Source organism: Ciconia boyciana, chromosome 3, assembly GCF_034638445.1.
Source record: "Ciconia boyciana chromosome 3, ASM3463844v1, whole genome shotgun sequence".
Taxonomy (NCBI): domain Eukaryota; kingdom Metazoa; phylum Chordata; class Aves; order Ciconiiformes; family Ciconiidae; genus Ciconia; species Ciconia boyciana.
The window spans coordinates 13,889,497-13,961,585 of NC_132936.1; the positions used below are offsets into that span (position 1 = coordinate 13,889,497).

General features: G+C 40.7%; 1 protein-coding gene across 11 annotated transcripts; it reads right to left on the minus strand.

The window, feature by feature from the left end:
• Positions 1 to 27,950: 27,950 nt before the first annotated feature.
• Positions 27,951 to 34,352, minus strand: MYCN (MYCN proto-oncogene, bHLH transcription factor). 11 transcript variants are annotated; one of them, XM_072858548.1, is made up of 4 exons: positions 34,212 to 34,352; positions 32,645 to 32,736; positions 30,808 to 31,640; positions 27,951 to 29,487 (listed from the first exon to the last, which is right to left on the minus strand). In XM_072858548.1, the coding sequence occupies exons 3-4, from the start codon at positions 31,532 to 31,534 to the stop codon at positions 28,889 to 28,891; spliced, it is 1,326 nt and encodes a 441-aa protein (XP_072714649.1). In that variant the 5' UTR covers positions 31,535 to 31,640; positions 32,645 to 32,736; positions 34,212 to 34,352; the 3' UTR covers positions 27,951 to 28,888. The 11 variants fall into 11 exon arrangements, with proteins under 11 accessions (XP_072714649.1, XP_072714644.1, XP_072714647.1 ...); XM_072858543.1 differs by having other exon boundaries at positions 32,539 to 32,736; XM_072858546.1 differs by lacking the exon at positions 32,645 to 32,736 and adding an exon at positions 32,539 to 32,603 and having other exon boundaries at positions 34,212 to 34,335.
• Between the last annotated feature and the right edge of the window lie 37,737 nt (positions 34,353 to 72,089).

The window sequence follows — 72,089 nt, forward strand, 5'->3', positions numbered from 1 at the left end:
TTGCAAAAGGGATGGGAGTGGGATAAAAAAAACTGCAGGAAAAAATAATGGGAACACTTATCTGGGCAAGTAACCTTTGAAACTGATCGTCATTAAGTTAAAAGCCAGTATCTCCCCGAAAAGGTGAAACACATCCAAATCTTGATTGAATAATTTTTGATCCAGGTTATCAAGATGCTTCATTCCTTTCATGAAATAGTCAGCACTGTCAAGTCTTGCTGAACTCAAGTAATTCAGAAAGCACTCAGCACCTTGCAGAACTGAAGGAAAGCACCTTTTGAGGGAAGACACCATCTCACAAATATGCTTATGCAAAAGCTTATTATTATTTTCACACATCCAGTTGAAATGGGTGGGATTTGTCTCATCTTACTGTAACCACTGAGAAGTTAGGCATTATTCACCTTGGAATTCCTTTTTGTCAAAGGAGAGATGGGCATCTCAGAAGAGATTTCTCATAGCTCAGATATCTGCCTTGGTATGAGATGACTGCCTTCTGGGGGTGCCCATCTCTCACCATTGGCAGCTGGGAGGCCCTAGAAGATTTGCTTGGAATATACATATAACTGAAGTTAATTGAGATGGATCACAGTCTGAGAATATTGGTACTTTTCTGCAGGTTATGTAAATTAGTGCCCACTTTACTATGCAGATATGATCATTTGTGCCCCAGCTTTACAGGGTTGATGGGACTGTCCATTTCCATCCCACTACCATTTGTGATTTTCACATGGGACCTGATCCACCTCTGCAAAATCAATGAGAGTTGAATCAAGTATTGTGTCAAAAACAGAGCTCCAGAAACTTTAAAGAAGTCCTGTCCTGGGAATCTCCCTCTCTGCCAGGGGAATTCCATTGAATAATAATAAAAAAAAAACACTACAAAAAAACCCCACACACAAACAAACAAAAAACCCCCAAACCCACAACCCATAAACATCAACTTCCTGCAGAACAAGTGAAAACATAATGCTCCAGGATTGCATATCCAAGAAGAAAATTTTAGCAACTAAAAGCAGTGAATAGTGATGAAATTTCTGGAGAAAAGATCACAAAGGAGAATGAAATTAGGAATGTAATCAAAGTTTATCTTTAGAGAAAAAGCTGAATGATTCACCTTACCCCTTCGCAGTGAACATGAACAAACCTCGTGCCACAATATGCTCCTAAATATGCATAGTGTGCAACACACTTAAAAACTCTGAGATTACAGGTGAAACCATGGTCCTAACAAACTGAAAACCTGTAATGAAACTTGATAGGCTAGTTAAAACAAAAATAGCTTCAATTTTTATATAAATCATACTGCATTATATCCATAAACTTGAGACTTATATGTGAGAGATTTTTAAAAGTTGCTTGGCATTCATTCATTGGGAGGAATTAACTCTACTGGACTTGAGATAGATTGAGGGCAACAGGAGGATGTAAAAGGCAAGGCTCATATTCATTGGACGTTCATGGCATTTATAGTGTTTTAAACAATCATGTTCTAAGGTTGATTTTGCAGGCTGTCTTAGTCACTATCTCCAGTCAAGACTCTTGTGTAAATGGGGTTTGTTCTACCCCGACAGTGTGCCTATTGTAACTTGGGGCCACCTGTTAGACAGCATGAAGTGTTGCCTAAAAAAATACACAATAAGCAGATTGTTTGTTACAGTTGTGCACAGACAACTGTATTAGTGTTCTTCACACCATATGTCTATATAAACAGAGCTGCAGTGAGATATTCACCAGAGACTCAAACACTGATGAAGAAGCTTCTCTTAAAAGACCCCAGGCTTACAAGCATTGGTTCACCTGTTAGGCTTACATCAGGATTTCAAATGCTTGGCTTCAAAGGAGAAATATTCCTTCAGAAGTTTCTGCAGGAAGTTTTATGCTAGGAGAAAAAAAAAAAAAAACAACACACAAACAGAAAAAACACCCCAAACCAACATAAGCTACACATTTGGTGATTTTAGTAGTTCTGTACAAAGGGAAGGGGAGGGAAATTGGCTTCACAGAAGCAGTTCAACCACCTTCTGAAGTAAAAATAATATTCTATCATTTTATAATACATATGATAATTGCTGTTGTTGTTGCTATTATCAAATACAACTTCATCCATGTGTCAAGACTCAGTCTGAAGTCCCATAAGATGAATTTGTGGGCTCAGTCATTGCCAGGGTTCTTGCAGTCTTGGTGATACTACCTTGGGCAGCCTCTTTTATTCATTTCACTTTTTCACAAGGAGAGATTTTGAGGGAGTGCAAGGAATGAAAATATCTCTTTTTGTTTTGTGCAAGGAAAAATGTTACAGTAAAATAAGCAACAGACACCACTGATAGCCATAGTGTAAGAAAGAAGAGAAGAGAAGAGAAGAGAAGAGAAGAGAAGAGAAGAGAGAAGAGAAGAGAAGAGAAGAGAAGAGAAGAGAAGAGAAGAGAAGAGAAGAGAAGAGAAGAGAAGAGAAGAGAAGAGAAGAGAAATAGAAAAGAAATTACACAAGTCTTTTAACAAGGTCCATGCAAGGATAATCAATTCTATAAACACAGATCTCAGTAGTTATTGTGCAATGTGATCATAAAAGGCATATCAAGGCCTAACAAGCTCTGTTACACAACTGCCTAACAATACTGGAGTATATGTGAGGAGGCATATATTAATGTCTATTCCTCCTGTCGCCCTGGTAGCAGAGAAGAGGCATGGAGCAAAAGTCTCTCTGGCTGCCATCCTCCTGCATCAGCTTGCCTCCTGGAGCTGGTGCAGGTGTGGGACATAAACTCTTCCAGCAGAAAAACCCATTGCAGCTAAGTCCTCCTGGAGCAAGGACACAGAACCAGAATGTGAAATGGGGGTCACCATCTGGTGCCTGTTCTGCTCCTACAGCAGCCTCGCTTTATATTATGCTCTCCAAGGCTAAATTATTACATGACTATCCAGCCCCTACAAAGAAAGATTTTTGCAGAGGCTAGCAGCACTCTTCCTACACCACTAAAGCTGATCCCCAACATGAAAAACACCTATCAGAGGGGGGGGGAAATATGAGGCAATTTTTATTCTCCAGCATAGAACAAAGGAACCGCAGCAATTTATTTTCTAATGACTGTTATAAAAGTTTACTTTACAGCTGAACTCCTCTAAGCAGCATAGATCAACTGTTCGAGCTCCAAATACGTATGGAATTATTTTAAGCCTGTTTTTCATGTATGAAGTGTTTACTCTGATACTGTTAAAAAGTAGCTGTGCAGGTTTGGGCTCTATTCAAAACAAAAACATTATGAACCCATCTTCTGTCTTTTTTTTTCTTTTTTTTTTTTGTTTTGTTTTCAGAAAGGAGTGTTTGCTCTAAGGAGCAGCATTAAAGAGAAGATTTTTAAAAGGTTCTGCTTCAAGGTTAGTTAACCGACATTTTTTCACAAATTACCATGAAAGCTTTTTCCCTGTGCTGGTTTCTTTCTATTAACACAAAGAATACAATGCCTCCCAGTTTTACACATTACATTGGTCTCTGTTTAGAATAAAATTTTATTTCATAATATAGGCATCATCTAAAAAAATTCAAGCTATTGTGTTTTCTCAGCACCATTCTGTGTCATATTTCTGAATTTCTTTTTACTTCTATTGTAGAAACACTTTTTATATCCAGATGCATGTTAAAGTCTGAAGCTGGACACGTTTCATATCCTTCTTTCCCAAATTAAACATCCATGGTTCATGGTTAAATAAGTCCAGTTTGGAAACAGTTTTTCTAACTATGCATATGGTGGCACTTTGGGTGGGTGCTGAAATTAGTTTATAATGGTAATACCTTGACACCCTTAGCTGAGATGTTACTGTGCATTCAACAGTCTACAGCAGGGAGAGCCACAACATGAAGGATATGGCTGCATAATAAATGGAGGAAGCACGATTATATCTCATGTACAGTTTTGGCCTACCTACTAGAGGTAAGAGCAGCAATGAAGATACCATGGCACGATTTCTACTTTAATGCTAGCAACCAGAAAGAGAGTTGTTGCTCTGAGTTTTACAGCAGGGAACGCTGCTTTGAAACAAAGGAGCTCTGGCTCCTGGCTAGGAAAATGGCAGAGGGAGGGGACTGAAGACTGGTAACAGCCTAGAGAGGGATTCCTGTTTTCTTTACTCTCCCAAGATCCACTCCAACCATGCCAACTGATGTCCACTGAGCAACTTATGTTTCATATTCTTGTTAATAAGATATGCCAGAGCCCATACTGCTGCTCTTCATTTTGTAACTAGAGATTAAGACCATCACAGCTATGAAAACATGCACCGTAATCCCACATACCGCATCTTTGCTGCACACTCTTCCCTAGAGAGACAAAAAGTGGATAGGAGAAGTTTTATTAACTCTATTTTACAGAGCAATCTAAAAGACTGTGACCATGTCTGTACTAAATCACAGCCGGTCCCAGGAAGCATGGGCAGGAGGAAGGGATGCAAAGTAGTGGGAGTCCACAGCCTGCCAGGAGTGTTAGCTGGATTGTTCGAAAACTAAACTGAAGGAGTTCATGCAAACAAGCAATGCAGACGGATGGCAAATTTGGCCTCAAACCCCACTCCGGGATTGACACTTGCACAAAGTCACTGAGACAGTGCATAGGAGAACTCACACTGAATCCAAATCTCTAGTCAAGAGACCAGCCCTAGCACAAAATCCTAAGTAAAGAAAGGGCGAAATGAGCTTCTGTACAGTGGCCAGACTTGTGAATGGAGCGAAATGTGTTCATTTTCCTGGCAGAACAAACAAAAGAGGATCTTCTTCCCTCCCAAATTCTGTCTTGGCTTATATGAAATCTTTCACTTTGTTATCAAAACTGTTTTCTTATTTACTCGTATTTGCTTTATTTTCTTATTTTTAAAATCTAATTACATTTAGCATAGAAACTTTGAAAATGAAAATTTGAGACATTTATTAACAATGTTGAAGTGAATGCTTGTTTTTTTTCAATATTTTGGTTTTGGTGGATGAGAAGGAAATAAACGGGAGGAAGCAGAAAGTTTTCCCAGTTTAATCTAACAATTAGATTAACTTTTTTTACTCCAAAACCACATTTATTGACAATTTTAAGAGGTGCTACATGTGAGGTTCCTCTTTCATCACAAATCATTGCTAATACAATGAAACTGTAGATTTCAGCTGCTGAAGAAATTGAATTTTCCAACAGCAATTTTTAAATTTTATCCTGCAATTAAAGGTTTCCTTGAAAATGAAGCAGCAATGTCAAGTTGTACAGTAGAGTTATAAAACCTGGTTTTATATTCAATGCTAAATACGACTGCAGACATATCTAATTCTATCTGGAAATCTTCATATAAAATGGCCAACAGGAAAGTTGCAAGTACTGATGCCCCAGTACATGTGGCCATGCCCCTCTTTGCTTCGTGAGGAACTTTAGGCTACTTCTCCCTCCAGTTCTTCAAGCAGCTTTGCTCTGGGAGAGATGGGGACAGGGAATAAATAAGAAAATCAAGGAAGAGTGGGAAGGCAAAATATGAAGGGGTTTGGCAAAGGCAGTTAGCACAGCTCCCATGGCACTGTGATAGCTGAGATGTCAAGAGCATGCATCATAAATGGGGAAACCAATATGCTAGAATTAGAGGCACTGTGTGTTAGCAGCAGCCAACCTGGCTTCATATTTGGCTAATGAATACATACACAGGTTTCAGGCCTGCTGGTGACATTCACACAAGATGATGAGTAGGAAAATAGGAATTGTTTTTACTGAAAACAAAGATTTTTATTTAAAATGTCAATGTTCAATTAAAAAAACCCAAAAAACAGAAAAGTCAAAATATGCAAACTTTTCTCATTTATTTGTTTTGCTTAAATCTTTTAGTTTGAGCATTTAGAGGTTTTGATCAAAAAGAAAAAAGAAAAGCAAAAAGAAAAAAAAAGAAAGAAAATAGAAAAAACCAATACTTTTCTAGAAAGGCAGAGGTCTTTTGTGATTTGGCAGAGGTTTTCTGGGGTTTGTCTTTACCTGACCGAAATTTTATCAGCTTCTTCATTTGCTTGTACGTTACTGGTTCAACACCAATCCTTTCAAGTTGTTAAATGACACAGGTCTTCTGTTATTTAGGTTGTAAATGCGCTGAATCAAAGCCTGTGTCAATGAGGGCTTGACAATATTCCTGGGATGCACATTATATTGAGGGCTTCCTGGCTGCTCCTTTAACATACACGTCCATCATTATTTGTTCAGCTTCTTCTGGGATCAGAGTTTATTAAACAACAGAACAAAAAGCAAGCAAAACAAAACAAGAAAGTCGCAGACTAAGGCCGCATTTCCTTAAAACTGTCTACTTTCTTCTGTGTCGTTAGGAATTAGTTTCTTAGAGGTACTGCAGAGGTTTCTTAAGATACTGGAGCATTACTGGTAACCTGTGTCTAACACCTCCCCTGCATTCAGCAATAGTCCTGCTGTTGCAATAATTAGAATATTGGAGACTGAACTCTTTGGGGCATGAAACCGGTTGTTTTCTTTTGTTTTATTTTTGCTTTGTTTTTCGTCTGCTGAGTGCCTAAACACACACTGGAGCTCTAAAAATGCAGATCTGAGCGATGCTAATGATGCACCTAAATAGTTTTCTGCAATCCAAGTTTAGAAGTATATCCTTATATAGCACTACCCTGTGCTGGTCGGTGTACTGGCTCACCAGGAGCCAGTTGGGGTATTTCTGTACAGTGAGAGTTTGTTGTAGTTAAGCAATTATTTTTATCGACTATTTGTATCAGAAATAGTGTGGCCAGCAGTAGGGAAGTGATCGTGCCCCTGTACTCGGCACTGGTGAGGCCGCACCTCGAATACTGTGTTCAGTTTTGGGCCCCTCACTACAAGAGAGACATTGAGGTGCTGGAGCGTGTCCAGAGAAGGGCAACGAAGCTGGTGAAGGGTCTGGAGCACAAGTCTGATGAGGAGCGGCTGAGGGAACTGGGGTTGTTTAGCCTGGAGAAAAGGAGGCTGAGGGGAGACCTTATCGCTCTCTACAACTACCTGAAAGGAGGTTGCAGTGAGGTGGGGGTCGGTCTCTTCTCCCAAGTAACAAGGAATAGGACAAGAGGAAATGGCCTCAAGTTGTGCCAGGGGAGGTTTAGATTGGATATGAGGAAAAATTTCTTCACCAAAAGTGTTGTCAAGCATTGGAACAGGCTGCCCAGGGAACTGGTGGAGTCGCCATCCCTGGAGGTATTTAAAAGATGTGTAGATGTGGTGCTTAGGGACATGGTTTAGTGATGGACTTGGCAGTGTTAGGATCTTAAAGGTCCTTTCCAACCTAAATGATTCTATGATTCTATGACTACTGTATGATTTAGGAGAAATCACAGAAAATTAACCTTCTGCTAAAACTGAAGTCATTTATCTCTTACGGATTTAGGAATTATCTCTTAGGATTTACCCATCTGCAAAATGTATACACATTGCTTTATTCTACTGTATTGCAAAAAAAGACTCAATTTGAATTTCTAGTGGGATCTTGAAACCTTGGACAGTGACGTCAAAATTTTCCTACATTTGATCAAAGTGTGAATCATCTTGTCTAATGGTCTGTCTGGCCACTGGAGAGTACCGTGTGTACCACCAGACTAAGGTGATAAACAAGTGACCCTATGTTCAAAATATCATTTGAATTCACGTCCACAACTAAAACAATACATGTTTCCCCCCAATAGGAGAGAGAGGAAGTGGGGTAGGGACACAGAACAGACAGTGGAAATTAATCCAGGTTTTCAGTTTTCCAACTATCTCCTATTATTCTTGTCACATTTCAAAAGTGTTTAATAACTGCTTACTAGAAATCCTAAAACTTTTAAAAAATGTTATTGCAACCTTTTGATTCTTTCTTGGAATGTTTCTTGTATAACTGATTATAGTTACAAAAAATGACTATAATACTCTTATCAGTTTAGGGATAGAGAGATGGGATGTATAATATGAATATGAATTTTTCATGAGACATTTTACTGAAGACTGAAATGTAATAATATCTGTATTTAACTATGATTTCTTATTTTATATTTTTGACCCATTTGCTACTGATAATTAGGTGATACTGCTGTTTTCCATGGTTTTGTGTTAATATAGCCATTTTACAGTAGAAGGCCTTATATTCCTGGAGCTGGCCATTCAAACTGCAAAGAATAAGGAATATATACAGAATAAGGAATATATTGATCCTAAAGTGGTCGCGTGTAGCTAAGGATTCTAAGGCATTTTGACTGGCATTCCTGTATTTAGCATACTTTAATTTAAGCGATTACGCTCTGCCTATGGGGAAACTTCCCTGCCGTTTTGCTTACTTTAAACCGCTCCTCGCTATGGCTGGACAGTGCTCGTCTGCATTTTAAGAAGCAAGAGCCAGCTCCTGGGCTGGTGTAAGCATCATTGCTCCATGGGATTATACTGATTTACACCAGCTCAGGATCTGATCCATATTTTCTATCTCTGTGACATGACTTAGGCTAAGTTACACCCTATAAATCTATTCTCAGTTGTTATTTTCTGCGTCTCAGGCTTCCAGTAGGAGAGCTTGTATTCAGGTTTCACAGCCAGGCAACAAAAGGCTTCCCCTGGGTACTGTGCTACTCTTTTAAAAACTAAAGCACACGGGCTGGGGAGGCAGAACATTTAAATAGCAACATTCATTACCCGGGCTGAAGGAAAAAAGGTCAGCTCCAGCAGTAATCTCCTGCTGTAAATTTGCTAGAGAAACAACATGCCAGTAAAAGTGCACATTAAACAATATTGTCGGCACTGGGCCGCTCGCCGCCTCCACCCCGCAGGCGATACGGACGGCGTTAGAGACACGCAGGGGAACCCCTTGTGCCGGAGGGACCCCGCAGCACACCCTACGAGGGAGGTCAGCCAAGGCGGGGCCCGGCCGCCTGAACACGCACTCGGGTACGCAGGTGTGTGTCTGCAGGCTCACACACCTACCTGGTGGCCCGTGAGGAGGCTGTGCGGAGCGGCGCACGCCGGCCGCGCTCCCCTCCCCTGAGGAAGGAGCCCTGGCGGGATGGCGGGCGGCGGCCCCCGCTGACAGATTTTTCGGCACGTTGCAGGCAGGTTGGCCGGCTGCCTGGCAATCCACGAGGACTGACACATTTTGGGCAGAGCGGCGGTACGCAGGGAGCCATGTGGCCGATGTTAGTAAACATTATCCCGCACAGTCTGGCGTGCCACCGCCGGCAGCGGGAGGGAGAGCGGCTGGCGGCGCGCAGGGCCCGGCCGGGGCGGCCGAGCTGCCCGGGGCCGCCGGCCAAGGCCCGTCCTCCAGCAGCTGCTGCCGTCTCCGCGGCAACGGCGACGAACAATGGGCTGGAAATCCAGCCGGCGGCCTGTATGGAGAGGGCCCTATGGAGGGAGAGGGCCCTGCGGAGGGAGAGGGCCGGCTGCCCAGCCTGGGGGCAGCCTGCCCACCCCCCCAAAAAGAGTACACCCCGAAATACACAAAAAGGCACAAAACGGCATCAGGCCGTGTTACCTCCCCCAGCGCCCGTTCCGGCACGTTCCCCCTTGCCATCCAGGTGTTCAGGCTCCACTTTGATTGTGCCTCCCCGGCCACCCAGGCGGAGGGGACTGTTTAACAGTGCAGGCTGGATGGCACAGCTTTAAATAACAAGGGCTGGATTTCAGTGGAAATTTGTTGGGCTTTCTCTTTCCGGTCGCGATTTTAGGCCTGGGTCTGGGTGGCAGAGATTAGACTTGGGTCTGCACCTCATCACTCTGGAAGACAGACAGGCTTCTGTCCCTGCCTGGGGACAGTCCTCTCAGTTTTACACCCAAATTTCCAGCTTTCAGCTTGATTGTGCTTTCAAATGTAACTCTTCTTCCCACAGGCAACAAAAAAAAGGCATGGATTTAATGCACCTCAAAACCCTCTTGACAAGTAACTGAGCCGTCCTGAGGTTGCCACTCAGAAACCTGGGGAAAGCAAAGGCAGCCTCCCGCCTGCACTTGCAGCAGGAAGAATTTCTCCCACTTGTAAGACTTCTACAGCTGTGCACAAACAAGGAAATCTTTATAAGAGGAGTGGACACAGTCATAAACTTGGAAAAATACAGCAGCAGTCTCTATATGCAAATAAAACCCCCCATCCTCTCCTAGTAAGTCCAATATTAATTTACTGAAGTATTTTCCTACCAAGCTGAAGTATTTTCGTCATTGCACCCATATTACGTCATTGCACCCAGACAACAAACCCCACTCACCATTCAGACAGCAAGTCTGGATTTTGGGGAAGCTTTATAGAGATAAGCAGCACTTGCCTGGAACACATTCAAGTCTCCTGGCCCCTATCAGCTACAAAATCTTCAGAAAGCACAGTTTCTTACAACATAGCCCTTTCCCCATACAAAATTAGGCCTTTGGGACCAATGTCTCTTGTACAAGTCTTCCGTGGAATATCTTACAACTTTTAGGAGCAATTGGTTCTTATTACACAACCAAGAAACATTCATGCTTTCCTCAAAACCTCTTAGGAATCTATTCCCCAGCAAAAATCCATATCTTTGTATAATTATGTTGACTTACTAAAGTGTTGACTTACTTTAGTGTCACTAAAGGAATTGTGTGTCATAAAGGACAAATGTCCTTGTGTGATGATAAAGGACTGTATGGAATTGTCTACTACTTTTCTGCAGGTGTGTATGTGTGTGTGCAAGATGACAAGAGCCTAACCTAAGGCATGGGGGGAAGTAATTAAGAAAAATCTCTCCAAATGCCCGGTGTGTCATCCCTATTGGTAATATGTCATACGTAGTCTTATGAAGATCCAAATGACAACTAGAGCTTTTGAGTTTGATATGATGTATGTGCAATGAATATTTATTATGATCATGATTTATAAAATGTAGTAATGCTCTTAGGAATGTTCTGAACTGAAGAAAGTTCACTGTGTGCAGAAAGCGTGTGTTAATTAAGAGATACCATACACATGTCACCGCAGGGAAGCTTTCAATCGGGAAAGTAATCCATTGATTATATGTGCATTTTGCATCCGAGACCCAATTTTGAAAAAAAGGGAAGAAGGAAGGTAAGATGTTACAGCCTTGTCTGGCCACATTCCTGTTGCATAAAAGAACCAAAAAGAATGAGGAAGAGAGTCCTGGAGCAAGGCAGGGGTGAGAGACAGAGCTGGGAGGCAAAACTGGAGGCTGGATTTCGTACCTGGCTCTGTACATCAGCTGGGACCTGTCAATGTCCAAATGCCAGGACAGCAGGAAAAATCCCTTGACCTTTGAAAAACTCCTCATGGCACCACACATGACTATGAGCTGCAATTATTTAAGTTACTTGGTATAAAAACAAAAGCTGTGTTAGAAGACATCTAAATTTGGGTGGGTCTGGTTGTTGTAAAAGTAACTGAAAGACTGAACTTGAAAGACCATTAGGGCATGAAAATTTATTGGTTATATTTATTACAGTAATTTCAGTGGGCTGTCTCTGGACCTAAGTCAAACTAGCATGTCATGGTGCATCGGCATGGTGCATCATACACAGTTACACATAGCTGTTTGCATTGGTACAGCTAACTCCCCTTACCTTCCAGCACAGGGTGGCCACATCCAGCCTCCTTACCAGGAGTGCTCGCTGGCCCGTGCTAACCCCCGGCTGTCCCTGACCACTGGTTGTGTTGAAGCCCTGCCAGGACGCGTGCTGACCATGTAACAGTGGGGACAGTCACAGGCCACTGCCAACATCTGTGCCCTGGGCCTCTTTCACTTGCTAGCTCATAGATACTCTGACAGATCCAAACGCTGAATCAATAAGCTTTGGTGGGAACTGGGACAGGCTCAGTTGGTCTTTCCCTGTTTTTTTTCTAATTTTTCTAATTACATTCTTAATTTCCACAGGTCTAATTACTTATAGTACAATAACAACGTTACCAAGAGAAAGAAAAAAGACATGGGATTAAGAAGTTCAAAACAAAATAAAAATCTTGCATTTCTGAAAATGTGTAAGACAGACCTTTCTGTCGGGGCCCAATCCTGCTCTCTGCACATAGACAACAAGACTATTGTATCCAGGGCTGAGTCCATGGAAATCCAGCTGTGCTTCACATCTCAGCTAGGCAACTGAAGAGACTACTGGTAAACTCACAACTTCAGTGCAGAAAATTGAGGATGGGTCAGAGTCTGAAAAAAGTTTTCAAAAGCTATTTTGTTTCTTTGAAAGAAAATTGGGGAAGAAAGACAGGAGAGGAGGAGGGAAGGTTTGGGCACAGGATTGGGAACCAACAGCTTCTACTGTGAAGCGACGATACCTTATTCTTCAATAGTTCTGCACAAGTCACTTGGTCTTTCTGCCTTACCTGCCCACCTCAGCGCAGCAGTGAGCAGAAAGCTTTGTGGAGCATTTAGCAGTCTGAAATACCAAGGAAGCCTGTCCATAAAAGAATACTCATAACTCCAATGCAGTCAGTGGAGCATCACAGCTTTACCGGAGGCCTAAAGCCTAGTGTGAAAGGCCCTAAAAGTGTTGTTCTGCATGCGTATGGGGATGTACATATAAACATTTTTGGTAAACCCTACACTGCATTGCATATTTAGGTGGAGAAAAATAATAAAACTGCCTTCCCCAAAGAAACAGCTCACTGTGGTTTAGGTCCTGATTCATAATCCAATTAAGTAAAAAATACTCCTGCTGTTTCACCGGTTGGTTCACAGGTACTTGCTATTATTTTTGTTATTGTCCAATTGTTATTCCTTCTTTTACAGTCTTTCTACTCCTACTCTGGCTCATTTGTCAATACATTATATGTAAAGCTCCTAGTAACAAAGCACAATAAAAATCAAAATATACTGAATTGGCTCTACTTAGAATAGAAAACAGATGGGATATTTTTCAGCATGCTTGAAAAATCAACACATTTCTCTTGTAATATCTAATAACTAGCATTATTCTCATTTTACAGTTTATACCAGAATAGACATTAACTCACTAGCCTTGATGAAGCATCTGTAGCTGTGTGAGGTGAGTCTCACTTTACAAGTCCTGGGTTGCACACCCTGGACTGAGGGAAGTGAATCCAGATTTTTTCAAGGTTCCACTGCTGCTTTAAAGACTACAGTATCATTACTTAGTTTAAGTCAAGCATTTTGGAATTACATTTCCAGCTTTTGTTTTCTTACTTAGTTTCATTTTACTTTCTTCCTCTACAAAACTATGCCCAATATAACATGAGGATAAAATCGTAAGGCTTACCTAATTGCTACTGCATTATATTTGTATGAACAGTGCGGATACTGAACATTAGACAAATTACTAATACAACAATGCAGCAGTTCTTTCTATGGCACAAGATTTCTCTGGGAATGTTATTTTATTGTATTTCATTTAGTGCTTGTTTGTTTAAGGAGGAGGAACAGACATGGCTGTATTTCAGTTTGATTCAGCAAGCATTCTGGCCTCAGTCCAGCAAATCACTTAAGCGTGTGCTTAAATGTAATGAAATGAAATTTAAGTTCATAGTACTGCCTATGTATTTAACATACAGCATGGGCTTAAGTGCTTTATACAAAGCAGGACCAGAATGATGAAAAACCTTAAAAATAAGGCCCATGCATTTTTACACACACACTTTTTAAACCCCTAATACTGTTAAAAGGGATATTTTCCACTGCCTATGCTATGAAAACACTGTGTAGTTCCCTCCCCACATCCCCCCCAAAAGCCAAGTAACTTTTCTTGATCTGACAATCTGACAGCTATATCCTGTGTAACTGCTAGTCTGGCCCTTTTTAAAAATATCCTATTAAGTTAAGTGGAAGCTTTGCCTGAGCAAGGTATGCAGAAATGAGTCACAGGGAGTATATGGAATTTTCTCAGGACTTAGGGCTGTGCCTGTTGTAGCCAAAGGCTAAATCTCCGGTGGAACTCAGTGGTGTTCCTCTGAGTACATTCACTTTCCACACCAATCTCTGTTTTAGTGGGAAACATAAAACCAACATGAAAGTCATGCTGAAACACACCACAAAGAAAGGTGTGTTCTTAACTTGGGTTACCTAATCCAGGTTAGATAATTTAAGCTGCGGTTGCAGAGCAATTTAAACCAATCTAACTACTGGCTGCCAGGGAGGGTGGAACCACGTCAGCCAACAGTTAGATGTACATCAGCCGCTGCCGCACCACAGCCCCAGCTTCGACCAGCAACCAAGATAGACAAGGTAACTGGAGTTGGCTAATATGGAACATGACATGCTAACAGTGCTTAAAGCCCCCACTGCTTTAACCTGTCCATGTAAAGATATTACTGAACTTTTATGGTAAAGATATTACTGAACTTTTATGAGTTTTTGCAATGTAGACAGACCTGGAGAACCTTTTCAGAGACATGGAAACTCAGTAGAGCTGACTGCTGTCCACAGTAAAAGGAAAACACGGTTCCTTCCTCAGAAGGTTTACAATCCATATGTTATATTTCCACGGTAAAGGCCCTAAGCTCTTAGCCAAAGGAAAAAAAAAAAAAAAAAAAGGCAAAAGCTGGCTTTACTATTTATGAGAAGCTCCCAGTGTAAAAAAACAAACAAACAAACAAAAAGCTGTTACGTTTTGCAGGTTAGATGCCTAGGGATTTATTTGTTTGTATGTTTGTTTGTTTGTTTCTGCCAAGAGCAGAAAGAACCTTCTTGAATTACTCTGCAGTGAATCAATCTCTTTTCAACAGAAGCATTAAAAGCCTCCAGGTTTCATTCATTAACAGAATAATACATATATTTTGCTTGGTAGTGTTTGTTTGAATTACAACCGCATGGAATTTGGAACAAAGCTAGTGTGGCTGCATGGACCTGCTCAAAACTCTCAAAATTCCATTTTAGATTGTCTTTCTGCTACAAGACCTGATTAAGCATACCAGTTATCTAAAATATACTAGTTTTTCTGCTGCTCCATTTTTCTTGCCATCTCCAGTCCCTGCTTGCCAAAAATAATTTTTAAATGGTTATTGTTTTGCATTTCTAGCACATCTCAAAAAAGTGAGGAAACAATTATGCTTTTGATTAAAGAACAGATCGTGAGCTAATCATACATATTCTCTCAGCTATCCTCATGCCTTTATGCTAGAGAAAATGTCTTTGTCAAACTTATCACTTGCTTAGTATAGACTTAAAGAACATCCCCATGCATTTTACACAATATAGAAGCAGTTGAGTGCCTTTGGCCCAGTTTCTGTAGCTTTCACTCAAATAAAGAAGTGGGAAGAAAGAAAGCAGAGAAGAACATGCACAGGTACGTATGAACAGGTGTTGGCTTTGATTTTTAAAATAATGTTACGTTGCCCCACTTGGTAGGTTTCTTGGTATTTTGAATTATAAAGGTGGGTACAGATTCACTTCTCTTGCCTTCTCTCGTGTTTAAATTTCATCTCTGAATGCTGACTTCAGCACCAGGTTTCTCTGTGCACCAGAGGTGTGATCTCTGGGGACAGAGGGAAAGGGTTATAAGATGTGGATCTTATACATGGTGATATAAAATTGTCCAAGGAGTCTGTTCCTATCCAGGATGCTGTACAGAAGAAAACAGGCATTATAAGCCCCAGGGCACTCCTTTGTGCCTCCTTGTGCAGAATGTCTATCCCTGAGGCTTACAGGAACGCCCACAACCAGGAGAAAGGATTTAGCCCAGCATTGGAAGACTGTAGTGTTAGGAAATGGAAAACACATTAGAAATATGTGTTAACCCCAACTGGAAAACCTAAGCAACTCATTTTACTTCCAGCCAACAAAACCTTCAAGAGAACTCCTGATGATTTATGTTCAGGTACCGACATTTGGATCTCTACCTTATCTCTCTGGATAAGGCTTCAGGTTTGATTCAGCATAAGGGTGAAATGAGGCAGTGTTCTAGGTGTTTGTATGTTGGATTTTGCCTTGTTTTGTCAGAGCTATAGAATTTCCTGTCTGAAGATTGTTGGTTCACTTTCATCTTCTCATCTCTAATTACATTTCTTATATTCCGGAAGACTAGAAATAAACTAAATTCTATGCTAACCTGAAACTTAAGAGCAGAGGATGAGGATTAGGGCAGAAAATTTGTTTAGTTTTGATCTAAGGTAGATCAAAACCAAAGAAAGTCTTTGGGACCTGAGAAATGAATCTACTGACTCTCAAAATTCCCTCATGCACTCCAGATCTTCCCCCCTGAACTAGTGCTAAAATATCTTAGCACTGAGCTAGAAGAAATTGGCTGGGTTTATATCTTTCTTTCACTCCCTTGCAGTTTCCTGTAGGTCAGTGAGGTGTACACCAACCTCTCTGGTCCGGTGTGGCCCAGGAAATTGCAAATATTTTCAGCTGTGTCAGGTTCTGCATATGCAAGTTAGGAGGTTCAAAGGGAGGTTTAATTGACACTAATCCTCATCTTGACTTTTGCTCACCTCCTCCTCTTTTCCCACTAAGCCTTCCCACCTTCCACCTCAAAGCCACAGAAGCTTTCCAATTTTTCTTATAAAAATATATATATTTAACCCTTTGGCAATCTCTTAATGCCCTTTTATTAAATCCCTTAACTCCTTTTATTAAGTCCAGGGTAATTAAAATGATTATAAACCTCTCTTGAGAGATTATACCCTTTAATCACACTGCATATTTGCTGAGATGTAGGCGACATTTGTGGTATATCAAATATAAAAATAGTTTGGGCAAAGATGTTTAATAACAAATTTTAAAACTAAGATCTTGATTAAGGAGGTTTAGGGCATTAAAAATCATATCTACATGTGGTCACAACAAAACATTGAAGGACTTCAAATACTTTTCCACACATACAATGGCACAGTTATAATCAGGTTTCTCAATTTATTTCAACTCCAGCTCCTCAGCTGGCATAATCTGTTGTAATGCCATTGACTCCCAAGGTGCTACACTACTTTATACCATCTCAGTTTTCTGGGCAACCAGAACAAATGCACAAGTAAAGTCCCTTCTTGGGTCATTATTCCCCAGCCAATGAAAGAAAAATCAAGGACTTTTCTTCTGGAGTGAGCTTGGATCTCCTGTCTGGGACACCCAAACTGTGCAGTCATCCCATCAGCAGCAATAGTAATGTAAATGCATCCCCTTGAAAATACGTATGGTTGGATGTTGTTACAGTAAGGTTGTGCACAAAGTAAGTAAGTTTAGGAACCCCTCTTCCAGTGTAAAATATAAACATGCACTGAACTTTTATCGTCAAGGTTTGGGGTTTAATTAGGACATTATTAGTTAGAACTTCTCACAAAAGTATGCTTCATTGTCACGTGCATAGGTCATCAAATAGGACCAAGTGATATGAAGTCACCCCTCAACAGTTACTAATCTTTTCTTTAACTATTGGTAAGTCATTTAATCTCTGTGTTCCTTCTGTTTCTTCATGCCTGTTAATATACAGCTTGAATTTCAGTTGACACTTCTAAGACCAAGCTCTCAAGTGTTCAAAAGCTGAGTCTTCTTTGAGGAAAACACATAAGTGATAATACACGCAGTATAGGCCGAAGGCACTGTTATAAAGTTGTAGAATGATGCAGATCAGATAGATGACACAGACAGAAAGTATTTATTTACTCTGACACTTGCTACTAGACTTATTCCTGAAATTTCAAAATTAAAGAGTTCTGATAAGAAATAAAGTAGGCATCCAAGATTTGTTTTGTTTTATTGCCATTCTTTATTAACAGTGAGGAAAAACATTAATTTAAAACATTTTCAATAGGATAGATGGCCAAATGCCTTACTCCTGACCACTTCTAATTGCTGTTTATTTTCACTGGTGCTTACATAACTAAAGCATCCAAACATTGCATATTGTCAACACCAGCAGCAGAAAAGAAAGGTATAATTTTCTTTACCAAAGGAGTTCATGATAACTGCTCCTAGGTTAATAGTGAATGCATATTCTTAAATTACTCCAGAAAATAAAATTCAGTCGTTAAAACATACTACTGACAAAAGGTTTCACTTTTGTCATATTTTGTCATAATTTTTGTCATTTTTTTACTTTCTCATATTTTGTCATATTTTGTAATATTAATTAATATGCACTATTCTATTTTATTCTAACTGCATGCTTGTGTTTTCATAAAGTAGTCTTTCACAAACAAATGTCAGTAAGAAATTAAGAACTCAAAAAATGGGAAATAATATAAAATACAGCGCAATTTAACTTGGCATACCTACTACTTTCATTTAGAAGTCTTGAAAGGTCTTGAGTTCTTACTTCATACACTCCTACTGAAGTCAACAGACCTATAGGCACTCAGCAAGTGTTCAGCAGCTCACAGAATGGGACCTGTATTTTAGACTTAAATAAAAAAAATTACATTGAGACATAATATGATTAGTAGGAAAGGTGAGACTGCAAAGCAAAAAAGCAGATGTGGCTTATTTAAGTGTTTGAATGAAAGGAGGAATTGACATAGGGTGACATGGAACAGCTACTGAAGACCACAGGAGCTGTGAAAAGAAATAATTTTTTTAAAGGAACAGAGAAATAAAGTTTATAAGGACATAAGGTTATAGAAACAAGTGAAAGGAAACACTGAAATAGTTAGAACTATAAGAGGTCCAATAACAGATCTAGCTCTAAAAGTTAATAGTGATTTTTCTAAAAGTTCATCTACTTTCTGGTTTTCTACTGTGGTATTTTTTTTTACATTGAAAAGAACGTGGTATGTTGGTGCTTAGGGACATGGTTTAGTGGTGGACTTGGTAGTGTTAGGTTAATGGTTGGACTTGATGATCTTAAAGGTATTTTCCAACCTAAACGATTCTATGATTCTACGATTCTATGTGCTATCATTTAATTTAATTTAAAATGTTGTCACTAAATCAACATCTGAAATGTATCAACATGCCCTGTAAATGAGCTCTGTGTAGGTGTGAGAAAGAGAAAGTAACGTCCTGCCTACCATGCAATATAGTAACACAAGAGATGTTTTAGGAAATGTTATCAGTAATGCAAGCAATTTTCTGGCAGCGATGAATATCGCTATACATTGATGATAAACAGGACATGTGAGAGGATAAAAGAAATCCAAAGATGCTGAAGTTATGGAGATGCTATTATAGATGACCAAAACAAAAAGGATATGAGTGTTGCAGAAAAGATGAACTAGACAGAACTGGGTTTAAGATTGCTTGACTAATTCAAGAAAAACCTTTAAGATGTGTAAGTGAAATAAAATGAGTGGAAGACAGGAGTAGTAGGACTCAAGTTGTAATTTAAGGCACTGAAATTAGGTGTTAATGCATAGGTGTTTACATGTTCACTATATACCTGGAGTTCCTTTTATAGCCAATGAGAGCGAATCAATACAGTGAACTGAACCTAGAGAACTAATTCAGTTCATCCTAAAATAGACACCTACACTGAATCACTCTCCAGACTCCACTGACTATAATAGCACCTAGATATCAAGCTTTCAGTTAGATATCTAGAAACAGACATCCAGATTTAGGTCTCTTAAGCTGAACCCCACATTAGACATCTACAATGTTGGTACATGTATCTGGTCACCCAAGGCTCCTCTATAATCAACACAGAAAAAGTAGTACTTCTAGGGTGAGATTAATTGGTGTGATTTTAAATATTTATTTAAGGATTAAATTAATTGTGCACTAAAAATACCTGTTTGCTTTATTGACTAAAAAGAGTTGGTATCTGGTCATATGAATCCCCCTTGCCTCCTGCATCACTACTTAGCTGAGGGAGGCAAAAAGAAAGACAAGAATTTATAAATCATATCAGCATAAAAATGTTTAAAGGCTGAAGATAATAGAAATTATTGAAGTACATTACATCATTACATAGCTCCATTAGCAGCATTAACGTATGTTTGAAAGAAGTGTTCATAAATATATGGGTTCACAACACTATGATATGTCCAATGTTATCTTGTACACATATGTTCCTATTCCACTCATGCAAGAAATAATACATTGGAGTTGAAGCACATCATGGTTTACCCAAGCTTGTTTGGCCTGAAGTTGAGCTTTTAGAGAAATGTTTCTAATCATAATTATTGAGGATGTGACTTGGGAATGGTGCCTGGGAACCCTGGCCAAAACTAATGATTGTAGGAAAAAATGAGAAACAAAAAGCACTCAGAAACACACTTTACAGTACATTTTTGATGACCAGGTTTCTAGACAAAACTGAATATGTTTGCATCCCTGTTATATTTTGTTTTACACTAAGAATTTTCTAACTCTTACTTAAGAGTACATGCAATTCTAAAGGGATCAACCAAACATGTTCCCAGTTTCTTAGAGGGGGAATATCAAGCATGAGCCTCTAAACATCTCTTTAAAAATAAAAAAGCATTGCCACTTTCAGGGAAAGGCTGTTAGATATCACCAGTCTCATTTTAGCACCTGATTTAGGAATCTAAGTATTATTTTCTAGCTCTTTAGGACCAAATTCACAGATGCTATACAGGTGCCTAAACTCCTTTTAGTTTCACAGGACAAACATTTATCCAAACCATTTGGTGTTAGGAAACTTTGTAGATTTGAGTATTACATGCTGTCACATCTATGTCTATGTTTAAATAATTGTGACTTTGACAATCCTATCTTCAACAGCTACTAACTCCAGAGTCTCCTGACTTCTCACTGATCACATTTGTAAAGTGACGAAAATACTGCTGAAGCTCTGAACATAATGAACTGCTCAGAGACTTACTTAGTGGAAGCCAAAGCTTCATGATATTCTTGAACTGAGACAGCGAACTCCCATCTCACCAGTAGTGCAAAATCCTGTAGACATGCTCTGATCACATCTAAGACATTAACACCTTATGGGTGTCTCCACATTACAGCTGGATATAGCTGATGGGCAGAAAGACTGTATGATGCTCCCCACAAAAAATATGGAAATTGCACATGCTTCTTGCTAGGACAGTCATTTTGGAGACAACACCAAGCTGAGTGGTGCAGTTGACATGCCTGAGGGATGGGATGCCGTCCAGAGGGACCTGGACAAGCTGGAGAAGTGGGCCCATGTGAACTTCATGAGGTTCAACAAGGCCAAGTGCAAGGTCCTGCACCTGAGTCGGGACAATCCCTGGTATCAGTACAGGCTGGGGGATGATGTGATCGAGAGCAGCCCTACGGAAAAGGACTTGGGGGTACTGGTGGATGAAGAGCTGGACATGAGCCGGCAATGTGCCCTTGCAGCCCAGAAGGCCAACCATATCCTGGGCTGCATCAAAAGAAGCATGGCCAGCAGGTTGAGGGAGGTGATTCTGCCCCTCTACTCTGCTCTGGTGAGACCCCCCCTGGAGTACTGGGTCCAGCTCTGGAGTCCTCAGCACAGGAAAGACATGGACCTGTTGGAGTGGGTCCAGAGGAGGGCCACAAAAATGATCAGAGGGCTGGAATACCTCTGCTATGAGGACAGGCTGAGAGAGTTGGGGTTGTTCAGCCTGCAGAAGAGAAGGCTCCAGGGAGACCTTATTGCAGCCTTTCAGTACTTAAAGGGGGCTTATAAGAAAGATGGGGACAGACTTTTTAGCAGGGCTTGTTGAGATAGGACAAAGGGTAATGGTTTTAAACTAAAAGAGGGTAGATTGAGACTAGATATAAGGAAGACATTTGTTATGATGAGGCCAGTGAAACACTGGCACAGGTTGCCCAGAGAGGTGGTAGACGCCCCATCCCTGGAAACATTCAAGGTCAGGTTGGACAGGGCTCTGAGCAACCTGCTCCAGTTGAAGATGTCCCTGGTCATTGCAGGGGCATTGGACTAGAGGACCTTTAAAGGTCCCTTCCAACCCAAACTCTTCTATGATTCTATGATTCTATGAAACATCCAGTTTTAATTCCTGCTGTGGAACACCTGCAAGAATACACTCAAGCATCACCACTGGCTATAAGGTCTGGTTTCATCCCCTTGTTTGCACGATTAGTTACTTTACATCTGTGCGGAAAATAATGAAGTCTTTCTCATTTGCACATGTTTGGTTTTTTTCATTTTTTTCCTTCACATTCCTCATACTGAATCAAGGTTTACCTCACAACCCCACACACAGTCTACAGATGAATTTCTACCTTAAAGACACTGGCATGTAAATCCAAGGATGTGAATATCAAAGACAGTGCAAATATGAGGATTCCCAGCTACTAGCCACCACTGAACTCTGTATATGATATTGGATAGTTTCCTCATCTACTACATCATGAATTGCAATATTAATTACATATTAAAATGAAATTAATTACACTATTAATTACAATGTAGTTATTATTAAGTCTATGTCATACTGAAGAAACAAGGTTATGCCTAAATGTAATTGCCATGTATTGCACAAGAAAAAAGCTATTTGTGTACAGATACTGAAAATATCAATCCAAATAATACTCTAATTTGTTACACACATACACTGCTTTGTTCTATGAGGAATTGAAATCTTTGAATGCTAAAACACTATGTACTTATTTTTGATGGTGTTAGGAAGCAAAATGGACATAAGTGCCATTGAAATATTTTATTTAATTGCAACTGACTATGCCAATTAAATTAACTATATATCCTACATTCATCCACTGTTCTATTCTAAGAAACAAATCTATGAACCTGCAGTTTTCTCCAAATCATTGCTTCAAACGTCATCTGGTAAGTAAGATCAGCTATGGATCAAGCAACTTGTTGATGGTACCCAGCAGCAATAGACAAGCCCTTAACATAGTTGATGTAATCACCCCTTTCACGTTGTAATCGCTCTTTCTCCATGGTACAGAGCAGTGTTTGGGCCCGTTCCAGTAGAAGCCCAATGTAGATGCTCTGAACCATCCTCTAGGAAGAGCCTGTGTCTCTCTGGTGACTACAGAAGGAGACTTAGGAAGCTAAGCAGCTAGGTGCTTGCAACTGCATAATGCTTGTAATGCTTGTACATTAGAACGTGTAACTAAACAGATGTAGAAAACATGATTTATCCTACCTCTAATACAAAACTACACTGTACTTAGCTGTTAGACACTGTTCTTTTGGACAACAGGACTCTTCTTATAATTTTATGATGATTGATATAGCAACTCACACGAATACAGTCTAACCTCAGCTTCAGACAGATAACATAGAAGACAGTTCTTCTCCCTAAATGCATGCAATATAGAAGATAGAAAGCAGGTAGAAAGCAGTAAATACTTAAAGCAGACAAATGAGGCTGGGAAATTGGGAGCATAGAATAAGAAAAAAGAAATAATCTTATTTTACTATAAAATGAAAATGTCTCCACTTATCTAAACAGTGTCAGATGGAAGAACTATATCATGGCAAATGATACAGCTCACAAATAGAGCAGCTGTAACAGCATATATGTAACAGCATATGATTACGCATACAAAATGTAACTCAACAGTCCAGAGATCAGTAACAAATAGGTCATAATTCAGTTATAAGTCTGATAAATTTTAAGTCTGATAAGTCTACATGCCCATCCATTTCATCATGGAGTTAAAAAATACTTGCCATTAATTGTACTTACTTTGTAGGTACATTTTTTTTTCATTTCTGCATTATTTGGTGTGTCATATTGTCATCATAAATACACAAACCAAAATACCTTTCTTTCTTTGCTTTTTTGTCAAGGGACCAAGTGGACAATCTTGTTACTTAATCTGCTGAAGTACACACTTGGCTTTATTTAGCAGGGTTCCCGAATCAACAGATGTGGAATCCCTTGTGTGCGTGCAGCATGTATGTTAATCTATACACACAGCATACATACAAGGAATCTTCACAGCTCAGAGATCAAGAACTCATTTTATCTTCTCTGAGTTGACTGTTGCTCAAATACATATCTAACTAATCTCATTGAAAGAAGGATCTGGCCAGTAGGGGCACAAAGCTGGATGAGAAGCACAGATCTGCAGGCAGGGGAAATAAATGATCACCTCATACAACCTAACAGCAAAAGCCGGTTTTACTGTGGCCAAGCCTCCTTGCAGGTTCAGCACAAGCAGACAGGCAGCAAAAACTAGTGTATGGTCGCAGATTGGAAAAGGTAGCCCAGCAGAAGTGAAAGCTTGTCTGGGCACAGACCAAAGGCTCTGAATTCAGGCAGTTGCTGAGGCAAGCTGGTGCTCTGCTTATCAGTGCTCCAGCAGCAGCCAGCAGTGCTGCGGCAAAAACCTCCGTGCTGGCCCTACAATCAGCTTCTCTTCCACTGCTTTGCACCATTACTTTCCTGTGAGATTTCTACAAGTGCTGTGTATCTTGTGTTTGTACTGAAAACCCTGCTTACTTTAAAGGGGTCATTGTGACCCCTCAAATCCCTTTAAGTTTGATGGCTTTGGGCTCCTGAGAGAAGAGACATCACATGTAGTTTAGGTACAAAGGGGAAGAGAAAGGGGAAGGGGAAGGGGAAAAAGGAAAAGGGGAAATGGAGATGAGGAAAAGAAAGGAACCCAGGTATAAATCATGAAGCATTTGCCAAGAGTGTGATAGACAACATGGTACATAAAAAAAAGTCATTAAATTCATGATCTCAAACTTAAAGCTTGAAATAAAATCAAATCTTCTGATTTAAACCAGCCACAAGCCAGGAAATGCAGGCTTAAGAATGGGATCCTTTTAAAGTCATTTTATTCTAGCTTGGTTTATCTGTCTACTTACCAGGAGCAAATGTGCCCTCCGCAAATTATACACACCATGAAATCTCAAGTCCTGCCAAGACCTGGTGATAAGTTGCTATAACAGCAGCTTGGGGTTTGAGAAATGCACTTTCCTTCGCACTCATGGCAACAGGTGACCTAGTGGTAATGACATCATTAACACATTTCACCTTTTTAAGCTCTCCCACTGGTGTTTTACTTATACTGGTTTATGGAGGAATCATTTCATTTTGGTGTTTCAAGTCCCTTGTGTTCTTAGTGGTATTCTTAAGAACATAGGAAGAAAAGTGGAAGGAGACCATCCTCTGGGATATGTGATTTGGAAGGGAACCATCTGATTCCATCAGCAGATTCTGTCTTGTATGAAAAATAACTTGGGAATTTTTATAGCAGATCAGATAAGATTGCGATCGATCTAATTCAGTTTTCCCTTTAGGAATTGGCAATACCCACTTTTTAATAAGCAGTTACTAGGTACTTGCCACATTTTCTAACAGATTCTCCAGACAGATATGTTTGCATTTGTTATGCAAAGGTAGGGATGTATATTAAAAAAGGAATAGGGTCTCTATTCATTACTTGACTGAGTCCTTACGGACTCTTCTCTCCAGATACGCAGGCAGAAGGATCTTTTGTTACTGTTGTTGTTATGTCTCTATGTCCTTCTCTATGTACCCTTCTGGGTACCGATTCTTCAGAAAATATTACTAAATGAGTTGTTTACCTCTTCTTTTCAAAAGCTATCTTCCCTACACCTCTCAATTCTTTTTATCATGTAAATACAAAAGAATCAAAAACCACTATCTTCTATTTAACAAGTGTAACTTAATAACATCCTACAACTGAGATTTTTGTTTACAAAACATTTGTCCTTGACAATTTGCTCCCTACAGCAACAATATGAAAACAAACCTATTAACTCCTGAAAGTTATTTAAAGAAGAAAAAAAAAAGACAAACCCAAAGTACTGGTAGTACAGCACATAGCAGCAAACAGGACAGTATATGGGAGCATTTCTGAACCATATGGGGCCAGATTCTATCTCCACTGACAGCAGTTGGACGTTTATCACTGAATTCAAAAGGATCAGGCCAAGACTCCCACACTGAAAAAGAGGCTTTCAGATGGGATTTGTGTTGAATATCCAAACAAATCTAAGTATTTGACACCTTTATTATACTCTAAATGCTTGGATACCACAACAATACAAGACAGAACTGGGTTGTCTCAAGAAGAGAAAGGAGAAGTAATTGCTGTCTTCAACTGCCTAATGGGAGGTTACAGAGAAGGTGGAGCCAGGCTCTTCTGGGAGGTTAAACACAAAAAGACAGGAGGCAATGGGCAGGGGTTGCAAGAAGGAAAATTCCAAACAGATAGTATGAAAATTTCTATCAGTCATGGTAGTCAAAAATTGAAATGTGTTGTCCAGAGAGGCTGTGGAATCTCCATCCTTGAAGACATTCAAACCTTGGCTGCGTATGACCCTGAGCAACCTGATCTGACCTAGAATTAGGCCCTGCTCTGAGTGGAGGATTCCAACCGATGTTCTCCGGGAAGGCAAGGCAAGGCAAGGGAATCTCTGTTCAATTTTTCATGTTCAATCCTTAGTACATTTCTAGACTGTGAAGAGACAGTAACAGATCATTCTGCGATTTATCTGTTCAGAATATGATTTGCATCTGCTAGGAAAGTATTTGGCCAGTATACAGCTGTAACTTTTTTTTAAGGTTATACTAAGCCTAACTGTAAACTCATGTTAAGAAGCCCTTGTTGGAAGTCAAGCAGGCACAGGTTAGAAAGACAATACAACGGATATTTGAAAAGCTTTCCTTCTCCTTCAAGAAGACTCAAGTGACTTGTACATTGTTTGAAAACAGTACAACAGCAGTTCAACAAAAATTGCTAGTAAAATGGGGTTTTAAAATTGTTTGTTGTAGCTAGTAAAATTAAATGTACCCCGTGATTGTCCACACCAATTGTCTCAGCTTAGGCTTTGTCTTTTACTGTTTTTTCACTGTACTGGAAAAGTGGAAGGCACATGATCAAGTCCACATGAAGGGAATGAAAACAAGGATTCTATTTATGGAATGATTGTGGTCCTCAAGTATGAATTTAGAGGATATTAAGTCTATTCAGGCCAAATCTTCAAGTGGCATAAACTTGTGTAGGCCTAGCTGAATCCAAACATGGTTATACCAGTTTGTGCCTGTTGAGGATCTGGATTTACTGCACTGAAATATTAGTAAGTACAGTTCCCAATGTTCTTAATGTTCTTGGTACAGAAGCTGGCTGGGGCCCAAGAATGCACAGGTTATGGGTACACCAGGCTACTGTAGGGCATGGACATATGGCACATCCATTACCCTGGTGATTTTGCCCCCATACTGCTCTTACTCTATTACCTCATGGTAAATATGAGATGTTCTGTACCTCCATCACCAAGCAAGCTACTTCCATTGTGGCTAAAGTAAGGGCAGATGTCCCAGACTAGCTCCTTGCAAGTTGATCCTTAAACTACTTACTGTGCATTTGGTCATTAATCCATACCTTATCTTTCAGGTTCAGTGTGGGGAAAGACAATGTCAGAAATACCTGTACAAACTAGAAAATAAAATAATTCCTTGGTCTCAAGAAGCTTATCAAAATAATCAAACATATTTCACAGACTTCCAAGTCTTGCTCCTGTCACACCAAATGCCATCACACCTCGAGACAACCACCTGCCAAGTTTCATTGTTCATTTGACGCACGCTTCATAGCTCTGTATCTTCCCTGGGATTTTTAATTTTACTAACTTAGCACGAGTAGTAACAAACAGGATCTTCACCTACAAACAAGAACATTAATTCTCCTAGCAATGATGGACCGCTTGAAGGATAAGCCTTTTGTAATGCAAATAAGAACAGCAGTCAAGTAAGATCTTTGTTTACTACAAATATTTTGTTTTCTGTGCTGTAGGCAAGTGTACCTCCATCATTTACACCTCCACCTGTCTACCACACTGAGGCCAGTCCCTTAGCAGAGGCATGCTAGCTGTGTTTCTGATCGCTCACAATTCTACGCGGACAGTGGATATTCCAGAAGTCTTCACAAGACACAGGAGTCTTTCCATTAACTGTGGTACATTCAGTCCCCTGGGATGATCCTGACATCTTAAGAGACATCTTAAGTATGAAAGAATAGGAAAATTTTCTTAGTACAATTACTTTTTAACCAGAAATTGAAACGTCCTGCCTAGTTGACTTTTCGTAGAGCGTCACCTATAGTGTGAGAGTTTAAGTGCCCAGGATACGGGACCATGTTTTTGTATTTCATGAACATTGCAAAGTTAAAGGTTTTATTTAAAAGAACTTCATTTAAAAGAAAAATAGTAAATGGCACATCATGTAATTGCTATTTATTTTCATAAACATGAGGTATTTCAAAGTGCTATAAGACGCAGCACTAAATGTACATCGTTGGAAGAAATTAAACACAGAACTTTGCAGTTACCCAGTTCTATGCACCAAACATTAACAAATACATTAACTGGAAGAAACAGGCTAGGAAAAGGCATATATAGTAAATTTCTTTACAAAAGTTTCTTAGTTCAAAAAAGTGATAAAGTAATATCTACTCAAAACTTTCACAACTCATTTTCATACGAAAATATAAGTATCAAATTTAGTTATGTATCAGCATCATACTAAAGTATACAGGCAATGTAAGAATTAGTACAGTACATAACAGAGATTAACAATATATTTGTATACAAAAACATGCTCCTCAAACATTGAGGTATTACAGTACTTAGGTATGAACTTCCAGTCTAATACTGGTAGCAAAAGCCACCTCTCATAACCCAAGACATGTACAAAAGGCAAGTGTGTAGATGGTATTTACAGAAAATTCCCACAGGGGTACAAAATGCCAGCCCCTAAAGTAACATCTGTTAGAACATAAGCACCATAAAACTTAGGAATGAACATTTTAAAACTCAACTAGATGTCATCAGCAGCTCCAAATGCTCACAACAATTTAAAAAAAAAAAATCCCCACCATCTACAGTTCTTAAGAAGAAAAACAAAGGCAGTCCATTGTTGTTTGGTAGTCTTGCAAAAAACTCCTTGCAAGAATATCCATTTGCTCCGTACCCGGATAATATAGTTTGTCGATTACTTCAGGGACTGGATTGAAAGTAAAACCAACATTCTTAACGTCAAAAAACACAATTTTTTTTTAAAGAATCAAAAATGTGCAAAGTGGCAATGACTGTCCTGGTCAGCCAAAAAAAACCAAAACAAAAAACATTTAGCAAGTCCGCTTGTATTCTATTTTCTTTAGCAATTGTTGTTGTCTGGCTTGCAATTTTTCCTTTTCTAGCAATAACTTCTGCTCCTCTGCCTGAAGGGAATGAACATATTCAGTGGCTTTTTTCAAGATCACAACTTTTGCAGCTTTCTCATTTTTAACTAGTTCTGGAACATGGTCCCTTAATGTGAGGAAACTTGACCGTAGATCATTACGCCGTTGACGCTCCAGGATATTATGGTTGCGTCGACGTTCACTATCCTCTGAATCAGAGTTTCGAGGACTTGAGCTCTTAGACTTTGGTTGGATCGTAGGTTTTACTGGACGGGGCACCTCGGTTTTTAACTTTTTCTGCGGCGGAGCATCTTCACTCTCCATGTATGGAGAAGGAGCGGCATAATTATGCTGCTGGTGAATTGGTGCGCAACGCTTTAAAATCAGTTCGTTCTGCTGTGTCCTGACTGTTGGAAAAGTGGTATTTTTAGGACGCACTGTAATAGTAAGGGTGGTAACAGCCTTGTTGGAGGAGGAGCGTCTTTTCTCCACTGTCACAACATCTATTTCTTCTTCTTCATCCTCTTCCTCCTCATCTTCATCATCTTTTGGTAATAGAAAAAGGAAAATAAAATAGACGTTATTCTCCCAACAAATACTCCAAACAAGCATCAACCCAGATGTATTTATTGACAAAATATGTACAGTAAAAGCAGCAATGAAATAACTGACAGCAAAACCAGGGTGTGCCCACCATCTGTAGTCGGATATAGATCTGGAAAAGTATGTAATATACACGTAATGACTGAAGAGCAGCGATTTCTGAGAGTTTAATAAGTTTAATGAGTTTTTTTTTTTTAAACACTTCTAATTTTCAATCAAAGCGGTGCTACCACCCACATAATTGCAGCGGCAGAAAAAAGAGTTTTTAGACAGAATGTATGTATTTTGAATGGAACCGTAGAGCTGCGGTACAAAAGGCATGCACAGTGCCACAACACAGCCCTTGCTTGGTAGAAAAGCAGCCGGAAAGCGAAACAATCGCCGGGTTTGTTCTGAGGCAGAAGGTGAAGCTGCTCCAGCCGGGGACCCTTTAAGCCGGCGCTTGGTGCACTGCCAAGAAGACAGCTGTTGGAAGTGCTTCCTCACCCAAAGCTGTCAAACCAGACATTAAAGGGACAGCAGGCTTTGAAACCCGGGACGGATCACCAAGTTTATGGCGATGGTCGTACGGACCAGCTCATCTACACACGCGAAACCGCGCTTCAGCCCAAGTGGACTTCTCTGCCGGCGCGGACAGGAGATGTTTCTGGGCATTTTAGGTTCCGTCAGTGCAAGCGCTGCTCTGAGGGTTCTCTAGCCTGCTCCAGCCTCCCCACATCACGCCTAAGGGCACACAGGGTCATCCCCCACGAACCCCGTCCCGAGGGTGACAGTGGCAGCCCGCTCTGCCCACCTGCCCCCCCCCCCACGGCCGCTGGGATGGGGCACGCCAGCCACAGGGGGCAGGAGAAGGTAAGGAAGCCCCGGGCGGTCTCCAGCACCACGCAGCCCCACGGGCCGGGCCTGCCGCCCGGTGAGCCTCCTGCCCCGCCGCTCCCCCGGGCCTGGCAGCTCCCTCCTGCCCTGGCAGCAGGCCGGCAGCCGGCTGCCGCCGGGGCTGCTCCCCCCACGGGGCCCCGGCCGCGGGGGCCCTGCCGCCGCCGCCGCCGCGCCTGCTGCCGCCTGCCGGCCGCCCCGCGCCCCGCCCCGCCCGGCCGCCGGTGCCGCCGCCGGGGACCGAATCGGGGCGCAGCCGCCCCCGCCTGGCGCCCGGGCAGCCCGCGGGGGGCGCGGAGCCGCCGGGGCCCGGAGGCAGCGCCGCCACCCCCACCCCACCCCACCCCACCCCGGGGACGGGGCGGCCGCGTTCCGCGGGCGCTTACCCGAGTCGCTGAGGGTGTCGTCCCCGGAGCTGCTGCTGGCCCGGCTGTCCCCGGCGGGGCGCGGCGGGCGGCCGCCCCGCGGAGCCCCGCCGCCCGCCGCCGCCGGCCCGGCGCGGCCCGGCGTCGCCTCCCGCTTGTTGACGGGGAAGGGGAAGACCACGGCCGGGTCCACGCACTCGGGCACGGCGCCGCCCAGCTCCGCGCGGCCGCTGGCGGCGGCGGGGCTACCCGCGGCGGCGGCCCCCGGGGGCGGCGGCGGGGCGGCGGCGGGCGCCTTGCCCTGCAGCTTCTCGCTGACCGCCCGCTCCAGCTTCTCGCGGGCGGAGAAGCCGCTCCACATGCAGTCCTGGATGATGATGGAGTTGAGGTTGTTGGTCACGCCGAGGCCCGTCTCGAAGAAGTCCCCTCCGTCCGAGCCGCCCCACAGGTCGGCCTCGGGGGGCAGCAGGAGCAGCTCGGACGCCCAGTCCAGCGGGTCGGCGGGGCGGCAGCCCCCCAGGGCCGCCCCTCCCCACGGCACCGGGGCCCCCCCCGGGGGGTGCTCCTGGAGCCCGGCCCGGCTGGGAGACAGGGGAGGGGTGGGCAGCAGCTCAAACTTTTTCCAGATGTCCTCCCCGGGGGGAGCGGAGTCCGGCCCGCACAAATAAAAATCATCTTCGTCCGGGTAGAAACAGGGCTGCAAAGAGTCGAACTCGAGGTCTGGGTTTTTACTGACCATTCCTGGCATTACGGGTCTCTTCGTGCTGATCCCTGGGTCGGGCAATGGTTTTAGAGACAGGTTTTATGGGTATTTCCACCAAGGAGAAGAAGAGGAGTTCTCCCAAGACCTGAACCTAAACCAAAAATAAAAAAAAACAACCACAATTAAAACACGAAGAAACAAACAGACACGAATGTGACTCCCTCTTAACCGAAGGAAAAAAAATAAATAATAATCCCAGCAGCAGCAGCAGCAGCAGCAGCAAGAAAGAGGGAGCCTTTTGCAAGTTGAGAAAAAAATGCATCTCACACACCTTTCCTGCCGACTCAAGATAGTCAAAGAAAAGCCATCAGGTAGTGCTCCCAAATGCAAAGCTTTCCGCCTTCCCCGGCGCTCCGTGAGGCCACAAAGCCAGGCGGCAAGGTCCAGCAAGGATGGAAAGCACCTCTGGGCTTTCGCACATAGCACTCGCCTGCTCTCCCCCAACTGCTTCAAACGCTCAAAACAGCAGAGTAACTGTAGACAGATGCAAGGCTTTGATACCGTAATCTCTCCAGAAAGCCCTCTTAATATACCAGCAAAAGTAGAGGAAGTTTACTCCTTTTGTCATCTGCGGAGCAGTGCAAAGGGGAGAGAGAAGGATGCAAAAAAGGGGGCGGAGGGGCTCTTTGCAACTTCGCAAATCGCCTGTTCATTCACTCAAAGCGAGCCAGAGAAATCCGCACAAAACACAAGGGGGGGAAGAGGAGGAGGGGAAATTCAGCAGCAACAGAAATTATCAACCTTATGTAATAATCTCACGCACAAAAATGCATTAAAACCACCCCGGCGCCACCAACAAAGCCTCCTGATTTGCCAAGAAGGCACGGGAAGTTTTTTCTCCCCCTTTTTCCAGTTTAAGACAAGAGCAACGGAGAGGTTGTAAGGACAACAACTTAGCGCATTTTGCCACTTCATGCAATCAAACCTCCTGCAAACACACCAGCTTTCCAGCCCTCTCTTCTCCGGAAAACGCACGCTGCTGCCCTTACCTCGGCCGGACCCCCCACTCACTAGCCACGACCAGTCAACCACAGCCCCATTCCTCTTCCGAGACCTCAGTTGCATCAGACATTAAAAAAAAAAAAAAAAAATTACTTTAAGTCCAAACGAGACATTCAGCGTCTCCCTTCAGCTCGGTTAAGGTAACGCGAAGGGAAATCGTTCTGCTGGGTTCAGAACAGCTGACGCTGAAACGGAGACCAAAAGGGAAAAAAAAAAAAAATTCCATTAAAAGCCTTATGATGAAATGCAAAGAAACGAGCCCGGCTCAGCTGCTCTCCCCCTGCCCCGCCCCCTGATCACTTCCAGTATTGTACATTTTTCTACTCGTGAAATACATTAAACCGTTAAAAATGCAAAGCAGTAAAGAGGCACCTACAAAACACAGGCGATCTCAATGCGACAGCTCCAAAACAAAACAAAAATATCCTCCAGGATTTTCTTCTGGTCAATGAAAAACCCATTCACGCACTGCAATGCCCCTGCGCTTCCTTCCCCTTCCCATCCTCCCTAGTTTAGCAACTCAAATGCGATGTGGAATTGTATTTATTTGATTGGGTTTTTGTCCTCCTGCTTATTACAGCCCAGACCCTGCAGCTTCCTCTTCTTACCTCCTTGGTGATGGTGGTGGGTGTTGCAAGGGGGAGGAGTGGCGGGGGGGAAGGGGAGAGAAAAAAAAAAAAGCAGATGATCTTGTATGTTGCACTTTACTGAGCGCCAGCCCGCCCGGCCCCCGCGGCTGGCCCAAGCCTCCGCATCCACCCTTTGCTTGCAGGCAGATGACTGTCACTGGCTGGCTTTGAAGCTGCTGGATATTATTAACCCCCCAAAAAGGCATTAAAAAAAAGAAGGGGGAAAAAAAAAAAGCTGACACACCCGGGGAGGGGAGCATAAAAAAAAAGAGGAAAGCGAGAGCAGCCTAACCCCACCTCCCTGATTTCCATACAAGCAGGGAGGTGCCTGGCATTTGGCGCCAAAAGCCCCATTCGCTCTTTATTCTCTGCGAGCAGAACGAGGTCCCACTCCCGGTGCAAAAGCGCCGGGGGCGGACCGGGGAGGGCGCCCGGCCGCCGCGGGGGGCCGGGGCCGGGCGGGCGCGGGGCTGCCCCCCGCTCCGCGCCGGCCCGCGGAGCCCGCCGCGACCGCTGTCCCTTTGTGTCGCCCCCTCCCCGCGCCACCCCGGCCCCCGAGCTTGGAGAAGCGTCGCCGCCGGGCCGCCGCTCTCCCCACCCCCGGCCGCGATCTCCCGCGGAAACACCCGGGGCAATTAAAAAAAAAAAAAAGGAGGCATAAAGGAAGTGGCTGGAGGAGGGAGTCGCTTCGACTCTGGGCTTTGTAGAGAATTAGTAATAATCATCCTGCAGTGATGGCCTCCCCTCAGGCGAGCGGGGCTTGCACGCCGGCGCCGCGCCGGGCTGCCCCGGGCGCGGCTGCCGGGGCGGGCCGCCGGCCGGCCCCGCGCTCCCCCGCGCACACCTCTCGCCGCGGCGCGGCGCGGCGCGGCCCGGCCCGGCCCCGCGGAACTGGACATGGGCACTCGGCGGGAGCCGCCGCGGCCCGCCGTTCCGCTGCCGACGGCGACACCTTGCGGAGGGCCGGCAGGAGCGGCGGCGCGGCGCTCGCCCGGCGCCTCCACGCATATCCCCAGCGGCGGGGCACCCACCGCTCTCTCGCCTCCTTTCCCCGCGGGCGCGGGGGCCGCGGCGGGGCCGGCCGCGGGACGGGACGCGACAGGACGGGAGCGCGGCGCTCTCCTCGGCGGTGCGCGGCGGCGGGTGCGAGCCCGGTCCGGCCGCCGCTCGGGGCGGTGCCTCCTCGCTCATAGGCTGCAGGTTGAGGCGGGGACTTGGGCGTCGCTCGCAGGAAGGCTGGTGGCGGCGGGCGGCCGCTTTGTGTGCGGCGGCGGGGCCGCCGGGGCGCCGCGGGCGGGGCGCCGCCCCCACCCCCCTGCCCCGCCTCGGCCGGCGGTGGGGGCGAGCCCGGGGTCTTCAAAACCGGCGGCTCCGGGAGGCATGGCGGGGAGCGAGCGAGCTCGGCGTCGGTGAAGGCGAGTGAGGAGGGGGAGGCTCCTCCTGAGAGGGGAGAATGGTCTGTTCTGAAGGAGGCAGGGGTAGTCCGTGTGCCCCTTCACCTCGTCCCCTCCAGGGGTTTTGCGCCGGCTGTGCCGGCAGGTCCTGCCGCTCCCCTGTGGTGATTCCCCCCTCTCGCCTCCATGTCGCACTTCAGTGGCCAAAACTAGGAGGGTCCACCACCCTTTCAGTGTCCTGAGGTGGCCTTGAAAGTTGGCTGGGGTGCCCGGTGTGGTCCTGAAGCCAGCTGGTGTCCAGGGCAGCAGCAAAGCTGGCCTGGCACCCGTGGGCAGGCCTGGCTGCCGCACAGGGCTGCTGGAGATGGCATGATGGCGGCGGCTGGCCTACCTGTGCTGCCCGTGGAGGCCAGGCTGGTTGGCTTGGCTGACCAAAGGTGACGACTGCTTTGAAATGGCCCCAGCCAAGGCAGCAAGCTTCTGCTAGATTCTTTGCTCCCCCAGCTCACTTCTGCCCGCCTTTTCCCTCAGCACGGAGGTGGCTGGGTGCAGTTTTGCTGAGAAGCCTTTGGTTGGCCCTGGCTAAGAGCAGAAGGGGCACCTGGGACACGAATCCTTTGTACCAGAGCTTCCCAGCGAGCGCGATGCAAGCAGGGGATGCTGAAGGTGACTTTTAGGTACCCCGCTGTGAGTTATAACTTGGCTGGGAGGTAAGAGCTGGCTGGAGTCAGCTGTAGAAGGGGCAGAGCACCATAAAGCAGAGGAGCGCTGGACTGGCTCCTGCCGGGGCTTCAGCCAGCCCCCATGGCAATAAGCTGGTGAGATGTCTGAGGTCAGGCTTGCCTGAACTTTTGTGATTTGGCCTCCATTCCTCTAATGCATTTTGGATTCAAGACAGGAGAATTCATTGATTAGCTAATGTGTGCTTGGTATTTTGAAGATGTGAAGTCTTATGAAAACTCTGAGCTTTTTAAATTTGTGTTTGGATGATTTGGCTGGACAAAAAAGGTGTGAGTGGTTGGGTTTTTTTCCCCTCACGTTTCAGTAGCCTTGAACAGGTTACAGCTTGTGAGGAGACTTGAACAGTTAGTATGTGTTTCACTGAATGTGTCAACAATTTATTTATACTCATCAGTCGAGGACCTTCCTCAGTTTAAACAATTATATATGATTTGCTCCTTTAAAGCAATTCTTCTTGTCTTCCACATTTCCTTTAATGTTTTTATATATGCAAATATTGATATGTCCATACCTTAGAGATGGACATGGGCTGCTATCTGATTTATTGTTAATTCATTATAAATTCTCACCTAGATTTTCTCAGCAGCCTTTTAAAATTTTTCTTTTTCTTTTTTTCATATGTTTGCGCGTGGAAATGAAGCTATCAACTTTTAGGAAAGTTCTACTGTGGTGTGTGATATCTTTTATAGTACCCTGGATGAGAACATTAATGAGGGGTAACACTCAAGACAAATCTTTTAAAGTAACTTTCATTGTAAAAAAAGAACCCAACCAAACAAAAACCAAAACCCTCACTGAACAGGAAATGGAAAGCAGTACGCTGAGAAACCGTTTATGAGCACTAACTCTGTGCAGGTAAAAAGACTTGTTAAAACCCCAGATCTGTTGCTTTGTCTTGTACAGTTGAGAAAGACATGGAAAACATTGTGCAAAGCTTTGGAAGGACTCCACAAATCTCTGTGATGTTTTGGCTGACGCTTACTTTGGGCTATTTTATCAACATTTACTTTTTTTTCTCTGATCCCTTCTGTCCCTGAAATGGCATATATTATGAAGCCTCAAGGCAAATGGAAACCTGAAATTACTTGTAGTTACTGTGAATTTATTATTACATCATTTCTCTGAAAAAACTTGGGAATTAAGATGTGCTGATAGTAGAACAGGGTCCCAAGATAGACCAGTTGTGTAGCAAATATTGTGTAGGCACTGTAAGAATTCGCTATCTGTAAAAGCAGAAAAAGATGTATAAAAGGCTAAAAGATACTGTTGCTTACACAGTGGTTAGAATCTAAGTGGATCCTGTGGTCTTTAATTTGGCCTAACAACGAGCCTGACAAAGCACTGTGCTGAGAGCTTGGACATACACACCTGGGCATAATACATGGGTAAGTTACTGGTGTTCAGAGCTACTGAACATTTTCCCTTTCGTCATTATTGATTCATTAAGGAATGCTGTGTAAGGCAAATGTCTCTGGCCACACATCTCTCTCTTTCACCCTTACAGCCTGCAACTACCAAGAAGATCAAAAGAAACAGGACGGTATTACTTGATATGTGCACGGTTGTACGTTTCTGCCTCAAAGGCACCCAATCTTTGGTACATTTCTGAGTTTTCTTTGCTAGTCAGAAGTAATGTATATAGTGTCATGACTCCATGTTAAAATTGTAAAAAGGGTTTATAAAGGGTTTCCTTATCGGGGGGAAGGTCTGTGTTCTGAGTGTACTTGGCAAAAGCATGACAGAATTGGAATGATTTATCCCTGTTCTGTCTCAACCAGCAGAAATTACATGTGAAGCTTTCTGTGTAGGACTAGAAAGGATGTAAGTATGAACACGCATAGGCCTGGGATTTTTATTTTTTTTTCTTAAACAAGGACCTGATACACTACCTATTAGATAACAGTAGTAACATTTTCAGGCGGATTAAGTATTTGGAAGTAGCTGTTAAAGTTAACATAACAGTTACAAAAGCTGCCAGATTTAGAGCAGCAAATTTATTCCTGCACACCTTCAGTAAACTTGCTAGGTAGTTGTACTGATCCTTGCTGTGTAGCTGCTGAGTGTGTGTAATCTAAAATATTTCTCTTGACACTCTCCCTGAAGTTAGAGTCTGGTATTACTTTTACCCTCATTCAGGTGAGACAGGGTAAGGGACTTGCCCAGTGTCACATATGGAAATTGAAGCAGATTTCCCCAGTATGCTGATGGTAACAGTCTGAGGTAGCAGTTGCTTTCCCACAAGGTCTTGCAGAGTGCATCATCATCATCCATTAAGATGAAAGAATAGCGCAGCCTCTCAAAGCCGTTGGATGTCACCTCTGCAAAGAATGCCATCGTCAGTGCTACATTCACAGATGTTCTTGTAACATGAAAACTCTCAAATACCAGCCATAATACCTAGTGCTTGTATAATGTTTCATGTGACCAAGACGTTGTACAAACACAGACATTGAAAAATGTGAGTTATTTCACATACGGTCACCGCGGAGGTCACTAGCCAATCTCACCTGTGCATTCAGAAGCATTTTAAGGAGTACCTAGTAAACAGAGAAGTAATTCTATTTAATTAAAACTAATTGTGAGGTCATATTATTCATAAGAAATACTCTGATAATAGAATATCACTCTGGCTGCTAAGAACAGAGGAGATACTGGATTTAACCCAGTAACTGTGGCTGAATGCTCCACCTTTCAGTGTTCCTAGATACATCAGAAACAATCTTTCGATAGTGAAAAGAAAAAGAGCTTTCTTCCTTCTGTGCTTTCTGTGTACCTTTGGTTTCTTCAAAAGTGGTTGGTCAGACTGGTATTTGTGTACTAGTCTTCTCCCTCAGCTTCCTTTATAGCTGCTCAGAGAGCATTGGAAGTTTTTCATTAAAACCAGAAGGACTAGAAATGTATTTTTTAGATTTGGCAGAAGCTGATAGCAGTTGCTCAGGAAAACATCCTACTTGCAACAGATTTTTCAAACCCTATATATGGCTAGATAAACATCTAAGCATTTGGTATCTTACAGTTGTATTCTAAAGCAAAACAAAACAAAACAAAAAGAACTTCAAAAAGTTACAGATAAGACCACTAAGTGAAATGGAATAGAAATGAGGAATTTTGAGAGCCTGGTTTCTGATGTCTCTCTTTTATGAGAATTCTTGATGTCTAATTAAGAATGAGCTTATTAACTTTTCTTGGTTGAAATATTAATACGATTGCTTTTCTCTCTCCAGTTTCCAATTTTAAAGAAAACTGTAAGAGTTCTAAGATTTTTTAGACGTTTCCCCCTCAGTAAAGTTTGGTTGAAACTGCCTAGTGAGTTCAAAATTCATGTCAGGGAATGACAGACAGATAACTCTTTTGAATGTGTTTCTTTTCCTTAGGAAACTAGGCCAAGAGGAAATCAAGTACCTGAATTTTAAAATTATGAATTTATTAAATTTCAGCATTCAAATATTTTCTTCGTGCATAAAAAATTATTATAGAGAAAAAAAAACCTCACTGCTCCTCTTAGTCAGGCTGCCACAAGAAACATTATCAATACAAAATCTGTGGATAAATTCACTTTTACAATGCTGTAACCCCCACACATTATTACAGTAATTACTTCCTCCTAAATGTATACATAGTGCATGAAAATATATCCTAATTGTAAAATCACTTCCAAGCATTCATCATTCTTGCAAGTACTCCTTTATGAGTAGGAAGGTAAAACTTTCCTAAATTTAATCATTGCAGAAGTGTCTGCTGCTTAGTGACATACAGCATCAGTGACATAACAGTAGAGTTGGGTTGTTCTTGTGTTATATTCCTGTTTTTATAAATACCTATGACATGGTGAACACATTTGATATGCACGTGCATTTCAGGACAACAGTTGCTTTTTCTGTAAGAGGTGAGTAGGCCAGGTAAAAATAGCTTGATGGTACATAATCAGAGCAATGATAAGCTCGTTTTTTGTTAGAATAATTTGTTAACTTTTGCAAAAAGTTAACAAAAAGTAGATCAGTATGGTTGCTTCTTTTTCACTTTTTTTCTAAATCATGGTGAATTATTTTTGTGGTGAATTTTAAATCATGTTCAGCACACTGAGACACTAATCTGTATTACCATGCTGCAAATAAACAGTAACTGTCATCCACCATTAATTCTGAAGATATCACTGATGCAAATTTATACTGTGTCCTTCAGCCGCATGAAGATTGTGGCATAGCCCTTCAGCCACATGAAGACTCTGGCATAGCCCTTCATACATTTCTGCTTACAGCCAGAGATACATCAATAATTTCTGTGACACATAAATAAACTAAACTTTGACACGCTGATTTACTAAAGCGGGAATGGCAATAATAATAAAACCATCGAAACTCCATAAAGACCTTTAATGTGTCTGAAGATATTTTCATTACTGCAATAAGTGTTAAGCATTTCCTTTGCTGTTAACAGTTTTTATGGCAGTTCTATGGTAGACCTCTTGCAGGGGTGGATGTCTTTATAAAATAATCTAATCACAGGTCTTCAGTTTTTCTTTGAAAGTCAAGGGTTTGAGCCTATTCAGTCAATACCCAGTCCACTGCCTGTTAAAGCTAGGGAAAAACTCTTTGGAAATGTAATTTAGTGAAGCCCAGGAGAGTCATCCTTATATTTTGCAGTTTGTAAGCACAGAGAGAAGAGAACGACACTGAAGGGAGCTTCCTGCTTCTCTTGACCCGCTGCATGTAATAGGCAGGTCGGAAGACGACTGGTGAGGTCTGACAGCTTCATCAAGTTTTTCTCCTCACAGTGGTCCATGGTAATGCCACAATGCTACTTCATCAGGAAGACTTGTTGATCTCAATTAGTTTAATTTCCTGAAAAGCTTAGTTTAGTTAAAATCTTTATGCCACAGTAAGAAGGATTGGGTAGTGAACACTGGAAGATCTTTGGGGTTGTTCACACAGCTTGTAAAATGGGCTGCTTATATAGTTTGTCCCTGAATCTTACCCAGGTCCTCTTGTACCTGCCCCCCTCTGTTTTGCCACCATATTTTCAGTCATTTAGTGGTTTGAACCATTACAGCATTTTATGTTTATATGTACTTAAATGTTTTAACTTTTTTTGAGCAATTAGCCATTTCTGCACTTTTATGCAAGCTCCTGTTGCTGACTGTTTTTGAAACTTTAGCTCAAAATATTTCACTGGTTGCAAACCCTTTTAAAGAAGTCATTATTATGAAATATTTTACCAGATAATTCACTGAGACAAATGTGAAATGTGCAGTTGGGAAGGTAAAATTATAACCAGTCACATAAACCTGTCTTCATTAGCTCCCTTTCAAACATCTCCAAATGTTACCAATAGAGAAAGACATCCTCGGAGAGTGGTTTGAAGCGTGAATTCTTTAGTTTTCAGTTGGAATCTGCTTTATGTTTGGGAGGAAGGCTTTCATTTCCTGCATCTGAGAGTCATTTTTAAATGCAAGCTAACATGAAGATTAGCCTTTAAGGACTATTAGTGACTGGCCAGAATGGTGTTGGTGACTAGAACATAAAAGGGAAAAAAAAAAGAAAAATATAGACCTAAGTGAGTGACTAAGGGGATGCATCAAACTATATTCTCAGCTGGTGTCAATTGATATGGCTTCCTTCCATTGGGACTGTGCCAGATGAGACCAGCAACAGATCTGTCCTGTCATGATTCCAACTTTAGTCCTGGGCCACAACTTGAAAGTAGTTTTCTGAATTGTTTAGTTTGTTCTTATTTTATATGCAACAGATAGAGCCTTTACTGATAACCTGTGGGACATTCTTCAAAGCTTTGCCATAAAAACTGTTAACAGCAAAGGAAATGCTTAACACTTATTGCAGTAATGAAAATATCTTCAGACACATTAAAGGTCTTTATGGAGTTTTGATGGTTTTATTATTATTGCCATTCCCGCTTTAGTAAATCAGCGTGTCAAAGTTTAGTTTATTTATGTGTCACAGAAATTATTGATGTATCTCTGGCTGTAAGCAGAAATGTATGAAAGGCTATGCCACAATCTTCAGATGTCTTACCATTTCCTCCTTCTTCTGCATGCCTTTCATAGTCTCCCAGAGAGAGCTGGCTGTGTCCTTAATGTCACTGGGTCTAATTCTCACGGGCTTCTGTGAAACTCTCAGCCCCCTTGCCAAATTATGGACACCCGTGTCTTGAAAAAGGTGTTTGCCTCCCAGTAAAGCAAATAAATGATTGCTAGGGATGAGAAACCAGACTCAACAGACCCATGTTTGCATCTGTTTTGGCAACTCCTACAATATATTCATATGTTTAACATACTCATGTTTTTTCCAGGCAAATGCAAGAGGATTTTGTATGAACCACAGAGTGTAAGTCAGAAAATTGCTTTGAAGTGAGCCATGATCAATAGGAGGCTGAAAGAAATGTCTAGTTCTCATCATTGTACATAATTATTGTAAAAATGTTTGACAGATTACAGACTTTCAGAAGTAGGGAGTTTTAGAAGCAAGTGCCACAACAAATGTAGTTTATGAATTTGATTTTCTTCAATGAATAATAAACCATTTATTGTACTGATCATATTTGACATTGGATTCCCGTTGCTTGCAGTGTTCTGCTTTGAATGTTTTAGGGCTCATCAGCATTGTAACTTTGGCCTTGGCTGTCCATATATCTTAAAGATTTTGTGTTGCCGCATATTGCTGAAGTAACTGAACACATACTATAAGATCTAGACCTGTCAACTTCCCTCTAAACCTGTCTCTCATGGCATTATAAAGCCAGTTCTGCTGCCTAACTCAGTACCCGAAGTCACAGGGAAAAAGGAGAGAAAACCTGAACAAGAAGCATCCAGTATGTGGCAAGCCAAGGTGCAGTCAGAATAAGAACAGTACAAGACAGGAGACAGGACAGCATGTTAGTCTTGTAGCCACCCAGAAGTGGGTATCAATGAGAGAAGAAAAAGTTGCATGCAGTTTTGGCTGAATGATATTATAAAGTGTCATAACAAAACAATTTTCCTTTAAAAGTGCTCACTGGTTTTGTTGTTGCTTTTATCAAAACGAATTATTTGGTAGTCTCTAATGACTTTTGATTTGGGTAACTTGAAATATCATGGCAGAAGAAGCAGTTAAAGACAGAATGTCCTTGCAACCCTTCATTAAAAGAGTTTTAAAATGTTGCTATTTGACTTTGAGCTGAGGAAAATGAACACCATACATTTAGTGTTGTTTCCACTATTATACAAGTATAGCCTTGATTTTTGACTGTTTGTTAATTTCTTTTGATCATTGTATAGGAGGGACTTCCTTGTCTTATTGTTAACGGAGATATCCAAAACGGTAATCCTGGTTTGGTAGTGCACAGCTATGTTCATGTGATCAGACTTTACATATTAAATGTTTTTTCATCAGTAATCTAATATTTATGAGCTATTACAGTAGTGAGGCTTAGCTAGAGGTTTTCTGTACTGTTAATGTATATATTTGTTTTCCAGTGACATAATTTCATTGCTAAGAACACTTTCTGTTTAACGGAACTGAAATGTTCTCGATATCCGCAAATGTAGTTCTGCATAATATCAAGGTTTACAATAGATGGGCCACATTAGCAAAGGAATACAGAAATGTACATTATTTCAAAAGAGCTGAAATCTGTATTAAAAGAAGAAAATAATGGTGACAATTTATTATGTTTTGTTTCCATCCTGACATTACCCAAGCCTTCTAACAACAATTTTCATTGCATCAGTTCCAGAGTGCTAAATATGTAGCGTTTTGGCAAGATCATTGCCTCAAACATACTAGTACTGTGCTGGCATTCCCGCTCCTTTGACTTGTATTCTGGGTGCAGGCAGCTACATCAGCATTAATCAGTACAGAAAATCACTTCCGTGTGCCAGGGTTTCAGACTACTGGTAAAGACTTGTTCTTGGCAGGATAGCAGTACAGATGCAGTGTTGGAAGGCATCCTCCTTCCAGTGCATCATGGTGTTGAGGACTAGTTTTCTGCCTACTCTGGAAAAAATACTACTGAAATGATTCTTTTATAAGTAATTAAGAAAAGACCATGCTTTGGTGGTTTAATGTACTTACAAGAAGTAGCAACAAAGTGAATATAGGTAAATGTATGTGTGGGAGAAGAGTAATGTATTTATACAGAAGCATGTATCTGTGTATATGTTCATGTACACATATGTGTATGTATGTGTGTGCGTACAGGTGTGTTTTTATACTCCAACTTACCCTATAGTAAATGATTAAAATTCTGTTCATCTGTTTCAGAAATGTAAAAAAAAAAAGGCATGGAATCCTTGTCTATACTGTTTGTCTTTTTATAGGACGATCTGCAGTATTATTTTAGTTAGCTGCCCTTACAGAGCGTTTAGAATACATTTACATGGGGCAGCAGAGCATGAAGACTGTCCCCAGCTCGCCTAGACTGGGCTGATAAGTCTACAAAGCACATTGCACTGTTGATAGCTCAAGTACTAAAAGATATATAAACAGTATTTGCCTGGCCCACTGCTCAGGATAGTAAGTTTTGTCCCTTCACAAGGCTAATAACTTGGGCTCAGCATCATTTTGAAACTGCTGTAGTGTGTTTCATTCTGGCGCTAGCTTATAACCAATGCCAGCCAGGCAACTGCATCACGCTCCAGTGTGCTGTGTGGATGCACCGTGTCATGAACAGCGATAGTGTTTGTCTTTAGCTGTTAAAAGAAAATAAATATTTCATCTATTTCACTGTATATTTTATTTTTCTTATTAATCTTCATACTCACATTTCAGACCTATGAATTTGTCGGATAGTATGCAGCAGAGTTGGACTGATGCTAGATGATGATAGTTCTAAGGTAGGATGAAATGTAGTATGGAAGAGCATGTCCTACGTTTTTGGTTCTAGTTTTAGTTTAACCTTTTGACCTGTAGCAGATCATGGGCAAGGTCCTGTTAATTTTCATGTTAACTTTCAGTTTTCCTCACTTGTAAAGCGGGGGTAATGATGGTTAGCACCTCTGTGAAGTGTTTTGAGAACTTCAGGAAAATTGAATGTTGCTAATTAAGCTAGTAACAACCTACTAGATTTTTGGTTTGTAGTATGTATCTACTAATGTGATGGGGGAACAATACTCTGCAATGAAGGTAGAATTGCTTTACTATGCAGAAAGTAAGGCTAAATGCTGGAATGAAACAGGAATTCCTTTCACCTTAAGGGATGCCTATGGTGCAGACATGTACATCTGAGGTAGTCATTATAGGCTGCCTTTCTAGTCAATGGAGAACATTTGCCACAATCCATTTGACTTTCTTTAGATGTGTGCTTTAAGGTGAGATTAATAATGCCTTATGAATAATGCTCATTATATAACTTAATCTTACCTCCTGCCATAGAGGTACCTCCAGCTGCTCTGTATTGGTTGTGGTTGCTTTTGTTTGACTAAAGCACTACTTTCATAAAGTCCTTTTTTAAGACTAATTTGGACAAGCAATTCAGTACTTGTAGTGGTGATACTATTTTTGTTTCCCTTTCCTTCCCACCCATATCTTATGTTAACCTTCAAAAATAGTTAATGAAGCATATAAATAGCAGTTGAAACCACTTCTCATAGAATATCATCATGTTTGAAAACAAGTGCTGAGTGTTGGTCAGCAACTGCTGTAAAAAATGAAAGGTAAATTTGGCATGCAGCAGTGAAATGCTGAAGTGGTGATTAGTCTTTTGACCAATAGATGAGTCTGGCTTGGCCAGCTGTCAGGATGGTTGTACACACATTTTGCTATATTATTCTGATTGTGTTACTTTTGGATTTGAACTGAAGTCAGGGTAATTACATAGAAAGATGTGTCACTGTTTAACAAGGTTATAAAAATGTGTGCTCTGTTTCTGCACCTCCTTCTGAGATGCAATGGCATTTCTATCTGGTCTGTGAATTGTGCCATTGCAGTCATTTACTTGTTAGTTGTAATGTGAATATGAGGTTTTTCAATATATTTACAAAAATATATGTTTTGACCTCTTTGGAACTGGGATATTATTATATACAAAGAGTAACTACATGTTAAGACTGTGTTATTTGTGCAAGCTTGTTCTCATGAAATTATCATTGAGAGAGTTCCCATATACATATAAATGCTGGCATTTTTTCTTGGAGCTGGCTTGGGAATCTGAGTTAAAAATAAAGGTGGATAATGAAACATGATGTATGTGTACATTCCTTGTCCCATTATGCTGATAGCCCTGTATCTGGCATTTTGGAGAAAATATGAAAAGATAATGAGTAAGCCTTTGTGCGTATCCCATGGCTCAGAGAAGAAAAGAGGCTCTTCTGAGACTGGCATGTCGTTAGCGGTGAATATTGGAAACCCCGCCTCTGCTTGTCCTGCCTTGTGAGAAGTGAGACTTGAAAGAACTTTCACTTCTTTTACTGGTTTGAAAACATATTTGACCTCTGAGAAAGGAAGCCAGGGAGAGCGTTGAATAAGTTGATTTACCATCTCTTGAAATACCTCCTTTACTGGTTCTGTGCCAGAATCTGAAGTGCTGTAGTGACAGCAGCCAAAAGGGAGTGGGGATTTGGATGGAGATAAAGGGAAAGATTAAAAAAAGAGGTCTAAACCTATATTTAATCCAATGGTCTCGTTATCTGAAGCTGGCCACTTCCAGGAGCTCTGCAAACTTTTCCTTTAGTGAATGAATTGAGCCCTGTGTTATAATGACAAATACTTCTTCTGGGAAATACTGATGTTGTGTTACATTAATGCTACAGTGAAAAAGTACAAGCTGAATTAGATATAAAAGATACGGCTTTTTACATCTGTGATGCATGTGGATTATGGAGGTAAAGATGACCCAAGAAAGTGGAAGCTATGTGTCTGAGTTGTTGAAATGCATGTTTTGGAATGACATCCCAGGAACAGCTGCTGCTGAGTACACAGGACTGTGAGGGGTGCAGTGTGATTTTAAGTTAAATGTCCGATTTTTCTTCATGAAAATGTTTCTCTAGTCCAAGAAAAAAGGGGGATTTACTAGTGTTTCTGATGGATTTACTACAAAACATTGCTACTTGAATATGATTCTAAGATTTTAATTCACATCCTCATAGCTGACTTTTAGCTGGTTGATTTCAGTAAACTTCTACTGATTTAAACCAGCTGAGAATCTTTTCCACAATCATCACGGTATTATTCACTTGAATTATGCTCCTGTACTATAAGCTCTTTGGGGCAGAGAGCTCCAAAGTCCTAAGAAAAGTGGTTTCAGGTCTCTTTGGAAGCAGATGTTTGCCCCTAAGTAGCAGTATTCAGCAGCCTACATCCTAATTTGAGCATGCCTATTAGTTAGGCATTGCAGAACTGAATTTAGCAGTGCCTAGGTCACCCTTGTGCTTCTGCGTTGCCTTTGGCTATTTTGGCATTGGGTGAGCTGAATGCTTCCTATAATTCTACCAGAATCTCTCATCCTCCTTTTTTTCCCACTCCTTCATAGAAATGTCTAACCAGTGGTTAAAGGCTCATAAGGTAAACATATAAGGCTATGTTATATGTTCACTATTCCCAGACACAACCTTTTTATTCTGCTATTAGAGCCCAATGCAGGGTACGTGGTGAGTGCATCCTCGTTCTAGATTTTATGAAGCTGGAACTGCACCAGGTGGACAGAGGTGGACAGAGAAGCCCAAGTGGTGCCAGCAACAGTTTTAAGCAGTCCGTAAGAGTGTGCATAATGACAGTTTTGGAGAGAAACGTGGCACCCATAACATCAGAGCAGTCACAGCAGGAGGTGGCAACTGTTTTTTAATCAAAGTGGGAAGCAAGGCATGGCAAAAGTGAAGGCTTTGGAGTGGTGTGAGTACTTGATGAGAAGAGATTTTGAGTAAGGCTGAAGGCAGAGAGGCTTGGCATAAGAAGCTTTTGAGCATCTGGTTTGCTTTAATTAGGACCAATGGATTTAAAATTCAGCATGCTGATGGAAAATAATTCCCTTACAGAGCCCTTCGTGAGAATCTGAGTCCTTTCCTTTTGTTGTTATTTAAATCTACTGGTGTATGGGGATGACATCAGAAAGAATGTTTGTTGCTTCTTGTTTATTCAGGTCAGGGAAGATGTTCATGAAATATGTAGTCACATAGTAATTATGTCATCAAATACACTGCTACAAAACTCTCCTCAGTGAAGAGGAATTTCCTTTACACCTGACGATAACATTTTTCAAAATAAAATATGTCAAAGCTTAGAAGTTTATCTTGGCAGAACATCATACCATTAAAGCAAGATTGAATGTATCCTGTCCAAATCTCTTGGTTCTTGTAATGGTGCCTAAGGCTACAGTCCTCCGGATGTTGATACTACCAGCATTTACATTTTGAATGAAAAAACCTCTTGTTACCACAGACACTTTACAGGAGAAATTCTACCTTTTTTCAGAACAGTTTGTCTGATGTAATGCAAAAAAAATGTGATGGGAAAAAAAAGTAGATTTTTTTTCCCCGTCAGAATAATTTACCCTTAGCAATAAGAATGAGAAAGGATGGGGCAGCAGCTCTTTCATGCCCCTTGCTTCCCAGTCCAGGTTAAGATTGCATTATTTGTCCATAAATAGCTAAAAAATTGCCTTAGTCTCAGGAAGGAAACAGAAGGTGCTGCAGTAGAAATAGTAGCGAAAGGGCAAGCAAAACTTTTCCTTGCACTAGCACTGGCCAGACATCATCAGCATTAAACTTAATGAGCCTTATTTACACTGAGTCAGCTCACACTGCTTTAGCCTTAAAGGAGCCTTAAAACAAGTGAGAATGGGAATCATTTCCTCTAAGTTTTGGTAATTAACACAACTGCTCCCACGGGGGATCAAGAGACGGTGGTAAGACAACTCAATTTTCTCAGTTTTGTTGGATACCAAAGGCAGCTTGCAGCCTACTTGCTGAGGTGGTGTGGTTTTACAAGATTTTATGAATGAAAGACAGGACCAAGTGATCAAGGGATGACAAAGGGATGAGATAACAGGACACTGAGAAGAGAAATAGCATCTTTCTTGGTATATATTTCTAGGAAAGCCATATATAGTACAGCAAGAATGGGCAGGCTTCAATTGGAATTGGATTATATTTTTTTTTTTTAAGAAAAACTGTATCGCCACATGCTGATCTGCATTAAGATTGCTTTGTCCTGTTCTCACTTGCAGGTTTAGCTATCTTATGTGCTTACATGTTTTGCTGGATTGGTACCTGAGGCTTGAATCTGGTAAAGAGATTCATGATGCAGCTGCATAGACTAATTTTCCAGTCTGTTGCTACTATTTCTGTACTGTAGACTCTAAATCGAAGCTTACAATTGAGTGTCAGCCTGAAGAAGAAAGGCGTAGAAGATTGCTGATACTTTCAGGATCAGATGTTCAGCTCACCATCCTCCAACAAACAGACCTTGGGCATGAATTGGTCAGACCATTAGTAACAGTTCGAGGAAAGTCACAAAAACACTCACCAAGCAGAACATGTATACATTACATTTGTCATGTATATGTGGTTTTGCAGTAGTGAGATATATATGAGAAGAAACAAAGGTGAGAAGTAGCATACTGAGTCTTCCATACAAGTAACATGTAAATTATTTTCCCAGCTGCTGCTTTCCCCTACATGGCACCTTTGCATGGGAACACCGTATTAGGAAAGATATTGGGATTCTGACATGTAGTGGGTTGATTTACAGGTTATGCTTTGTCAAAATGAGAGGGACCAATCTTTTAAAAATCACTTTAGATAGTGACTTTATATAGTGGCAGTAATAGCAACTTTTATTGATTTTATATAGTGGCAGAGAGAGTGATTTTATGTAGCGGCAGAGATAGTATATTCAGCAAATACACACACGTTTGCTTCATATGTCATGTACTCTTTGTTTTGTGCTTGCACTTCAAATAATTTCTGTTCAACCATGATATCCTGTGGCATGGATGGATGCTTGTTAGTAGAACAAGTAACATAATTCCTGAGTTAGAAAGGTCATAGATAGGGCAATGGGACTCGGGACCCAAAGCTGGAAAATGTATTAACATAGTTTAATCAGTCATACTAAATTCCACTGTGGCATATTTCCTCAACAAATTAGTTAAAAGGATTCTGGGTTCTGTCACTGGAAAAGAAAACACTTAATCTTTTATTCTAAAAGGAATATTTTTTCCTTTAATTATTGTGCCTGAAAGTTTTGGGATTTATTTTTTGCATTTGCCTGAGTGTTTATTATAGTTTATGCTGTAATGTTTAAAACCTTATATTAGGATATCTAGCTTCTCCTGTAAATTTTGCCAGAGCTTTGTTGTGCAGCCTTGATCAAATTACTCGCTCCTTCTGTGTCTCACTTTCACTGTATTCAGGTAATAGACTCTCCAGCGCTGTCCTAAACCTTAGTGTGTCTGTAAAGTGCATACCACAATGTGATGCTGATATCAGATGGAATGTCTAACAATTACTGCAATTCAAAGAACTAGTAATTATTTGGGGTTTGGCTAAACTGCGTTATCCAACAACTTTTCTGGTGAAGAACTATTAGTTCAAGTATTGGAAGAATGTGCATGCAAACCACTGGCCAGCCAGCATGTTTTTTAGCAGGACAGTATATTTTAGGTAAGCAATCATAGTCAAGGAGTGTGATTCAGATTGTGATTGTTCTCAAGCAAAGGAGTGCAAATGTGAAAGTATATGAGTGACATTCTTCTGCAGAGTAACTGCGGTTGTTTCATTTCCTAGATGACCATGCATGATTTGTGAGTTATGCAACATTAGCTACCCCTTGCACAGTTTGAGGCTAAAGTTGGAAACCAATTTAGAACTACTTTAGTGCAAGCATTCTTATGCATTCTATGCGACTCGTACCCTGCCTTATCCTTCCCTGCAGAGGACGGTTAAGAAAGGTACTTCAGGAGGGAATACTGTTCCTTTGCTATGTGGTGATTCTGTAATAATTAACAACAGCAGTCTTGTTGAGTTGCACTCTTGGTACATTCAGATTGAAATACCTCCTCTATTCGAGTGCTTGCTCTTTTTCACAAGTACCTTGTAGAGCTTTATAGCATATAAACTTCATAATGGTGACATCCCACCCTGAAGTACAACTGTGGTATGATTTGCTGTGTTGAAAGACTAATGTATTATTACTTTTTTCTTAAGCAGATATGACTAATGGAGTTTTTAAAAGTACAGAACTAATTAATGAAGTTCAGTAATTAGTGATATGGTAAAAATAGGATTCCTCTAAATGACTTTAAAAGTTGGCCTATTTCCACCTACACCATTTAAATAGGTATTAGTTTAAAGCCAGCTGCTTCTTGCCTTTTGCATTTCAGTATTGCTCTGTTAGTTTTTCTTTCTTCCTCCTCAGGATTAAAAGTGTGTCCTGTAGGCTTATCAGCCCTGACTTTTTGTATGTGACAACGCTCACTGTGATCTCCTAACTCATCAATCACACGGGAACCATAGTCTTCAAAAGTGTTTGAGAGAGCCTCTTTCTTGAGTTTCTATACTAAGGGTATACTATGCCATAAAATAATGTTTATGTTCCTTTAGGCTTAATACCATACCATTTGTAAGCACAAGTGCTGAAGCAATTTAGAAAGAGATGTTAACTTTATATCCTACCAGGGAAGCAGTTTTATTACCGTGTATGCAAAGCAACAGGAAAGCAAAGCTTTGCTTTTATATTTTATTAGCTATCATTATCATGTTTCAGGACCTCTTCTTGTATCAGTATTTGCAGACATATAGAAGTCTTTCTTTATGAGCATACTAAAAAGAAATTAGGAAATTAATAACGTGGCTCTGAATCTTTAGAAAAAGCACTTGCTTTAGAAAACGAAGAATTGTTTCAGCAGTGTATGTCCCAACAATGAAGCTTACAAATGCCAGATGTAGAAGAATAACATTGTGCTTTGGCATTGGATTATGAAAGTAGAATGGAGATGAAAGCAGTTAGCTTAACTGCCATGTAGAGGAATATAACTGTTGGTAATGCCAAATATTTAAATATGAATCAAGTCCCAACATAGTCCTGAGATATCCTAAAATCATTAAAACATACTTCAGGTTGGTTTTTTTTTTACTTTGTTTTTTGAGGTGCGCTTTCTGAGTTTTCTGTCATAATTATGAGATCGAGAAACTGATGCAGAGATTTTTCCAATAGTCACAAGTTGTCAGAAGCATGAATTTTAAGCAGACTACAAAGTATCATGAACTTCCATAGACCTGTGAGAGTTCATAAGACTGTGATAAGCGCTGTTCTGGGATGCAGTTTTTACAGTCTCTGAAATGGCTTTTGACTAGTTTCGGAAACTGAAATTCTACACTGAGAAAATTCAGGCACAGTGAAATGTCTTGTTTTGGTAAGGTTTAAGGATATGTTTATTTTTTCATATATGTTTTGGTTTATATTTATACTATAGAAGACAGCTCAAAAACTACAGTATAAGAATGCTGAGAAATTACTTCCTAAAGGAGCTTGACCATGTTCAGTCCATCTTCCATGGAAATTCTAACAGAACAGAATTTCCTATAGAAATAAGTGTTGTCCTTGTTGTAAGAATTCACTGTATAAGAACATATTTGCTAGTCACATTCTTAATCCAAAATATTTAATACATCCAGGAAATGGAATGCTTTGAATATAAATTGCCTTGGGTTAAAAAAAGAGACCATGACTTTACACTGTATTCTGTAGGAATCAGAAGAGTATTCTGTAGGAGCCAGTCTGGAGAGCCATACGGACCCCTTGCTCATTGCAAATAAGTTATGAAAGTGGAATCTAAATGAAGACAGCTAACGATGATACAAATGTGGCACAAGAATTGCCACATCACAATTGCTGCTTCTAAACATTTAAGTATAGTGAGTCAGCTTTAGCTTTCTGAAATTAGTCTTTAAAATGTTAATATATATGTGAGCTCGCTGGTCTTGCTTCTGAAAACATACAAGTTTGTTGTCATTTAACCCCAGCCAGCAACTAAGCCCCCGGTGGGATGGGGGAGAGAATCGGAAGGGTAAAAGAGAGAAAACTCCTGGGTTGAGATAAAGACAGTTTAATAGGTAAAGCAAAAGCTGTGCACTCAAGCAAAGCAAAACAAGGAATTCATTCACTACTTCCCATGGTCAGGCAGGTGTTCAGCCATCTCCAGGAAAGCAGGGCTCCATCACGCGTAATGGTTACTTGGGAAGGCAAACGCCATCACTCCCAGTGTCCCCCCATTCCTTCTTCTTCCCCCAGCTTTATATGCTGAGCATGAAGCCATATGGTATGGAATAGCCCTTGGGTCAGTTGGGGTCACCTGTCCCAGCCGTGTCCCCTCCCAGCTTCTTGTGTACCCCCAGCCCACAGTGTGCACACTGGAGGGGTTATGTGAGGAGCAGAAAAGGCCTTGACTCTGTGTAAGCACTGCTCAGCAATAATGAAAACATCCCTGTATTATCAACACTGTTTTCAGCACAAATCCAAAACACAGCCCCATACTAGCTTCTATGAAGAAAATTAACTCTATGCCAGCCAAAACCAGCACAAAGTTCTTCTCTCACTGGACTTCACTGCGTGCTGATGTCTTTTTTGGTATCATTAGGACTAGGTCAGAGCTTTCAAACCATAAGAAACTGGAAATGATGTGCAGGTAAATTCATAATGGTTCAGAGCATAGTAAACTTAGATGCTCCTACTCATGCTTCTTGTGATCAGAAAAAAAAAACCCAAAACACCAAAAAACCCCCCATAAGATGCCTGGGTCTTGTAATGGGTAGTGAAATGACTGAGATAGCTTATAATCATCTGAAAAAAGATTATCCTGTCCAATCTGAGAGGATAGCAAACATTACTCATGCTGCAGATTTAATTGGTTAATTGGGCATGTATATTACAATTAAAACCCCTCTAACTTAGCTATAAACTTTTGAAATATTTTCCACTGAAATGAAATGCTTTTTGTCATTATACCTCTTGTCTTCCTGAGGTTCAGTTTCAGTCTGCTGTTCTTTACCTAGCAATAGATTTTATTTAAGTGCTGGGCTATGTTGATAATAATGAGGTAGTCAAATGTTATAGAGGAGAAGTTACAGCTGCTTTTTATCCACTTGTTGCTGAGATTGAATTTGTTCAATTGATGTTGCATGTAAAATGCTGGAACAAGCAGAGCAAGATGTGATTCTAGCAATGAGAGATTTCCCTACCACTATGGTTGGGTATGTCATTCCAGAGAAGACCAGGAGGCTTTTATGCATGGTGGTGGTATCATGCCATTTCTTCTCAATAAGGCAAGAAGACTTTATGGTTGGGGAAGTTAAGCTAGAAAGAGATCCAGAATGAGAACTGAGTATCTGCTTCCTGTGCATTTGTAGTAGACCATTTCCAGCACCGCTAGGGTATGTTCAGTTCTGGATCTTGGTATGAATCCAGCAAATGCCAGGTCTGCATTCTTGGCTTCACTTAGATGAACATTCTTGGGTTTTGGCTAGCTTCTGAATGAGATTGTTCAGGAAGGAAAGATCTGATATGCTTTTTGGTTGGTTTGAAATCATTAAGTATTGCAAAGAGTCAACCTTCTTCATTGCTAGTCAAACTAGTTGGGCTTGAAAGATAAAAAGAGTTTCTTTCTCTGAAAGCTGTATTTGTAATTTCTGTAGAAAGGGCCTTCTGTTCACAACTCTTTCATGAATCAATAATAACATGAATAAATACAGAAGATGTTTTAGGCTGGTGATATCTAAGTTTAATTTGCACAAGCAAATTACCTCACCATGAAAAGCAAATTATCTCACCATGAAGTGTAAACTGACAAGGAGTCATATGGAATTATCTTTGGAGTTTCTCAGTTGGTCCAGAATCTATTATTCTGCTTGCACTCACATCTTTTATTTGTAGCAAATGCAGTTCCTCTGAGCGATAAATTATGTCAGTGTCAGTGTTGAATGATAATCGAGGATTTGATCTCGTTATGCCCAAAAATCCATCTTAAAGGAACATTAAATTTACAAGGAAACGTCACATTTAAAAATAACTGTGCATTCCTAGTTCAGCTGCTGTCTGTTTATGTCATGGTCTCTCTTGATGGCAACACATCCTATTTTTACTCTAGAGTTCCAGGCTTACACAGTGCAAAGGATGTCCTCCTCCAGAACCAGCATCAGTGCTATAAAGTGCAAAATGTTTCTCAAAATGATTGCAGAAGTTGAAAGAGGCAGGATATTGCTGGAAGAGAATGAAAGATCTCAAGATCAAGTAAGTAAGAAAATGCCCTGCAAAAAATTAATTTTATGCCAGTCCTCCTTCTGCTTGGCAAGTCACTTTTAATCATATTTTCAAAGTTAGGGAGGAATTACATGTTCTTTATTTTTGAGGTGCCACAATATTTTTGGGCATAGACTTAAAAAAAATACTAAGCACTACAGCTGCAACTGGAGTCTGTACTTGTACCATGTAAAACAGTAGAAAAAAGAGGGTGCATATGTAACAAAATGGACATCCAGGATTAATGATATTTTGATTGTTTTGGCATTCTTCCATAAAAAGCGGGAATGATAATTCTTGATACTCACAGAAGGGGTGTGAGATAAATTAATTACTTTTTGTAAAGGTGCTATCATGGTATTGAAAAGCTTAGGAGGAACCCATAATAATCCAGTGTTTAAATGGTGTGCATATTAAATGTGAGGGAAACTCAGTTGTGTGCCATATGGTAGATAATAGAGGAACAAATATTGCATTACCTATGAGAACGTAATCAATGCCTTGTGAACGTTTTTGGTCATACCCTAAAGCATTTACAACAAGACTATACCAAAACATGCGGTCTGTATCTTTTGCCTGTGTTTTGCTTTTACAGATGCTTAGCTGAGCATGTGTTTAAGCTCATTTTTAAGCATAGTATAACTTCAAATACAGATTTAGTCATACTAAAATCAATCTATGAACAGATTCATAATCTGAAATAAATAAATACTGCATCACTATATAATTGGATTGGAGGTAAATGTCTAAACTGTTTCCTATTTCTAGTTAGTTATAACCATTTTGTAGGGCTTGTTGATCATCACGTTGCCAGGAGATGAGCAGAGAGAAGCAACTGGTTAACAGCTGGTTGCATCTGGTCACAGCCAGGAAAGCACAGCAATAGAATAAACAATTCAGTTTTCAACAGCTGCATTTGCAGTTACAGTCTACTGAATCAAATAAGCGCAGCTTTCCAAGTTTAATTTGTGAGCCAGAAACATAAATAATCTTTAGAAACATTTAGAAGTAATAAGAAAAAAAATTCTCCTTATTCTACCATCCTCTCCCTCTCTTACTAAAAGATACTGTTATTTTTAATTCCCATCTTTGCTTTAAACATTGGAACATCTACTAATAGACAACATGCTTAAGCATTTTAATTCTTCACTGTGTTTTGTACCTTGATGTACATCTCTTTATTTCAGTTTCTAAAGATTCTGTGCTCTCCTGTTTCACTTCTAGGAACACTTGAGAGCTGTTAGATATTTCCTGATATCCACCAAGGACCTTGCTATAGGTTTTTATTGTCCCTGGAAAGTCACCAGATACAATATTGATGGGTAACAGTAGAACACTTCATTAAAGAACAAATTGGATTTGGAACGTAGTTACGTAATGAATTGCCTGAATATGCTACTGAAAGCTGGCCAGAAAACGGGAGATGGTCATACTATTTGAAGACATCACGCCTGGGGCCAAAAATGTTTGTATTGTTTCTCCATCAAGATGTCAGCAATCTCAGATGCTGAGATTAAAGGAAGTTAAGTTGGCCTAGGATATTATAATACTTCTGCGACTAGCTGATGGTTTGGAATCTCAGGGGAAGTTAATCTGCAAAGAACAGTGAATCTAAGGCTGAAAGTTTGTGACAGGTAAAAGACAGGGATTGTTTTACATCTGTGCTGGTGGTAAATGGTTAGAAAAGATGGTCATCACAATCTGGCATCTGAATATAATTATTTATTCTGAACTGATTTGAAAGCTGTATATGTCAGAGTAAGTGCTAAACAAGTTATTGGTACAAAAAGTCTTAAAAAAGCAGTGATCATGTCTTTTGGTCATTCACAGGACTGATTAATAATGTACCAGAACAGGTACAGCTATGAGTACTCATGCTAACAGAGTCAGAGATGTCCTAAGGGCAGTTTGTATGTTGAAAGACATCAGCTGGGCAGCGAGACCAGCCCACATGGGCATAAATGGCTGTTTTTTCTCAGGAACAGTGAATGTTCAGAACAGCCTGTGCCCAGCCCAGTCCTGTTCCTGACTTACTGACCAAGGACTCTGGACCTGCACTGTTGTTTGCCCTGTCTCCAGTCCTGGCTCTGGCCCTGCCTCCTGCTGTTCCTTGACAGGATGGACCCCAGACATGACTCATTTCCTCACCATGTCTGGGACTGCTGATGAGACCTGTCACTGCAACCAACCTGGTCCTGCTCAGATACTGCAGGACTATGCCCTGATGAGGGTGGTCACTGCCCTGCCTGTGCTGTGATCACCCTCAGCTCCTGGCTCATCTCCCCTGTGCACCAGTCCTGCTCTTGCTGCTACCTGACATGCTATGTCCAGTAGAATCCATCATCTGGATTATTTTTAATAACATTTGTTTTATAGTTTGAAATAACTAGCAGATAGATCCATCACAGATACTAAAGGCTGAGTTAATTGATGTCAATATTCACTGTTTCTGTTGTCAAAGATTCTGGAAGCCCCAGATGTAGCCCACAGACTGACCAAAATAGGTTCTGTATGACAGAATGAAAAGACAAACACTATTCTAGCCAACTTGAACTATAAATGCAAACAAAAGACAGGAAAGCCCAAATTGCAAGTGATCAATGGACTTATCACTCAAAGAACTTCTTAATTGCAAGATGACATTTGAAATGTACCGCACACTCTCAGAAAGCATTGATTTGTTAGAGAGGTGTAGCGTCCCAGAGTATCACTCCGCTTAGTTAAGGGCTCCTGTGCAACTCACAGTGCAGCTCAAACTAAATTTGCAGAATTTATTGTGAAATCGAACCAGGGTTACAAGAGAACTGCCTCAATCTTTATAGCCGTGTCAGTCCATATTATCTACCTGTCTTGGAAAACAGTAAGTTGTGAACAACAAGAAGAACTGTAAGACCACATGTATAATAGATTGCTAAATCAGGGCATATCAAGTTTAGGTGAGATTTTGGCAGATTAAAAAAGCCTTTCACGTTTCCTTTTGATCCACATACTGCTGTAGCTGCAGTTGCTGTTATGTTGTGCCTTTACCTGCTAAAAGAGCTATTTCCAAAGTAGACAGACAGTAGACAGAAAAGTTTGTCTAAGCTACCGAAGAGCCTTAACAGTTTCTTCAACCTGTTCTTATCTCCTGGGTAAATAAAAACTGCCTAATTATATATTTACTTGGGACACTAAAAGGCTTTCTTCAAATTCATTAGTACTACTTGCATAACTGATCCGTATTTTATAGTGTTCCAGGACTTTTTATTCACTTTTTCTCATAAAATGAACAAACATTTGGGGTCTGATTTCATAATCCTTTATTTAACCTATTTTAATTATAGTTGTCATTTTGTCTGAATAAGGACAAGAGGAGTGAGCCCAAGGGTATATTGCAAAACTTCATATTACATCGTTTGAGTCTTTTAACAACAATCTTTTCTATTTCAGATTGATATGAACCAATACAACATTAAAAAAATTATTTCACTTGCAAACAGAAAACATACTAGTATGAATGTTAGGTCCTCATACATGTCATATTAGTGCATCCTCTTCAATAGAACATGCAGAATTTTATGACATTTTGTTTACTTATTCATCTGAACTTTGATATGTAAAAAGTAAGAGTCATGCCACAGCCAGAAGAGCCAGTGATTTCCTAACTATGATTGTCACATAGCTAGATGGACAGCTGCATGTATTTTAAAAATGAACAATATTAAAGTCAATAGTTGAGAATAAGCTATTTAACTTTACACTCACCTGTATGTATGTATGGCTTTGGTTCATAAAGGTCATCAGTCAAATGCCTGAAAACATCCCTCAGTGAGTCCAGCAACCAAAATACTGTATTCTTCATCCATTCCATCTTCAGTCTTAACCTAAAGAAATATTAAAGATGATGTTATTGAACTTACAAGCACAAATCTATCACAAATGTTTTTTTACTTTATGCATAGTCACAAGATCAGCAAATGTGACATCCTCTGGACACACAAGCTGGCTTTTACTGGTGGAATAAATGTCTTCTGCTAGAACCAAGGCTGTAGGTAGGTTGAATTGGTCTGCATTTATGTAAACTCCTTGTTTGATTTGAAATGTGCTACAGCCTTAGAACTTAGCTTTAGGTTAAATATCTGAAGAAGCCTGAAATCTCAACACAGTTCATATAGAGCTCAGTCCAGCACAGAATCAAAGAATTGGGGGTCTGAGCAAGTTGAGACACGAGGAACAAAAACATAAGCAAAAAAAAAAGGAACAGACAAAAGAAGTGTCTATTTTGCTCTCAGTAGTGTAATAAGCAGCTAGTATAGAGAACATGAACTATGTTAGGGGTCCTTTAGTCCAATACCTCTGCAGAGGGAACAAGGGAAAGTGTCTGGTCTGATCTCCGTGGCTGCTCAGTACACCTAATAACTGCTAGAGAAAGGAATGGACCCAAGGTCTTTGATATCAGCCCATCATTACTGTCCAAAGAGACTGCAGAAGTAGTTGCTTACTTTAGAATAAATATATTTTTCCTGATTTGTTACAGCATTCCCACAAGGACACACTGAGGAGTGAATGGAGCATTTTGATCCAGGAGACCTATACAACAGTATTCCCCTGTGAGTGTGGACTTCAGCTCAGCTAGATTAAAAAAGGGAGGTGGGGACAGTGGTCATGTCGTGAAGCAGCATTTAAATGTGTAATTTTAGCCATTCAAGTTAGAAGAGCATGTCCCCACACCATAAAATGTCACTGATTAAACATACACATATTTTTACTACATACTATTGCCATTTCTTGGTGTCAGTAACTCATCTGCACAGGTATGATAAATGGTAGTGGTTTATCCTGTGAGTAAATACAATGATTGGATTAGTCACAAGGTACAATCCTACTATTTGCGAGTGAGGCATGGCACAGTCACATACAAATTTTTGGTCTTCCAAGAAAGCAGACCAATGCAAGGGACATTTTCCAGAGCCATACCACTTTAATGATAATTAAATCTAAGCTCACTGTCATCACATAACAACTTCTGATGTCAAGCATTGTGACTACTTAAAGAAGAACAGCCTTTCAGAGAAGAAACGGTATTATTAGAAAACATTCTTTCTGTTTCCATGTTCCTGTTGACCATTGTATTCTTTCCACTCGATGTGTCAGCACTGAATCTGGTCCTGATCCAAACACAGAAGGGTGGAGGTTTTTAAATGCCAGCCATCTGTTTGCTCCTTAAAGGAATGCTGGTCAGCCTACTGAAGTCACTGTCAGTGGCAGGTAGAGGAATGTGAAGAATGCTTAGAAAAAATCCATAAAATGTATCTCTTGTTTTCTTATCTCTTTTCTCACAACAACAAGAAGACACTTAGCATCACCCCTGTAATTGTCTTTTGGCAAATTGTTTCATTAGTATTTCCTGCCCCCGATAGAACAAATTGCCATTATTCTTCTAACCTCAATTTCTCCTTGTTTAGCTAAATAAATGTTGTGTGGCCACAAAAGGTACCTTTACAAAATGTGAACTACAGTCTGCTGTACTGTTATACAGTTATGCTTCTGAGTCTTTCAGACAGATTTTTGCTAATACCAAGAAATTAATTTAAAAAATGATTATTCAGTGACTTAGTCGTTCATAAAATACTTTGCTTGTTTTTCTCCTCCATTGCTGTGGGGTTTTTGGGAGCAGCTATAGGGGAAAACAGCAGAAAAATGAAGGTATAAGATGCATCTGAGCAGCATCGTTGTAGCATTCTGGAAGGCAACAGAAATCACATTAAAGTCTTGTTTACTCACTCCAGGAAAAGTCCAAATCACAGCTTTGCATGTGATCTTATTGTATTATTTGTGCCATTTTCTATGGCTTATTTAGTTTGTGATGACCTTGAGCAGTACCTTCTATTCCCACTACAGCGCTTCACCTTTTTTGAACATAAGATTTTAAGAAGTCTGAGGCCACTCTGGAAAAAGGTTTATTTGCCTAATCTGTGGGTGAGTTTGGGATTAGAACTGTTAGCTCCTAAATGGATGTTCCCTCAAAGAGCAATGGAGCATTGCAGTACCACTATGAAAGCTGTCATTACAGTGTGGGGAAGCCAGGTGATCCCACTGGGAATGGTGTGCATTGCTCTGCAACAAGCACGGCAGCACCGCTCATGGAAAAGATGTACTGTCAAGCTGGCAGACGCTGCATATGCTCTTTGGAAGCCAGCAGTCATGAAAAAGAGAGTTAGCGCTGAAAAAAAAGGATATGCGGGCTTTCAGCTAATGTATGTTGGCACCGTGCCATGAAGCTATGCGGGTTTATTAACTGTAAGAGCTGCTGCTTATGTGTAAATTAGGACTGCCACCTGGCTGGATTCCAGCTGTCTTGCCTGGTTTTATTCTGAACTTGCTGGCTGCTGTTGGAGCTACTGTACAGATTGGTCCGGACGTTCTCAGCAGGCATTTTTTTCGAAGGTGGCTGGCCTTTTCTGTGGCAAAAATGACTGCATTTTACCTGTGTTTTAACAACAAAGTGCCGCTGAACTCACAGAACTGATTATTCTGAAACTTTAATGGTAGTGATCACCCTGACAAAAAAAAAAGGGTCACTTAAAACAAAATGTAGTAAAAACAGGTTAGCTTCATCTAAATAAAATGATGGTGAAAAGGCATGCAATCTGGTTTTTTTATAGCTTTTTTAGTTATAACAGTTACGTAGATGGATGTAGATAATAAGTTATATTAGAAACATATTTTGACACTGCATTATAGACCAACAGAAGCTCGTAGATAGAAGTTTCACTTTCTAAGAACTTTCTAAATATGTCTCCTCATTATTTCTTTCTTGGCTTTTGTTTTCTGCCTGGCTCTAGAGATATGCCAATTGATAAGCCTTCTGTGCTGAATTAATTTACTAATAATGACTTTTTTCTCTGTTTTTTAGAGAAGGTGCTCCAGTGTGTTTCCAGACCAGTCAATGTCTTTTCTTCCACGCTGGCCAGTACAAGCCAAATCAGACAAGATTGATTGAAAGAGCAAGTGCTGGATGTTTAAGTTAATTTTGTGTCCAAAGTGTCTGAAGAATTATTTTATGTTCTCACTCAACTGCCATTTTTAAGCCAGGGGTGACACTTCCAGAGTTCAGGTGGGTGCCCAAATTTGTCCTCACAATTCAAAGGCAACATTTGTATTCTGACCATGTATAGAAATGTATTGCTGTGCTACCCAATATGAAGCCTAACTGAGGTGTATTTGGTCAATGAACCTTCTCGGCTGTCTGTTCTTGCATTTGTGAAGTTTTACGATCTTTCTTCTGGCTTTGAAATAGTCTTAGCAACCTGTACCAGGCTACAAAAGATTTGCATTCTCCTACATAGATGAGAAAAAAGGGTGAACATTAATTCCAAGTAAGCCATCAACCTTTTTTTTGCCACATATGAAGTATCCGGATGTTCTACGTCTGCTAGAAACAACTCACTAGCACCTAATACTTACAATATGTGTATAAACAGAGAGGTCTTGTTTACATGCCAAATGCTTGCACTCACCCTGCTGTCCGGTGTTAGAAATAGAGCTGTGTGGCTGTGAGTGATTCCGGTCCTTTGCAGACATTTTTGTTCTGCAAAATGACTAATCAGGTCATCATAGGTATTCCTAACATAGGGAGAAAATTGGAGATGCGTAGCATGGGCATAATTTTAGGAAAATATGCATGCTCTTTTCCAGATCTGATTAAGTCTTGGCCCTAAGCACAATATAAGCATTAAAAAAGCCCCCAAACAGAAAAAATCTGTTTTGTGCTTCTCTTAACATTATGTAATCTGCTGTGATCAGATGTTCAACACATCACAATATACTGTTCTCATTTCAATAATTTTGGAACAAAAAGCAGAGGAAGTTTGATGAGACATTCACCTAGCTTTCAGGATCAAGATATTGCGTTCGGATAAGCTTTTAAATTAGTAAGTGCTTATTATCAACTTGTATCCTAACAATTCATGCAACAAGTATAGAAATGTAAAGCTGAGACAGCTATACCTTGTAAAGATTTGTACATTCTTAACACAGTTTCCTAGCAATTCAGATAATATCAAATTTGTCACCCTTACAATATCTTGCTTTCATGTCTCTGGCATTTTTGTGTGTGGGAAAAAAGTCTTAAAGATGCTAAAGTTTATAAAACAACTGTGCCTTCAGGGGCACCGACAGTTCACAATCTGGAATGTATCAGCACCCCCCCAACAATTACAGTTTTTTAAATTTTGCAACATTAAGACAGGCTGAAAGCACAAATTCTCTTAAAAGTACGTACTTACTGTTTATGCCTGTCAAAATTATCTGGAAAGATAATTTTAGCTAATGGATTTTAAATGTTCTATAACTTTTGAACACTCTTTAATATATATGTTGAGTTTTATTCTTCCATCACTGAAACTCATGCAATCTAGCTGACCTTTGTCAATTATAAACACTTAACTGCCAGCAGAGCCAGTTTTGCTGGCACCTCATATCAGATTCCTGAAAACATTTTCAGAACTGTTTCAGATACCGGGGAAGTCACAACATTAGCATAGCATGTAGATCGATCTCCTTGCTTGCTGTTCAGCAGCCATCTCGTTCTTTTTTTCTGCAGGAGACATGCTTCTTTACAATTTTCTCACAGCTGCAAGAAGCTGAATGAGCTTGGTCGTGCCAATAACACTCTGAACCCAGGAGGGGAACCATGTATTAGGATACAACCCTGCTCCATTTCCCATTTAGGACAATGTCAAGATTTCGACTAACCAAAATAAAAGCGAAAAAGGAGCCAGTGTTTTCTGCTTACCTGGTATGTTCCTTAAGCATGAAAGAGCAATGTAATTCTGATTTGTCCCCATTAAATTGCCCATATTGCTATTCAGATACTCTGCATGCAATCTAATTGTGTAATGAACATGTCTTAGAGCCCCTATTTAAGTGTCTAATATTTACATTTGAAGGTCTTTACCTCTATATATCAGCTAGTCTTGTCTTTTGCTTCAAAACATCTCTTACTTCCCTTTCTAATACTTCTACACTTTTCTACATATGTTTTTGACAGTGGATTGTCTCAAGTTTTTTAGTCTGTAGAAAGTACAGTGAAAGACTGCTGGGACTCTGGAAAGTAAGCAAGTACAGGGAGGAGGCAGAAAACTTTGTGCAGTAGAAGTTTTATTTTAGCAGAACATTGGGCTATTTTCCAGTGGGAGAGCGAGCTGTAAAAATAGGATGCTCTGAGTGTCACAGCTAGGGGATCAAATCTTCTCACTAGAATGCAAATACAATGTATAGTCAAACTGAAGGAGATGCAAACTATGATGTGATAAGGAAAATGAGGAGTCAAAGAGTTACATACTAATGCTAGGAACCCAGATGAAAAGCAGTAAGAATTGGAATTTCTAATGGTAAAACACTTGGACATGATCAAAGTATTAATGATAAGAGAAATGCAGAATTTCTCAGCGTATATATATTTTCTGCATTTGGAAAGATGTTCTATGAGTTTGTGTCATTTAAGAAAGATTAAGTCCTTCATCCATCCACCAGCAAACTGGAAACAAAAAGGATTTGAAAAAACATCTTCTAGAGATAGTATTTTTAAAATCTTTTTTTACATCAAAAAGTCATTAAAGAATTGGTTCCTCATATACTTTGCCTGATGTTATTTACTTGTAACTTCCAGAAAAAATGTGACAACTTCATGAAACTGCTAAAGTGTTGGTATAGTACCACTATTCATTAAAGGCAAATAGGAAGACTGGAGTAACTACAGGCTGGATAGTGTGATACAAAACCTAGAAGGGAAAGGGCGAGAGGGCTGACATGGGATGCAGCTAAAAACGAGTGAAGGGTGAAGAATATAACTGATCAAGAGCATTTTCTGAAAATTAGTTTTCCTCAAAGAGTTTGATGTGATACTTTGACAAGATTATGATTGTTTGAGAAAACAGTTGAGTAGCTATATTTGGACTCCTGTAGGGTGAATGACTTCATATTGCCTGACACAATTATTCAAAATACAGCATGGTACACTAACAATACAGGGTAATACCAGATTAAGAGATGGCTAACTGACAGATCACAAAAAGAGCTGTCAATAGAGAATCATCATACAGGTGTCTGTATTTCTGCATTAGATATAATCTTTTTCAACATTTTCATCGATGTCTTGGAAGTTTATAAAATCACTACTGCTGAGATTTCCGTCAAATATAATGAAAGGCGCCCTGGAAACTAATGAGGTGAACAGTACAGTCAAAGTAATTGAAACTGCTTAGGAAGCTGGCCCATGCCAAAATGTTTCTAATGCCAAGTACTTGGTTTGAAGATCTCTGAAAATTTTCTCATCTTTCTTCTTCAGTTTCTCTGATCCCTCTGCATCTCATCTTTGGGTATTCTCACTGATGTAGCTGCTAGATGTCTTATGAGTTCTCTGTATTCACAAATATATCAGTCTACTCCAGACACAATTACTTGGCTACTTCCATACCAAAAAACCAGCCACTCTCTCTTTGAGGCCAACTGGCACAATCTGGCCACTTCCATAGTGTTACATCTTCTTTCCTTTCACATCAGGACAGTCTCATCGAAATTGCCCTTTGGGAGTGGTCCCTGACCTTTGCTAGTTCCCAGGCTGTTTTCTGGAGCAGTGGCAAGGTCAAAATGCTGGAAGGGACTGCTAAGTGGTTTGACAGTGTGGGTGGATGAGTTCCAGGACTGAACCTGTGGCTGGGTTTGCACTATATATTAGTGCAGATACACCTTTCTGTGCAAACGAAAGTCCTGCCTTCTCTCCCTGACATCTTTCAACGTATGCTCATCTGACAAATCAAATTCAGCACAGATGAAGCGAAACATGTATTTCCCTGCCTGCCATCACCGCTTCTAACAAATACGTCCTCACAGCTACCACTTTTCGTGATCTCTACCATCTTTGCCTGTCACGTAGAGCAATAGACTGAACATCGCCTTCAACCCTAGACTCTCCCTCAAGCCTTGTACCCTGCCTTGATCTATCAATAGCCCTGTGCAGTTTACTCTCATAGTACAAATATTAACAAAATAAATCATGAATAATAAGGATAAAATTATCTGGGAGCAGGGAATTTGAAGTGCACCTTGGAATGGGGAAGGGATTTGGAGCACGGGGAGAGCCATATAATGGAAAGCATGATATGGATTTATAAGCCATAACTAACATACAGTTAAACATGAACTTTTAGAAAGATATGTGGATAGATAGCCAGGGAATACAGGCAGGGAATTGATTTTATTGCTGCAAATGACCCTCCTCATTAGATGTAACTACCCACCCATTTCTTTTTCCTTTGAGAAAAAAAATTATGTATATATATTTTTGATGTTCACATTTGCAAAAAAAAGATGGTGAACAATTAGAAGCAGTATAGAAAAGAATCATAATAATGTTCAAGGACTGAAGAGAATATCATAAAACAGTCTGTTTATCAAATCTGACTGGATAAAAACATGTAAATACCTTCATGTTACATGATACTGAATGAAAAGTACACTTACCCTTGACAACAGCTAAGAGGTGAATAGGAAGAACCTGTTCCAACCTGAAAAAATGTTAGAATGGAAAGGAATGTTACGATATTTGCTTCTTTTGTATTTAACTGTTACTGCTTTTATATACTAGAATATTTTTTCAAAGTACTTAGAGGTTGCTTGAGTAGGCAACCAGAAGAGCAGTGGTACTTTTATCACTGAAACAGTCATGCAAAATCAGTGCGTAAATACAGAACAGCCTTTGTTTCTGAGTATTGATGATTTGTTGGAAGTAGTGCCTAAATAACTAATATAACTTTAATGTGCTACATTACCTCTACCTGCAGCTTGTGTCTACTATTTGTTTATCCTTCCAGGTGTCCAAAAATGTGTGTAAAGCACATGGAAAGCATGCGCTACATGGAAAGGTTGCTGAAGATCTAGAATATAAAGGCCCTAAGCCAATTCCTTTGTGCTGTAATTCCATTTAATGCAACTGAGGTGAACAAAATTTCACCAGTGATGAATCTGGCTCAAGCTGTTATTTTGCAAAACAACATGGAGAAGGGAGAAAATAGCTCTATTCCTGAAGGTATTTCCTGAAGTTATATGTTAAATATCAATGAATACCATGAAAACAACTGCCTCACTGATTCATTAGGACCATATAGTACAGTGCACTCTGAGCAGATACTACAAAAATGAGGGATTTGGGGCTGTTTTGTTTAGATCAGTATGAGATTTTTTTTCCTTTGCCAAGGGCCCTGAATCATGATAATGAGTGCAATATTAACAACTACTGGATAATATCACATAGTCATCACACCATCAGGTATATATAGTCCCCAATAAATTATACTGCAGGCTGTTTTTCCCTCTTTTTTTAAAAAAAAAAGTAAATTCTGCATTAATTTTATCCATTACCACTGGTTCTGCCCTTTGTACCACCTGCCCAGGTCTTTGAGGGACAAATATCCCCTGCTTCCTTACTGAGGACAGATGAAGGGTAGGCAGGGTCCTAACAGTATCCCAGTTAAGTGCCTAGAGATAAGGGGGATGAAGCCTGGCTTTCATTTGCTCTCCCATAAGTGTATGTAATGCACATTCAGACTGGAAGAATGAAGGGAGATGTGAACTTGGATGCACTCTACTGAAGTCAATAAATTCTGTGGGGCCAGTGTCTTACCCTTTTAAAAGTGTGGCTCCATTGATTCGCATCGTGATGAGGATCTCTCCCTGCATATTGTCTTGGGCATTGAATAGTCTTCAGCTCTAGAAGAACTGAATATTAGAACTCTAATTTACAATCAGCCCTGTAAAAAGCTTTGTCCTGTTCACATTGTCTGACAGCAGCAAGCACAAATGTGTTTACTGCAACCCATTCCAGGGCATTGTAATTGTCCTTATTTAGGCAGTCTTAAAAAGGGAGCAATATATAATTCATGGCAATCTTTAAAAACTGGCTGACCAAGGCTCATGACAAATGCTTACAAATGGGGATTAAAACCCGAGTTGTCAGCGAGATAATTAGTTTATTCCAGCACACTGAAAGGCTGTGGTTGTGATGATGATGGGTGCCATCTGATGAGTAAGGAGTCATATTACAACACAAGCACATGCTCCCTCTTCCCCTCCCTTCTCCTCCAGTATAGACCTTATTTAGCCAGCTATGATACTGCTTTTCGGAAGGAAAAAAAGGACTTGTTTTAACTCTGCTATTTTCTGGATCTTTTCAAATAGTGATTGACAGTCCCCATTTGGCTAGAGTAGCATCCGAGACCACAGATGTCAAAAAGAAATATTTGCAATTTCAGTTCCCTCTCTTAAAGCAATTATTTTTAGTTTCTGACGAGCAGGCAACTATACCCAGATATTCATAAACAGATTCCTAATGCAATGGCTGACAGCAAATTGGCCGTATTACAAAACAAATTGTACCCTCTGTCAATAGGTTCCATACTCTGGATTTCCTTTCTACCAGCATTGCTGGTCACAACATGTGAAGACTGCAACTGGGTCATCATTTTCCTATCATTTTTATACAGATAGGATAGCTGTGGAGGGAAAGAAGGAGGGGAAAATCAGGTAGCTCTTCTGCTTTAGCATAATGCAGAGCATAGAATAATCGGCAGCTAGTCAGGAATGTATTGAGACAGGCAGCAAGTAGACTGAAGCTATCGTCACACTAGATAACCTATAACTGGGGACGTTATTTAAGTCAAGTAGCTCAGTCTGCAAATTCTTATCCTTCAATCTATGAGAATAAAATACTGAAGATTAGACATATGATCACTAGCAGAGTTCTTACCATGTGTCTTATCCACAAATAACAGGAGAATGAAGACAACTATGAATTTAAAAAGAAGTGTATAGTCCTGATCAGAACTGCAACATTACTTTACAGAATGTCAGCTGACTTTGAATATGTCAAATAATCTTTTATTCTTTTTGCTCCTTATTACCTTCAATTTATTTAGGTTCCTGAATTTACTTTCTATGTTACCACAGTGCTTTTCAAGTCTTTTGTAATCAAGCAGTGACACAAAGAAGTATTACTGGGTTTCTTATGGCAGGACCTGAGCTATATAGTCCATTCTAGGGAGAGTAAGAGTAGAAAGATAAACCGAGTATAGGAAAAAATATTTTGATCTATTAAAAATGCTTCTGAGGAAAAAAATTTTCATAAGCAGTTAGGTTGCAGATGACAACAACTCCTATTAGGAAGAGAAATAATAAAGCTGGATCATGAGAACTAAAGCACTGGCAGCTCCATAGTTAAAAGATTAAACCCTTCATGCTAAATGAAGTCAAAGCAAGCTTATTGTGACAGATAGACCTGCCTCTGCAAAGGACAAGTCTAGTGAAAACAGTTTTCCCCAAATGAAGATCTTAACAAGCGGTAGAGGAACTGAAATGCATCCACTTCAAAATAAATGCCAAGCCATAGAGCAAGAATCCAAGTGTGAATAATGCTGGAGATGAGATTTATTTGCATTACCCAAGTAAACATAATGTAATACAAAAGAGTCCAGTGGAAACGCTGAGATGTTATTCATGACATAAAATTTACCACTTTAAAAAAGGTGAAGTTGCAAAATGATAGCATGCATTTTATTGCTTTTCTTGCTCGTATAAGACTTACTCGAAGGAAGAAGTATGAATTGTTTCGAATTTGAAACTCATGTTGTGCTTACATTGTGTTCGTGGGATTCCTGCTGATGTCACTAGGACATTAAAAGGCAAAGTATCTCCACATCATACAAATGCAGTGACATTTGGAAAAAAGTGGGATTTGTACCATAGATAAGAGATCTGCATTGCAGCCGAGTGAAGGAAACTTTGTTCTTGGTCTTTAATAAACTTCCTGTCACATGTATCACTCCTGGTCTCAATAATTTCAATCTTAGTGAACTTCCTTCTTTCATGATTAGTGAAGTGCCTGTAGCTGGATAACAGAGGTTAGTTATTTTCTAAATGTCAGTTTTAGCAGAGTGTAAATGATTGGAGAAGACAAGGAGTGCAATGCGTGCATGTAATACTTTGATGTGTGGAGATTAAATATTTTATGAGATGAATCATTTCCTGATGCCTCAAATGTGTAGGTTTTTTTTTCTTTTCTTCATTTTTTAAAAAGTGGATAGTTGTGTTATTACATTAGTGATGATGAAAGGGAAGGCATTTCGCTTGTGAACTCAGAGTCACACCTCTCCCTAACTCCTTTCATTTCAGTTAATGGCTGACCACATGACCCCGTGTTTATGTAGCATGATGTACTTTTGATATGGTAAGAATTTACATGGAAACACGCACTCTTGGTTTGGGGAGATATGATCAATGTCCTTTTGCTGTGAGCAGGTTTTGTGAAATGAACCCACCAAGAGGTTTTCCTTGCAAGCTTAATTCGTTAGAAACTGATACCAGCTTTTTCAGGTTTTGTTTCAGTAAAAAAGGTGTTTGTGTAGTTACTGCCACCACGTACTGCTTTTGGATGCACACTAACATGACACAGTGTTGTGTGGATAGCTCTCTAAAAGGGTCTGCCAGCACTTTTATTGGGACCCCCTGTGCCAGCAGATGTGCTAAACTCTGTTTATGACATTATGAAAACCTGTGAGCTAGCTGGGGTGACACCGATCAGTATTAGGACAAGAGGTTTCTAAGCAAAAAATGGTATTGATGGAATCAAACATTTATGAGTCAATACCTTTTAAATTCAGAAGCTAAGTAGATTCAGGTAAAGCCTGTGTCTTTAATTGCTGAGATTTAAGTCTGGAAATTCTACAGCTTGGCTAATTCTCTGACAGTGTATGTGTAACTGCAAATAAAGACAGCTCGGTTACAAACGGCTGTCAGACATGGCTTGCACTATCAAGAGTTAAGCAGAGACAGATGATTGGCATGCGCTGCATATTTTTAGTTAAGAAATGAAATATCCATATCATTACTATTTTTACCTTTTTAATTGTAAAAGAAGTTGAAATAAGAAACAACCAGATTTAAAAATGAATTTTTCATTGCATTAATTAATAAATGACTTTTAAAATTGCTTATTCATAAGAAAATGGATCTGCTTCACTGACTTTTTCCCTTTCCCTCTTCAGATTTGTCTCCAGGGCAAACATCTCTTTAGCTACACACCTGGCCTACAAGAAACCTCCCATTTCAAACTCTACTTATTATGACAGTGCCTGCTATGATGATCCTATTGCAGAGCCGGAGGCGTGACGAAGTAAGTTGCAGTTCATAAAACAGCTAACCCTTCCAGGTCATACTGCTGTTTCAAAGCAATTTTGTCCTGGTTCTAAGGGAAAAGGGTGTTGTTTGGGTGTACAAGCTAGGAAAATCAGTCCAGTGTAATTCTTTGTCTAGAGCTAGATGATTTTCACAGAATCACAGAATCATATAGGTTGGAAAAGACCTTTAAGATCATCGAGTCCAACCGTAAACCTAACGCTACCAAGACCACCACTACACCATGTCCCTAAGCACCTGATCCAAACATCTTTTAAATACTTCCAGGGATGGCGACTCAACCACTTCCCTGGGCAGCCTGTTCCAATGCTTGACTACCCTTGCAGTGAAGTAAAATTTCCTAATATCCAGTCTAAACCTCCCCTGGTGCAACTTGAGGCCATTTCCTCTTGTCCTATCACTTGTTACCTGGGAGAAGAGACCGACCCCCACCTCGCTACAACCTCCTTTCAGGTAGTTGTAGAGAGCGATAAGGTCTCCCCTCAGCCTCCTTTTCTCCAGACTAAACAACTTTGTTAACAATTTTGTTAGCATCTACCGTAAGATGAGCTAGCAGGGTTACTTGGGGCTAGGTTGCATGTCTATACTGCTACCCTTGTGGAGGCCTGATGAGAAGAGGGATTACTGAAGCTGGCTTTGTGTATGGGGAAGAAGCATTCCACAGAAGTACCTGGGTGCAGGAAGAGCACTCGTCAGTGGCTTATGCAGCCCTCTGTCATTGACTTTTCCTGTCTTCACTGGATCTTCTGCTGCTGCCCAGAAGAAAGAAATAAGTCTTTATACGCTAGTCTAATCTAATGTTGGTAAAGACCAACACTGTCTGTCCTCCGATTTATCTTTACCTTTATGCATATGTACAGGATGTGCCAGATTCTGCTCTTTACCCTCATGTCACACTTTCACCTTAGAGTATCCTCAAATATTTTATAAATAAGATAGACCTTGTTTATTCCAGTTTTTATGTTCACCACAGGGTGAACTGTGGCTCCATTGCACCTGGGATGCAACAGGGTTGTGAGAATGTTAGCTATGGACTCTCCATTTTGTATTACTGCTCAAGTGTCTTTTTTGTATCTCTGAAAAGCAGCAGGAGCTCTGTCATATCCTGCCTTGCTCATCCCACTCTTTACACCCAGGTTGATGGGTCAGGCAGGTTGTAGCAATGGGAATTTACTATCTACAAACATATTGTTTCACTAGTTTCTTACAATAAAAACCTGCCCCAAAGCAGCACAAAGGACATAAAATGCAACAGAAAATCAAGCTCAGTTTGTGTTTGGCGGGTGGTGGTGGTGGAGAGTGTTTCTTTTTAGATTGTGGC

Coding starts and splice junctions, on each gene's coding strand:
- MYCN (XM_072858548.1), bottom strand. CDS start 31,534: ATGCCAGGAATGGTCAGTAAAAACCCAGACCTCGAGTTCGACTCTTTG. Junction 29,488..30,807: donor CGACACCCTCAGCGACTCGG/GTAAGCGCCCGC, acceptor TATTACCAAAAG/ATGATGAAGATGAGGAGGAA.